Raw genomic sequence first — 68,121 nt, 5'->3', positions numbered from 1 at the left:
TTTTTGTGGAAGACAATTTTTCCACAGACGGTGGCAGGGATGGTTTCAGGATGAAACCGTCCCACCTCAGATCATCAGGCATTAGATTATCATAAGGAGCAGGCAACCTGGATTCCGCATATGTGCAGTTCACAATAGGGTTCACGCTCCGGTGAGAATCTAATGCCACTGCTGATCAGACAGGAGGCGGAGCTCAAGCTGGATTGCTCACTTGCCCACAGCTCACCTCCTGCTACGGCCTGGTTCCCAACAGGCCACAGACAGGTACTGTTGGGGGTGGGGGCGGGGATGGGGACCCCTGATATAAAATGACTCACATATGTTTTTTTATCAGTATTTTAGCTATTTTTTCTAGCTGATTGCTTTTCTGCATCTTCCAGCAGGAAGGAAGTATCTCGAGATTCAGGATGACTTCAGGTGGACATAGTGCAGGATAGTGCAGGAGAAAGTGCTGGATGAGGTCAGGGCAGAGGGACTGTACTAACTGGAATCTTTAAGTCATCTACTGTTTATTTTGCAAGTTGCAATTGTCTCTCAGGTAACTGAGAGATCATTGTTGTGACATTCAAAAGTTGCAATATCCTAAGATGACTTGGAGAGAAAAGTTGGAGTAAAGAGAAGACAATATTTACAATCTAGCCTGATGAAAAATGTGTACCACGTCACTGGTGAAAGCCATCAGCCCCAGAAGTGGAACTGTTTTTCCATAAATGCTAAAGTCCTTACGCCTCCTTTTAAAAGATGCCACAGAATAAGTCCCTCCAACGCTTCAGAACTTTCTTCTGGCTGACCTTCCTCCTTCTTAAATCTGGACAATGAGGCTTGGACGTGGAGTATGGGGAGGAAAAAAAACTGGATTAAAGCAAATATTGAGTAGAGAATGGTAGTTCGCTTAATTCAAATGTTTCAAATCAATTCCAGGAAAATGTAAGTCACGCAGATAAAATCCAAAAATATTACCAGCTTCTTCTATTCATAGAAAGTTCAAGGAACAAAAGTGACAAAATCGGTTTAGTTTAACTTGAGGACCTTCATACATGAGGTAAGAGTGTGAATGGAACACATTCAACTGACTAGTTTCAATGCAACTAACAATTTAGAAACAAAAGTTAAGAATCCTTCTTGTTCTTGCATTTCCACATTGTCTCGTATCTTCTTCTGGGTCTACAAAGAGGAATACTGAATTAGAGATTATATGGTTTAACAGCATTCAGTAACATGGTCTGAGATGGTTTTATGTAAAGGGGATAATTGGTAAGACAAGAAGATAAACAATCATTTAAATTCCAGAAGCCAGAAACCACACGTTTTCCATGATGAATGCTGAGACTCCTATGCTGAGATTCCCTCCCTGGCCAGAGACATCAGGCTGTTCTCTGGTTGGTGTCTTTACTTTCTTTTTCTTCAACAGTTTGATTCATTTTTACAAATAAAAAACAAAAAATTTTAGACACAATAGAGATATAGTTAAAACTCAAGAGGATAACGTCTGAAGAAAAAGTACAAATGGATGCGGTTCTTAGAGCAAGAAGAAAAGAGACATTGGTGAGGGTTACCAAGTGGTCAAGAGAGCTGCATACTCTAATTCAATTCTAGAGTAATCCTTAGATTACAGGCATGGAAACAGAGACTCAGAGAAGCAAAATAACTTTCTCAAGGTTGCACAATAAGTGACACAAATGTGAAAGTTTATCGATAGTTGTCTGGAAATAGTAACTATTACTCTCAGAATAATCTGTTCACTTCCAGTCTAAGACTTGAGTAGAACATTAAAAATTAGAAAGAATACAAAGAAAATGAAAATTATAAAAAGGATTACAAATCTAGATGTAATTTTAAAGACTAAAGAAGCAGTATAATGTAGGCATATGTGTGTGTGGGAGGGAGAGAGAGAGAGTGACAGAGAGAGAGACAGAGAATGCTAATACATGATGCTGCTATTTTGAAGGACATGTGGAGGTTTTTCTTTCAGGGGCCAGTGACCAGGTCTCTTCCACAACCAATAACTAATAAGAATGAGCCAAAAGCCTAAATTGCAGAAACAAGTATTTAGCTGAATTTAAATTACAATTTTTGTATTTTAATACAAAAGTAAAATGCAATTGTATACAACTATAACCGATGCTGTAAGTACTGAAAAAAACTACCTGGAATCTCTTTCTCAGTCAACTCCCTAAGAATTACTTTGATAAAACACTATTTAGCAGAGGTTGTATGAAATGTTTCCGGATATGAAATGATTACCTTAAACAGGTCCTTCCAGCTCAGTGTTTCCATGATTTGTGGAAAAGAACACATTTTAACAACTACAAATTTTTTACTCCTTGAAGTCAGTTTCATTTCTACTTTGATTTTCCTGAGGAACATGGTACCACTGTATTTTCAATGTTATGCCTCAGAACATCTCTGATGTTTTCTGTGTGCAGAATTCATCATTACTAAGTTAGCAAACAGTGAATTTTATGTGACAACACAGACAATCAAATGATGATAATATAAGCAAAACATTTATATTGAAACAATGTGTATGTCCTCATTTTCCCAGAAGGCAGAAGAAGTATTTATGTTCTTTCATAATCAAAAGAAGGATTGCAAGGAACTTTCTTGATTATAACGCTGTAAAGAATCAGGTAATCCTGTATTTATTCAAATGGCATAATGACATGATTTTCAATCCTGCAAGAAGACATTGTTACTAAGTGAAAAATGAGTATTTAAACACAAAATATGAGATTAACTTCAGTCATGTCTTCTCACGTCCAACTGACTTCTACTGATAATAAGATTTATATGGTCCTAACTCAGATGAAACACACACACACCCACATTCTTGCCTCAGGTAACCTCATGGCTTGGCATAGCTAAAGCAGGGTCTTTCCATTATCAAATCTGTGGACTGACACTAATGCTTAGTGGGCGCTGCAGACACAAAGTTTCTGCATTTAAGAATTCTGCTATCTAGCTTTATTATTTTAGAAAATAATAATAATCACCTAGATTTTGCACCTAAATTTCTTTAGGTAAGCTATGGTGAAAAAGCCTTATTTAACCAGACTTTTAATTATTTTCAACCAGGTCTGACATCCCCAACATTTAATTAGTAAAAAATATGCAATAAATCCTTAGTCTAGTAAGTTCTGACAAAATCTACCTTCCTGTATCTTCCCTCTTTTTCTCAGCTGTTATAAATTGCTATGAATTTTTCCTCAAAACATATTTTGTGGCTGCTATCTGACACCTAAGTTGATTTTCTAACTTGCTGCTGTTTCTACATACACGCTCTTGGATCCTGGAAATGTTCTCTTTTGTGCTGGTCTTTGAATATTCTTTCAAGGAGGCAAACTTGTAAGGAAGGCATATGCTACCAAGACAATAACACACCTCCTACTTTAAGCAACAAAGGCTCACCCAGGGCCTCTCAAACAAGCCAATGCATGCTATTGCTACTTTTGCCAACTCTGGCTAGAAAAGGGTATCTCCACTGAAGGAACAAGTCAGGAGATGTTCGTGAATATAGAGAATGAGTTGTCAAGCTAAGAAAACCTATTAAAGTTTGCAAAAAAAAAAACCCACTACTGAAGGAGCTAAGAGAATTTTTAAAAACCTCATTCCATCTGTTAATCAATCAAAATAACTATATTATATTTTAATGATTAACAAAAGTTAAGGCCGGGCGCAGTGGCTCACATCTGTAATCCCAGCACTTTGGGAGGCCGAGGCAGGCGGATCACGAGGTCAGGAGATGGAGACCATTCTGGCTAACACCGTGAAACCCCGTCTCTACTAAAAATACAAAAAATTAGCCGGACGTTGTGGTGGGCGCCTGTAGTCCCAGCTACTCCGGAGGCTGAGGCAGGAGAATGGCGTGAACCCGGGAGGCGGAGCTTGCAGTGAGCCGAGATTGCGCCACTGCACTCCAGCCTGGGTGACAGAGCGAGACTCCATCTCAAAAAAAAAAAGTTAAACTTGAGAAGGCTTCTGTTTTGTCTTTTTTGTGCATTTAAGTTAATGGTTAAGAGTTCAGGCTTTGGAGACAAACTACATACTTGAGTTCAAATCCCCGTTTCCCAACTTACTAACTTTATGGTTTGGGGCAAGTTTCTTAATCTCTGCGAACCTCTCTGGACTATTATTATGAAGATAATAATAGCTTCTACTTCACAGAGTTTCTGTAAAGTTACAAGAATGCACTTTGAACATAGTAAATGCTCATAAAGATTTGTTTTCATTTTTTTACTGTATTTTAAATCTTCAAAATGAACTCAATCATCTGAAAGTTAAGAGTTCTGGCGTACAAACTACTGAAACCACAGAATCTCGAAATATCCCTATTGTATGATCCAAAGCCCTCCTTTTATATAGATGCTTAAACTGAGGCTGAGAAGTAACTCGTGGATCAATTTCAGAGTTAAGAACTGGCTAGGCTGATTCTCTTTCTGCTACTCTAGACTGCCACCATAATATGTCTTTTTTATTAATTTTTTGCCTTAGCCACAAGGATTGTCCTAGTCTTCTCAGCACTGGAAATTCCGATGAATAGACAGTCCAATGAAGATGCGCCAGTTCATAACAAATTGTTATCTTGTATACCCAAGCTGATCAGAATCACCAGATGATTGCCATTTTTCAATTCAGCTTCCTTGGAAAAGTGAATTTAGGCTTCTAAATGAAGACTTGAATTCCTGTCTTCAGGTGGATATTAAGTGTGACAGGGTCATGTAGGTTGCAATAGGGTCATGGGCAGGATGGATGGCTTCTTTCTTCCCCAAAGAATACTTACTATGTCATTTCTACCAGCTAGATGGGACAGCCAGATGGCTTTGGGGAAAAAAAAAAAGTTACTTGAAAACTAGCATGAAAAGAATGATGCTAATCGACCCCACTTCCATTGGATATATATTTTAATGTTACTAGAATAGTGACAAACTGCATGAAAAAAGACCACACTTTTATGTTCAGTTTCTATATGATTTATGGATCATTATCACTGCTGGGCAAGTGAAAATGAGCTTATTTGCAAATGCCAGCTGACCCATCATAAAATGGAAGGAAGTGAAATCTGTCTTTACCTTTGCATGTTTTTTCTTTATTTCTAGCACATGACATGCCTGATGTCTTCATATTCACTGCTACCTGCTTCCTCTAAAAACTGGCTATAACTAGTTGATAAGTTTTTTAATTGTTTGAGAAATTAATTCACAGTAAGGTATAAATCACAAAAAGCACTTTGTTACTCCTCCCTGAAGTGTATGTCTTTAATGTTTAGAATATTTGTTGACTGCATAAACAAAGTTAATTTTCATTATCATTGAGCAATAGGTTAGGAGGTAAAGCAACTTGAGAACACACACTGTCCAGCATCCCTCCAATCACACATTTCACATCTGTCCATTTAGACCATTTCTGTGCACATGATCACACCTGGGACTCAGACCTCACAATTCTGACCCATTGAGCATACTCTGTAGACTCAAGATTTCAATGATTGAAAATTCTGGGGTATAGAGTAGACTAATTCTCCTGCAGTGTCAAACAATGAAAACTAGCCATGGCAATTTTATGAACCATAGAGCAATTCTTCACATGAGCTTTTACATGGACTTCACATTATCCAACTCTGAAGCTTTTCTGTAATACTGTTCTGCTTAACCTGCTGTCATCAACATACCTATTTACTTCAGATTCATGTTCTAATCCCACAGTTAAGAAAGAAGTACAGTGATATACTTTCATCCTCTCTCATACCCATAAGAGAATTAATTACAAGCAGTCTTTGTTGACTGACTTAACTTTATTGTAGCTGATTCTGCATAAGATGGGTGTAACTCTCTCCAAAGGTATAATGTCATTCACATATTGTTCCAGCTGAAGAGACAGCCATTGGGAAGAGGAAGATGTTACGGTAAATGTGCAGACAACTGCCTAGCTAAGTAAGGGGTCAGCTTTCAAGATGCACAGTAATGTTCATAATGAACACAATCTTTTTTTTTTTTAATTTTAACCACAATTGTCCTCAGACAAGCTGAAAAGGGTCATTGTGAGCATTATATCTAAACTATCCAGAGCAATTTTTTTCCCATTGCCTTCTTTGTATCAAACTTTTTTGCTTAATCAGTTTGCTTAATCTTTAAACACATCTCTGTCTCATAAAACCTCCACTTGGAGTGAGAATTAGAAGAGGTGATGTAACTCAATCTAGGTCTACTGAAAAAAAAAAAGCTATATAATTTGAACAAAATGGGTTTAAAAACAGACATTTTCAGCCAGGCATGGTGGCTCATGCCTGTAATCCCAGCACTTTGGGAGGCCGAGGCGGGTGGATCATGAGGTCAGGAGTTCGAGACCAGCCTGACCAACATGGTGAAACCCCGTCTCTACTAAAAATACAAAAATTAGCCGGGTGTGGTGTCACGTGCCTGTAATCCCAGATACTCAGGAGGCTGAGGCAGGAGAGTCGCTTGAACCCGGGAGGTGGAGGTTGTAGTGAGCTGAGATCATGCCACTGCACTCCAGCCCAGGCAAGAGAGTGAGACTCTGTCTCAAAAAAAAAAAAAAAAAAAAAAATTCCTGAAATTCTAGACACCAGAGGCAACGTTTTGGTTCTCTTCTCTTATAATATCTGAAAGACTGCTTTGACTCTCCAGTTCCCTGGGTGTATATAGATGCCAAAGTTAATTAAATTATTATTTATCGTGTTATGGGGTTTTCAATTACTTTTGCTACAGAAGTAAAGTTACTAGATAGAAGTAATTTGCCATTCACAATATCTAACCTGGGATTCAAGAATAACAATATTGTAATTGTAGTCAGCACAGTTCATGAAGTGTGTCCTCCAGAGTAGATGACATTCACAAGCTCACGCCCTCAGATGGAGAAGCCCTGTGATCAAGGCTAAGGCTCCCATCTCCTTCCCTGATGGAACCCATGTTTTTCCTCAACCTGGGAAGAATAGCAGAACACAAGTGGGTAAGTTCATTATTGAATAGCCTTAAATGCACTCCAATCATTTTAACAAAGGAAATCCTTCACGAATTTCAGAATGTTATTAACAAATTAGTACGTTGACTGAAATTTTCAAGCCACCACCAAAAAGACTAATTTGTAAAGTAAATTAAAATAATTTAATTACTTTAAATTCTTGTTTTTTCTTTAGAATGAAAATCACGTACTTTTGAAATTCTGCATCTCTCAACCAAAGTACTTACAATTATCATTCTAGGTCATTTGGAAAGATTTTTAAACCCACTATTTTACTTCCAGGTTCACTCTCCAAAGCTACTGCATTGTTCCTATTTCACTTTTTCATTGCACGTAAGACTGTCATTGTCTATCTACGAATGAATGAGATAATTGCCAAAAACCAGTTTTGTTTGTTTTTACTGTCTTCTGAGGGGTTTTTAAAATTTATTTATTTCTGTGTATCTCCCTAAGCTCATTAGTCACAATGGGTCAGTGTGATGGTTTCTCTCTGAAACTCAGTAAGTACTGCTGTGCCTGCCCTAAAACCCTGCAAACCCTGTCATGCTGGTGATGGATTCCAGTCCAGGACTGCTGTTAGCAACCGAGGACTCCCCTGCTCTCTTTCTTTGCTATTTCCCTTATCTTTCCAAGAACTTCCATAAACAAAACTTAGGGTGAAACCAAAATGACAGATTTGTTATGAGCGGATAAAATCAACTTTCCCCAGTGTTGCGCTCCTGTAGTGAATGCATACTTTGTTCATTTCCAGGGAGAAGGAGGATTTCTCACGTTGTTGATGCTTTCTTCCTTGGTTCCCCCTGCAAGGAAGGGAGCCTTAAAGCAGAGGAAGAACACAGCAGTGTTCTCCACTGGCCTCTGAACTCCTCCACACCACCCTGTCCCGGCAGTCTTAGCAATGCCCACCCTTGACGAAATTGTGAGGTAGAGCAATTTTATCCACAGTGAGCCAGGCCTCCCGTCACACCCCCACCCCAGTTTGGTGACAGTCACTCATGTCCTTCCAGGAATCCAATGTTCTCTTCCCCTTTTCCCCTTTACCCTCATTTTACACTCTCTCTCTCTCTCTCTGTCAATTCCAAAATAACCTTGAAAATTTCTTCACTTATTCATCTATTTACACATTCAGCTGGGATTTACCAAAAGCCTATGTTGGGCCAGGCACTGTTTTATTTGCAGGATACGCGGCAGTTCACAGAGTAAAATCCCAGCCCTCACAAAGTTTACATCCTAGGGAATGGCAACAGATAAGAAATAAGTTAAAACACAGTCTTTTAGGTTACAATGTACCAAGAAGAAAAATAAAGAAGAGAAAAAGAGGTTGGGGATGGGGAGCTCTGGGCACGGGGTTGGGGGGGGAGGGTAATTACAATTTTAAAATCATTGGTCAGGGAATGTCCTTACTGAGAAGGTAATATTTGAGGGGAGAAAAGTGAAGAGTGATGGAAAAGACCTTGTACATTTCTGGAGCAGAACCTTCCAGGGAAAAGGAACTGCAAGTGCAAGGCTCCGAGGTGGGGCATGCCTGGTGAACCTGTGGCATTAGACTAAGATGTAAATAACTGAAAATGGATCAACATGCTGCCCTCCCGGTAATACGCACTCCAAGGAAGGCTTCTGCTGAAGGAATGCCGACATTAATCAGTGAATGGGAGAGGCCTTCTGTTGGGGCCTCCAGGCCTTGCTGGGGTTTCCCAGGCAGTTGCCTGTTTCATAATTGCCTCAATCCAGCATTATTATATTCTGATCACATTTTTAAACTAGTGTGACTTAGCTCAAAAAAGATTGCATGAGGTGTGTTCAACACCCTACTGATTCCCAAGAATAGACCATTTTGTTTCCTCTACTGCACCAAATCCTATTTTGCAACTGTCATTGTCTTTCCCTAATTCTCCTCTACCTCATGAACAATGTTAACAATTTCCTTAAAACAGCTTGGCTCAGAGACTTTGCATCCAAAGCAGTCAGTCCATGTATACTGACTCACAAGGAGGAACATGTGGGGAAAGCTCAGTGAGACACTGTGACTCATGGCACTGGGACTCTCACTCTTTCGGGATGTTGACGTCTGAGGCTGTGATCTCAGGGCTGCCTATTTTTGCTCCCCCAGAATGAGGGGACTGTTCATTAAGGACGTGCTGGCTTCTCTGTGCTAGACAACAGGGCTTGGAGTCTGCTGGGCTTTATTATCCTGTGAGTTCTAACTGGGAAAGTCAACATAACTTTTCCCACTCTCTTATTAGAGGCCGCCTCCACCCCCACGTTGGCCAAGGCTTCTCTCTCACCACCTAAGGCAGAAGCGGCTCTTGGTCCATCTAACTGGAGAGTCCGTAAGAATTTCAAGATCCTGACTCCAAATGTTGGTGCTGTCATCCATGCCTTGACTTCCATGGAATAGGACCATGGGTCTTTCTCCAGGATTGAGGAAAAGGATGATCCTCTCCCATTTCTCCATGGCCAGTGTAACGAACTGTCTATTCTCAGCTGGCCCCTGAGGTCCTCCAGCTTCATTCACCCTGTCTGTCTTCCCCCTGGCCACACTCAATTCCAGGAGTATCCTGGATACTTACACCTCTTTTTTTTCTTTTCTTTTGATAAAGCTTTTTTTATGGAATGGAAAGTTACAGTTTCTAACGTAAATCTTTTCCTCTGAAACTTAAACATGTTTTTGCTTAAATAAGCAACAGGAATACATTCCTTACAGAAATGATTTTTAGGACTTTTACATTCTATTTCTGATGCTGTCACTTTATTCTTTTTTTTTCGAGACAGAGTTTCACTCTTGTTGCCCAGGCTGGAGTGCACTGGCACAATCTCGGCTCACTGCAACCTTCACCTCCCAGGTTCAAGCGATTCTCCTGCCTCAGCCTCCCAAGTAGCTCGGATTACAGACATGTGCCATCACGCTCAGCTAATTTTTTGTATTTAGTAGAGATGGGGTTTTACCATGTTGGTTGGGCTGGTCTTGAACTCCTGACCTCAGGTGATTCACCCACCTAGGCCTCCCAAAGTGCTGGGATTACAGGCTTGAGCCACTGCACCTGACCACTTTATTCTTTACTAGGTTAAATATTCCCAGCACCTTCAGCCTTTTGTTATAGATCTTGTTTATCATCTTTGTATGTGTGATATTGTCCTCAGTGCCTAGTTCAGTTCTCTTTATAGATGTTTTACATAGGTATTTCCATAAGATGTCATCAATCTGGACCTAGAAAAACATCAAAATAATAGTTGATCTTTCCTGGATACTTACACCTCTTAACTGTCATCCCGGCCACTCTACAACCCTGACTTACACCTACCAGCTGCCATCCTTATTCTGCTCTGGGCTGCAGTGTTGTTAGGGGAATCATACGTACACAAACTAACGTGTGTGTATATGTGTGCAAATGCACGTACACACACATATCACAGACCAACATTTTCTTACCAGAACCTCTGCTAATTCACCCACAGTGGATATTCCAAACACTTTTCCTTATAATACTCCTTTTTCACTTAAAATTAATCCCTTCCAGTGTGTGGGCTTATTTCAACAAGTCTTAATTGATCATCTGATATGCGCTGGATGCTGAGGGTTGGGCGCACTGTGAATATCACATGGCCTGCTTTCAAAAAAGGAAGAGCTTTGAGAAAAAGAAATGGGTGGAGTAGTAGATAGGGATGAAATAACCATAAACTACAATGTGATTGCTGCTATGCAGGTTGTGTGAGTCATCTGAGATAGAGCCACAGAGTACTGAAGGAGAGGTAAGTAACTGGATATGGAGAGTATGGAAAAAGGAATAGAGGACGCCACTCAGGTCCTAATGTGAGTGGCCAAGTTCGCAAGGCTGCCATTGACTGAGTGGGACATATGAGAAAGTAGCAAGCTTGCACTGGAGAGAAAGTAAAGAGAGGAGATATTAATCTGTTCTCATGCTGCTAATAAAGACATACCTGAGACTGGGTAATTTATAAAGGAAAGAGGTTTAGTAGACTCACAGTTCTACATGGCTGGGGAGGCCTCACAATCACGGCAAAAGAGAAGCAAAGGCATGTCTTACATGGAGGAAGACAAGAGAGAATGACAGCCAAGCAAAAGAGGAAACCCATCATAAAACCATCAGATCTAGTGAGACTTATTCACTACCATGAGTACAGTATGGGGTAAACTGATTCAATTATCTCCCACCAGGTACCTCCCACAAAACGTGGGAATTATGGGAGCTAAAATTCAAGATGAGATTTAGGTGGGGGACACAGCCAAAGCATATCAGAGGGAAAGCTTTTTTATCAATATGCTGAGTTTGATATCCCTACAAAATTATTATGGAAGTGTGAGGTTCCCATGAAATATCCAAATAGTGATGTCCCATGATTTGAGCTGGAGAAAGAAAGCTAAGTTTGCACAATGGAAGTGACCACAGAATCATACCTGCTACTAAGTAAGAAGAAAAGAAGCAAAGTATGGAACTCAGAAGACACACACATTTTACAAGTAGCAGAGGGTAAGAAATGGATTGAGAAAGAACAGCCAGTGAATGGGAACAAAATAAGATGACTATTTCTGCTACCCAAATCTATTTGCAATGCAGTTGTCCTTTCTCATTTCAAACGACTTGCTAGGCTTTTCTAATTGGATTTTGTTCTAATGTCTCAAATTCAACATGTTTTTACCAAAAGAAAAGTTTTTACTTCTGATTTCCCTGTTTGTGTCAACGTGATGAAAAGAAAGCTTTTTTCACAGCTAAAGCGAAAGCCCCTGACTCTTCATCAACAGCGTCTATGCTTTGAGTCACTCTGCCCTGGCAGGTTCAACACCTGGTTCACAATTACTCATCCTTTAAGAATCACTTCAGCGAACTTCCTCCAAGAAGCCTTTTCTAATCCCATAGTCCAAAGCGTGAGGTGGGAAACTTCTTCATTGTTCATATACTGCGTGTGTAGTTCTACCACAGCGGTTATATTATTTTATAAGTAATTATAGTTATATTATTTTATAAGCACCTATTCTTGTTTCTTTCGATACAGGAAAACATTTGATTTTGCATTTCCAATAAAATGCAAATTAAATGTTTGTTGAACAGGGACAAGGTAAATATTGAATAAACTAGTAGAACTAAACCAAAAAACAGATTCCTCCTCGTATTTCCCTTCTCAGATTACCTGGGAGTATTTCATATTTTGTCCTGTGTCCATATGCCCTTTGCTAATCAACATTCTATGAGTAATCCTCCGACCATGATAACCTTTTTTTATAACAGCTACACAAATCTATGACTTGCTTATAAGGCATTTTAAAAGGATAGCAACCAGATTTAGCTCTCACCTCTGAAACATTAATTCTAATACATATACTCATGAGATTTTCACTGGAATTAAGTGGTCAGCCACTTATCAGACCTTTAGTGAAGAACTGTCCATTTTTAAAGTAATATTTAATGCTAGGATGTGTTGGCAGTAAGGAGGCAGTGTTAGTAGAAAAGAGATATATTAATTTTCATTGATCTTTCTGAAACCCTTTAAAGTATTTTTTGTTTTAGATCATATTAAAGAGGTGATTTTAATGAGCTAATCACTTGAAGATTATTCTCATCTGTGTATGTGTGTGAAGCAAAGTATTCTGGAAAACATAAATTCAGGTAGATATTTTGAATATATCTAGATGTTAAAGATAATTATTATTTGCACAAAATATGTTTTGAACTAATCCATTCTAAATGTCTTAAGAGAAGTGCATTTACCATAATGTTGAACTAACTTGGGGGAGGAAAACATGAAAGTTAAAATGTTCACATCTTATTAACACTTCAATTTATTTTAAACAAATCCTTAGTCCTTTGTTGGTAATGGCTACATTTATTTTTGTGCACAGAGATGTACAAAACAGATTTACTCTAACCCCAGCATAAAGAAGTTAGGAGCCAGGGAGTTAGCTGTGAAACATCTGATTCTCGAGAAGTCCCTTCATCTCCCTGAGTCATAAGTTTTAGAATTTTTAAAGTAGAACTAATTCAGGAGTGACATTCTATGGCTTTGGATGACATATTGGCATCTTCTCTCAAAGTCCTGGGGAAAATGTCTTATAGAAGGAATATTACCTAGAAACTAACTGACAGCCTTCAGGGGAGGTTGAATAATACAACAGAAATAAAGTTTGCATTGGCTATTTCTCATTCTGGAAGCTATGATTATCTTCATTTCTGAATAGAAACCAAAGTCTTAATAATGAGGCATAAATACTTCTCTACAAGACTCAATTGCAAGGGCACAAATTTAAGGCAGGACTGACATAGAGTTTCCTGCAATGATTTCTGCAAGTGATTTGGTAAAGCCTCACTTCTTAAATCAGGAGTGCTCCCAGCATGATGGCAAATGAGAAGTATCACCGAGGTGTGCTAATACCCACATCTAGCTCAAGAGAAAGCAGTGGAAATTAAGACATATTTCCTCCAGATTCAATGATGTAAAAAAGTTTACTGAGAGTATCCCATAGTACAGAGCACAGTTTGAGGCACTTCTGAGCAGAGTAATGAGCTAAGTCCTCAACTAATTCAGCCACCATCACTTCAGTAACTGCATGAGAAAATCCACTCAGCAGCTAAGCCCCAAACATATGGAGAGTGTGCTTCTCTCAGCTCAAATAGGCAGTAGTCCTTGGGGGCCTGGGAAGAAAGAGTGCAATGAGGAGGTGGTGACCGTACTGGATCTTGAAGATTGGCACTTGGGAGAGAAGGGTGAGAGATGCTGCCAGAGGGAGAGGGGGCGCTTTGGACCACAGAAGGAACTCTACTATTTGAGCCAAATTTAATGCCAAACCTCTCTTTCTAGTCTCCAAATAACCCTTTATGCTTATATAGGTGTGGAAAAAAGTTAAATATCACATTTGAACTCAATTGAACATGGACACAAACAATGGTCACCAAGTCCCGGAACAGGTGGTGTGAGCCCCTTGAGGAATTCATCCAGCGCTGTTTCAAAGAAATCTCCATTTAATCTATTCCTATTTGTTAGTTATTGAAAAACAACAGACAATCGCAAGAACAAGTTGACCTTTTTGTGTTCCTTGAGCCCAGTCGGGAAGGGCCCTTGTGACTGGGTCTCATGCCAAACAACTCGTTACAATAAGAGCTAGGGTCCCAGACTATGCGGAAACTTCATGAGAATCCTCTAGTCTGGTGAGTGTAGTGTCCCGACTCTGGAGCCCAGGCTGTTGCTTCCTGGTCTGGTGGTGAATCCTCCACAGTCTGGTGAGTGTAAATATAAATATATCTTTTCCTTCTCCCCTTCCCATTGCAATTTGCTTATTATATCATTTGCTTATTATATCCGCGTTGCCATATAATTGGGATAAATGTTGTTTACCCTTAAAGGTATTGTGTGTGTGTGTCTTTTCTTCTCCCCTTGCGCCTTTCCCGCACAGAACAATAGGCTCGTCCATTACTTCCAGTCGTTACATTTCTTGGAAGTTTTGTAATTCAGTGCTGATTCTAGTGTTTGGATGCCCATACTAAGTTTCTGCTTTTCAAGAAGATGTCAATTTAGCACCTTACCTCGCAATCATATTGTTCTAATTTTAACAATTATTTATTGAACCCTTAAGTTCTAGACACTGCAAAATGCTTTACATAAGATTTTCCAATTTCGTTCTCAAAACATCCTGTGCGTTGGTCGCTATTAACCCCATTTGACAGATCTGGAAACTGGGGCCCAGAGAAGCTAGTCCCGGCCTCCCAGCTAGATACTCTTGGAGTGGGGCCTCTGATCTATCTAGTGGTGTAACAGAATTTGTAAATCATTTCAACGAGTATATGTATTTCCCGTCTAACACCCTAGAGTTTTCTCCTAGCCCAAGAATTGTCCTTTTTGACCTCTGGTGATTGTTTCTCCCTGCGCCAGATAAGCTGCAAACCTGTTGGAAGCAGTGAAGGGCCATAGGGAAGAGCGGCCTTTGCGGAGACAGCCACCTGAAATTCGGCTTCACAACCTCCCCTCCCGGAGAACTGGCCGAACGCACGGCGGTCGCAGCTTTCCTGAGGACGCGGGTCCCCATGTCACCAGCGCCACCTGCGCACCGGGCCCAAAGCACAATCACAAAGCGCGGGACCTTTGGGCGGCGCTGGGAGGCCTGGCCCCGCAACCACTGGGCCGGTTGGTCCCGCAGAACTCTGTTCCGTGGAGCTTTTGTCCTTGGGCCGGGGCCGTGAGACCCGCGCTACCCAGATCGAGCCCCGCCAGGAGGCTCCCTCCTCCCGCCATTCTCCCAGAGAGGAGGGGCTCGGGAAGGAGAGAACGGCGGGGCAGGGCCTGCCACCCACAGTCCCCAACCCAAGGACGTCACGGTCCCAGGTGCGAGTGCGAGGGGGCGGGAGTCCACCCCGCGCCTCCCTCCTCTGCGGAACTCCCCACCTCCGTAAGAGCGGCCCGGGCCAGCCCCCAGCTCCATTTTCTCGCAGCGACCACACCTGGAGCCGCGCCTTTGGGTTGGGCTGGGCTGGGCCGCGCAACCGCCACGGGGAAGACAGCCCTCGGGGCGGGGAGGGAGAGGGTGGCCGAGCTGACCCGGCCGGGGAGGAGCCGAGTGCGCGCTCGGGGCAGGCGGCTGCGCGGAGCGGTGCGGCGGCGGGAGGCGGAGGCGAGGGTGCGATGGCGCGGAGCCCGGGACGCGCGTACGCCCTGCTGCTTCTCCTGGTAAGTGCCGCGAGCGGGGCAGGGGAGCCAGCGCCCGGGAGGGCGTCGGTGGGCGAGGTCTAGAGCTCGCGACCAGACTTGCCCGCTGCCCTTGTGCGCGTTACCTGCCCGGCGCTCCCTCCTGCTGCCCGAGTGGGGAAGGGCCGGGCAGGCTGCGGCGAGATCCGACCTGGGGCTTCGGGAAAACCTCTTGGCTGGAGCCAGGAGAGTAAGTTGCGACCTATCGAAGTTGTGTTTTACTGTCACCCAGGCCCCAGCGCTCTTTTCTGTGGTGTGTGGGTGTAGTGAGCCCTGGGGCGGGGAACACCATTGCTGGGGGTCGGAGGCTTTGTTTAGAGTCTCTGGGACGAGAAACGTGGGGGCAATAGGAAGCAACCTCGCGCCTCTTCCACGTTCCTTAAATTTCCCTAGAAGTCCCCAGCTCCTCTAGCCGCCGACACAAGCCAGTGAACTGGGGGAACCAGGAACATACTTGTATTCTTAGAGTGCAAAAAGTTGGCTAAAAATTTTTTTTAAAGGTGTAATTTACAAAGCTTAACTTTTAGGTGGATCACCCACATATAGTTTTAACTTAAAGTTTATGAAGTTGGTGTTTCAAAAGTTTTCCAATATTTAAAGATAATAAACATATGTAACAGTTTGAAGGCATATTCATTTAAAAGGTTACAGAAAATGGAAGTGTAGCGCCCCCTCCCCCAAGCCCCACCCCTCACCCCCCGGAAACGACGTTCAGTCCCTGGATTTAGAGTTCTTATGTTCAAATTGGATTTTAAACTGTTGGTTTTCTGTTTGTTTAAGGGGTTGCACGTATGTATCTCGCTTATAGGGGTTTACTAAACGGGTTTTAATAAAGTGACAGTTATGCTGCAAATATAGGTGTGAGTTCGCCTTCCAGAGAGTTCACAAATATGTGTTTACAGAGATTAGATGCAAAATCATACTCAGTTTTCTTATGTAATAATTAAAAATGCAAATACATTCACTATATTCAAAGTTCTAACTTCCAAAAACATGAGCCCTTCTATCCTCGAGTTTTGGTGGGATATGGAAGAAAATCGTGTGTGTGTGTGTGTGTGTGTGTGTGTGTGTGTGTGTGTCTCAAAACGGAAAAAGGCGTGACTGAATCCAGTGTAGAGATTTCCATGAACTCTGGTGGAAGAGCATGATAATTAGGACGTCCAGGCGTAGCACACAGTTCATTTTCATGCTCTATTTATCCATTTCATTTTCCCCATGTCTCTGAGGTAACTTTCCATGAAAGTTCATTTTGTTGACAAAACTTTTCTAAGACGTGATCTGGGACGTCGTTTTTAGCCTCCGGGATGGCAAAACAACTGATCCTCTCACCTTGATGTTTCCTTGGTTAAGGAGAATTCCAAGCTAATATAACACCTAGCTTACTTTGAGAGTTACATATTCTTTCCATATATGAAAACAAATGACCTTTAATCTTCAAACAACATAGCAGTCAGGCCAATTTGTACACTCACAGAGTAGCAGGTAAGCAAATTAGGCATATCTTTCATTTTAGCAATTTGATACTTTTACCTTATTGGGCAGTAATAAACATCTCCTTTAGAAAGCGACTATAGCCAATGGAACAGGAGCAAAATTCTTGGACTGTTATATGTATTTTCTATAAAACTTTCTGCAGTATAAATTTGAATATGTTTATTTTTGTCCAGAGAGTAGTGGACAATGCAGCATTTTACCCCCAGTGTGTTTGCAGTTGCAGTTTTTTGGTAAAAAAAAATGGAAAGCAACTCATCTGACAGAAGTAGTTGCCAAGGAAACAGGTCCTTTATTGGAAGGAATATAAATTGTAGTCTGTTAGATCAGAGTTCAGTTGCAGATAACGGAATTTACTCTAGCTATTTAAAGCAAGAATAGGTTTATTTCGGGGCACTAAACTGACTACCTAAGTGTAGGAAGGATTGAGAAGACTGCCATTTGAGCTGTCAGTAATGACTTCAAAGCCGCACGGCAGAGCCACACTGCTTAGGGAGCTGCTGCCTCTCCTGCGACCAGGAACTGCACTGCCACTCCCACAGTCTGAAAAACTGCTGTGATCAGGGTGCTACTTTCGCTACCAGCTGCAGACCCATGCATGCCACATCTGCTAGGATGCATAACAACATGGATGCTTGTACCTTGCCTCTTGGTGTTCGCGAATCCAGTAGCTGGACACTAGAGCCATAATAAGATGACTACAAAGAACCCAGCTCCATACATCCATATCTGCTTGCCAGGAGGCACAGAGCTGTTTCACTTCCTTCTTTCAAATATCATGTAAATACTGATTGAACCCAAACCCCATTCAGAACAAGGCCTGCAGTGGAGTCTATGACACATGGTCTTTTGCTTTCCTTAGCAGTACGGGGAGACACACCAGAAGGTAGCTGTGTCACCCACATAGCTATCACACATTTAGGCCAGCTGTATCAAAATGGGAAAAAGAAATAATTTTCTGAATAAAATCAGAGAATGTTTCCTCCTCAAGGGTTCTTTGTCTGCAATCCATTGACTCCCAAATGGTTCACAGATAGAATTCAAGGGGTTCCTAGAGATGGCAAGGAATTAATTACATATATATTTTAACTAACTTCTGACTGAAATTTAGTATTTCTTTAAATTATGAGTGTGGGGAAGACAGTGCATAGTAGTGTGAGCAGTAGCTGTGACTATCACAATAGAATTCACAAATACCTTTACGTCTTATGGTGATCTCAAAATACCGTTTATTCTGAACGTTACTAATAGACTTTCTACTAGATCTTTTACTTAATATGTTAATAACAAAATACATGATTTGCTGCATCATAAATTGGTATTTTAAAAATGCTGATAACTATTTCAATATAATTGGGTTCATTGATAATCCCCTGTATTTTATTTTATACATTTGAAATCATTAATCTGAGAAGTGGTTCATAGGCCTTGCCAGATTGCCAAGGAGGGCTCGTGGGTGAGAGATTTCCTGATGGTTGCTTCAAATTTGGGTTCGACTAATGAAGCTTGTGCTTTAAAATCAAACTACATTTTAAGGATTCAATGAAAGCAGATCACACTGTGAGCAGATATATTTAGTAGGGTATTAGTTTGCTAGGACTGCTGTAACGAAGTGCTAAAAACTGAGTGGCTTAAAACAACAAAAATGTATGATCTCACAGTTCCAGAGGCTAGAAATCCAAAATCAAGATATGGGCAGGGCCATGCTCCCTCTGAAACCAGTTTCCCTCCTTTCCTCTTCCAAGTGCGTACTGGTTTGTTGGCAATCTTTGTCATTCCTTCTCTTGTAGGTGCATTCATTACTCCAATCCTCCATCTGCGCATGGCATTCTCTCTTTTGTCTCTTTATATCATCTTCCCTCTGTGCATGTCTGTGTCCTTGTCCAAATTTCCCCATTTTATAAGAACATCAGTTGTACTGGATTATGCCCCAAAATAATGACCTCAACTTGGTTAAATCTGCAGAGACCCTATTTCCAAATAAGGTCACATTTCTGAGGTACTGGTGGTTAGCACTTCAATATATTATCTTTTAGGGGTCATAATTTTATCCATAACAAGTGGATTTAACTATCTATAAATTATCAATAATATCATAGTTATGCTTAGTGTTCTAATATACAACTGAATAACACATATTAAAGAATACATTTAAGTATAAATTAGATGGTGAATATTGAAGCCATAAGAATAATCAATTATCATATCCAAGGATTTTAGAAACATGGATTTCTTACTGGTTTTTGTTTCTAAAAGTTAATAGGTAATGGGAAAATGGCAGCTCTTAACAGAAATTTTCTTTAATTATAACTTAAGGCAAGTACTTTACAAAAAGACATGAGCATTCATTGGCCTACATTCTCTCTGATTATTAGAAATCCCTGATAAGCTAAATTAAAATTTCCAAGGCTAATATTCTGTGGTGTGTGAGTGTAGTGAGCCCTGGGGCGGGCTCACTACAATATAAATATGTATTTATAGAAACTTCCCAGTTGATCTAATTGTCAGACAAGTGTAAGCATGAGAATTACTGGTCTATATTTTGCAAAAAAAAATCTATATTTATGATGTAGAAAGATTTACATGGGAAAAATTACACATTGAATAGGGGTAGGTGTTTTTGAAAACTGCCAAATTTTATTTAAAATTAGAAACTTTAGGCTGGGCACGGTGGCTCACACCTGTAATCCCAGCACTTTGGGAGGCCAAGGTGGGTGGATCACCTGAGGTCAGGAGTTTGAGACCAGCCTGGCCAGCATGGTGAAACCCCGTCTCAACTAAAAATGCAAAAAATTAGCTGGGTGTGGTGGCGCATGCCTGTAGTCCCAGCTACTCAGGAGGCTGAGGCACGAGAATCGCTTGAACCTGGGAGGCGGAGGTTGCAGTGAGCCGAGATTGTGCCACTGCACTCCAGCCTGGGTGACAGAGGGAGACTCTGTCAAAAAAAAAGAAGGAAGGAAGGAGGGAAGAAAGGAAAGGAGGGAGGGAGGAAGGGAGGGAGGAAGGAACTTTAATTGAAGCATAAAGGACTTTTAGACCTATTTGAGCAATTTTTAATCACAGCTTTTATCCCCTGTCTTTCACTCTGACACAGATTTCAATAGCTTTGACAACAGTTTATAAACATATAGTCTATATATGATGAGAAACTATCTTCTCAGTTTTGTTTTTTATTAAGTTTTGATCATATGCAAAGCTTGGTGATTAGAGTGAAGAAGCTGGAACAACAGAATTCATACTATGGTCTATAGTGAGATGAGAAATGTCCATAAGGAAAGAAACCAAATACACATGACCCCTATTTAGTGAATCCCTGCTTGATGCTTGGCAATGTGCTAAACACTGGGGAACTATAAAAAAGCCAGACATGTTCTGCCCTCATGGTGCTTACAGTCTAATGAATGGTGTAACAAGTAAATGGCTAACTTCCAAATGGGTAACGATAAGAAGAGTAATAATAGAGAAACATAGTACCATGGAGCCTACAGAAGGAGCAACTATCTCAGCACTGGGTATCCCAGCTGGTATCTGAGAATAATTATAAATTAGTGAGATGATATGAAGAGAAATAGATTCTAGGTAGAGAGAAGAGCATCTACAAAGGCCTGAAAATGACAGTTCATGGTTCTGCAGAGGAACCTAAACATTCATTGTTGCTTGAACATAGAAAGTGAGGCAGAAGAATGTATAGGAAGATAGGCCTTCAAGCCAACAGAAGCCCAAAAAAGTTACTTGCCAAGGAAGTGTTTTCAGGGAGGTATTCACATCACTAAGTAAATGAAAAGATGGGCTTTGGTTGAGATGGTCAGGAAAGGGTCAAGAAAGAAGAGATAGGATTTGAGTGATTAAGTATAATTTCGCCCGGTTAAAAAGAGAGGCAAGAGGCATTGAGGACATTGTAAGCTGAGATCAAAGCCAGGCAGAAAAGCCCAGAGACCATGGGGTACCTGGGAGGGAAAAGCAGCCTGACTGCCAAAAGGAGATTGGTTTGGGAGCCAAAGGGGTGGGAAGGCATTTTGGTTGTCACAGTGCCTGAGGATGCCCCTGGTATTTAGTTCCCAAAGTCCAGGGATGCTAAGACTCCTACATTCTGCAGAACCTTCAAGAATTGGGCACATGTGAAGAATTTTTCTATCCAAAATGCTTATAGCACCCACATTGAGAAACAGTGATAGGCAAAGTAAGAGGTTCTAAGTAGGGATTTATTTTACTTGTCTGGACCCTCTTTTTGAAAGGCAAATATCTCCTGGGTTGATTACGCCTTGATACATGCATCCACTCAACAAATATTGAGCACCTACTCTGTGCCAAGCACTGTTCCAGGTCGCACCTCGAAATCACACCTGACTGTGGATTATTGTCGTCAGTCAAGGAGTTTCTAGCTGGCTGACTGGGGAATGTTTTGGATGGAGATGAGAGGAGATGAGACCGTTCAGATCTCCCTTGGTCTAAAACACCTCCATCCCACCACTCTTTTAAGCCCTCTACAATGCAAACAAAAACATTAAACAATGTTTGATACCCACTGCCTCAATTTAATGATCCAGTCTCCTTAGACCCCAAAAGTGCTAAAGTGCTAATTGAGAAACTGGGCAAGGGTCCTAGCTCAGTCATCATCTTCTTTTAACACCATTAATCATATCATTTCTTGTTTCACATATTGCCTTCCTTTGCTTCCTCAATATTCTGGGGTTCCTTTCACTTACAGGAACCTGCAGTGCTTCTCACCCCTTTTTTTTCTGGCCAAGCACGATGGGGCAGACAGCAGTGGGGGGGACACAGTACATATATTACTAGGAGACATCAAGTAGGGGTGGGAGACAATGGCAGTGGCCAAGAGGGTGCTGCCCTTAGGACAGTGTGTGTGTGGATGTTGAGAATGTCCCCAGTGGCCAGGCAATCCATGCCCGTCATTGAGCCGCACTGCCCTGCTCTCTGTTATCTAGCATCTCTCCGCCCTACTCAAATACTTTCCCCAGGACCTAAGCTTAACATGTCTACAATCTGTCCTCTGGAAATTGCATCTTTCTAGCCACTCAGACTGAAAACGTTGGCACCCTCTGACTCCTTCCCTATTATCCCCACACAGGGTGTTGCCAAGGATTTTTGTCCCCATAAAGACTCCTACTTCTACCTGTCTATCTCATTGCCTTTCCCCTGATACTGTTCCTCATTCCATCTCCCTGACTTAGTACTTTAATCTCTGAACTGTCTCCTGCCTTTTATCTTGCACAGTACTGCCAAAAAATCTTTCAGAATCACTAGCGACATAGTCTCCCTAATCAGAAGCTGGCAACGACTCTCCACTCCTTATAAGATCAGTGAAGAGCCTCAGCTCAACGCTTTGTCCTTATTTTCTACTTGCCACCATCGTATAGTTCTAGGTGCCAAACTGCACTACTTCTCATTTTTTGTCCAAATATCTCCATGTTCTGGCACATGCAGTCTCTCATCTGTGCGTTTTCCTTCCTCCTGTATGCACAGAAACAGATTATCTTCCATTTCCAAGGCCAAGCCCATTGCTATGTCCTTGCTAAACCTCTCCTGATTTCCCCACAGGGAAGTAATCTTGCCTTTTCTAAGTTCCCCAGAACTATTTTTATAGCCGTCAGTTATACAATTAAGATTTCCTACCTCATAGTAGTTTGATCCTCCTATTAAACTGTAAGCTTCTTCAGAGCAAGATCTTTGTATCTTTTATCTATAAACTAGCTAAATGCCTTGGGCACGGACGTATTCTTTAAAAACGTGAGTTAAAATATCTCTCTATGTTTAGAAAAGGTGGAATAATGATATGGATTTCATGTGTTTAAGAGAATTATTTAATGCCCAGATAGGTTAAGTAGTAATTTTTTTTTCTTTTTTTTTTTTTTTTTCTTTTTTTTTGAGATGGAGTCTCTCTCTTTCACCAGGCTGGAGTGCAGTGGCACAGTCTCGGCTCACTGCAGCTTCCACCTCCCAGGGTCAAGCGATTCTCCTGCCTCAGCCTCCCGAGTAGCTGGGACTACAGGTGTGTGCCACCACGCGCATCTAATTTTTGTATTTTTAGTAGAGACGGAGTTTCACCATGTTGGCCAGAATGGTCTCGGTCTCTTGACTTGGCCCGCCTCAGCCTCCCAAAGTGCTGGGATTATAGGCGTGAGCCACCGCACCTGGCCGAGTAGTAAATTTTTGTTTAAATTTTATGCATTTAGCAGTCACAAATTGGGCATCTACTATACGACCAACAGTCTTCTAAGGACATGTGAACTGCCCCCTGCAATCCTGGAGTTTACAGTGGAGAAAGGAGTGTAAGGACAAGAACTTGACATTTTTTGAATATCTGCTGTGTGCCAGTCACTGGATTTAGTGAAAGTTAATAATGGGTGAAACTGAATCAAACCCAGGTTCACCTGGCACCAAATGCCTGTCTATCAACCCAGAGGCATCATCATGAATTCCCCTTACAGCAGTTTGCTACAGTGAGTCATCAATAAGGTCCGAACTTTTGGAACTAGATAATTAATTTCACTGCAAATTAGAATCATTCTAGAAAGGAAAAAAACAAGAAATGTAAATGAAGATTTACCTCATTTCAGAGATACAATCCTGCAAAACTGTACATATAACTTTCTAAAGCCCTTGATTTTCACTCTTTTCAATTTTGCTGATCCACTTATTTGAGACCAATGAAATGCCTGCTTCCCACTTTGGACCTTGGAGTTGCCTGTGGGTTAATTTCTGGTAGTTCCTGCAGTTTGCCTTACTGACAGGCCAGTGCCATCTAATGGTAAAAAAGGGCAGTCTGAAGTTCTTGGTTTTCTTAAACTTCTCAGTGAAAAGAAATCATTTTCTTCATTTTACTTTTCAGTGTAGTGTTCAGGAATATATTGCAGCAAAAAAGTGGAAACAACCTATAATTTTTGTTTATCAAATTTTGTGAAGTCTGTTATACAGATTTATTTATATTTTGCCTAATTCCAAAAGCATTTGTGGCCATTACAGAAAACACCTACCAATAAAACAGTAAAATATTTTTTTACTTGTCTAGTCATTTAATAAATGCTATTTTGAAATGAAACTGTATTTTAGTTAGTTTGCTTGTTTGAGCAATCCAACAACGACTTCAATGAAAAGAAAAAGTACTGTTTTACTTTTTTTTGTTTTGTTTTGTTTTTCCTTTTTTTTTTTTTTTTATTATACTTTAAGTTCTGGGGTACATGTGCAGAACGTGCAGGTTTGTTACATAGGTTTACACATGCCATGGTGGTTTGCTGCACCCATCAACTCGTCATCTGTATTAGGTATTTCTCCTAATACTATCCCTCCCCTACCCCCCCAGCCCCAACAGGCCCCAGTGTGTGATGTTCCCCTCCCTGTGTCCATGTGTTCTCATTGTTCAACTCCCACTTATAAGTGAGAACATGCGGTGTTTGGTTTTCTGTTCTTGTGTTAGTTTGCTGAGAATGATGGTTTCCAGCTCCATCCATGTCCCTGCAAAGGACATGAGCTCATCCTTTTTTATGGCTGCATAGTATTCCATGGTGTATATGTGCCACATTTTCTTTATCCAGCCTATCATTGATGGGCATTTGGGCTGGTTCCGAGTTTTTGCTATTGTGAATAGTGCCGCAGTAAACATACGTGTGCATGTGTCTTTATAGTAGAATGATTTATAATCTTATAGGTATATACCCAGTAATGGGATTGCTGAGTCAAATGGTATTTCTGTTTCTAGATCCTTGATGAATCGCCACACTGTCTTCCACAATGGTTGAACTAATTTACACTCCCACCAACAGTGTAAAAGCGTTCCTATTTCTCCACATCCTCTCCAGCATCTGTTGTTTCCTGGCTTTTTAATGATCACCATTCTAACTGGTATGAGATGGTATCTCATTGTGGTTTTGATTTGCATTTCCCTAATGACCAGCGATGATGAGCTTTTTTTCATGTTTGTTGGCTGCATAAATGTCTTCTTTTGAGAAGTGTCTGTTCATATCCTTCACCCACTTTTTGATAGGGCTGAGTGTTTTTTTCTTGTAAATTTAAGTTTCTTGTAGATTCTGGATATTAGCCCTTTGTCAGATGGATAGATTGCAAAAATTTTCTCCCATTCTGTAGGTTGCCTGTTCACTCTGATGATGGTTTCTTTTGCTGTGCAGAAGCTCTTTAGTTTAATTAGATCCCATTTGTCAATTTTGGCTTTTGTTGCCATTGCTTTAGGTGCTTTAGTCATGAAGTCTTTGCCAATGCCTATGTCCTGAATGGTATTGCCTAGGTTTTCTTCTAGGGTTTTTATGGTTTTAGGTCTTACATTCAATCCATTGTGAGTTAATTTTCTTATAAGGTGTAAGGAAGGGGTCCAGTTTTAGTTTTCTGCATGTGGCTAGCCAGTTTTCCCAACACCATAAAATGGTATTTTTTAAGTGACAAATGCTTAGGACCAGTAAAAGTTAAACTAGAAGAAGAGGTATAAACCAGGGGAAAACACTACCTAAAGTAATTCAATTGTGGTTGATGAATACTTGTAAAATGAAAAATCTTTTTGTGATGGGGAGAATTCACAGTAACTGAACTGCCTGATTTATTTTATTTTATTTTATTTATTCTTGAGACAGAATCTCATTCTGTCACCCAGGCTGGAGTGCAGTGGCACCATCTCGGCTCACTGCAACCTCCGCCTCCTGGGTTCAAGTGATTCTTGTGCCTCAGCCTCCCGAGTAGCTGGGATTACAGGCATGCACCACTACACCTGGCTAATTTTTGTGTTTTTAGTAGAGATGGACTTTCACCATCTTGGCCAGGTTAGTCTTGAACTCCTGACCACAGGTGATCCACCCACCTCTGCCTCCCAAAGTGCTGGGATTACAAGTGTGAGCTTATAGGCATGAGCCTGGCCTGAACTGCCTGATTTAGAACACATCTTTTCAAACATCTCTCTGTAACTAGGGGCTCATTATCCAGTTTATGAATTTTCCAGGCTCTCCTCTTCTTCCCTTTCCTATGCTACCATATGATTTTACACAGTGGTTTCCAAAAGTGTGGTCCCACTTTTGGGACCAAGCAGCATCAGCATCCCCAGGAAACTTGTTAGATACAAATTCTTGGACCCCATCCAGACCTACTGAGTCAGACACTCTAAGGCGGGGCTCAGTAATCTGTGTTTTATCAAGGTGATTCTAATGCTATTCAAGCTTGAAAACCACTGTTAACATCCCAATTAGAAAATAAAAATAACTGGAGTAGAAAAGAAGATTAAATATTAAAAAGCCCTATGCCAAGGGAAAAAATAGGAACTGTCCATGAATATACAAAACTTTACTTGAAATAAGAATTCACAGCATGAATGAACAAGTCAAGTGTAGCAAAGCATTGCTAAATGCATATTTTAAAATTCTATGAGTTAATAAAAAGCTTTCAAAGAAACTGTCTTCCTCTTTGTAACTAACTTCAATATGACTCACCTAAAATCATATTTGTTGCATTCAGATTAGCCCAAACATCTGAAGAACAGGTGAAAGATTTTGGTAAGTCATATACTTTATTACTGTCAGACTTAAAATATTTATTATTATCTAAAGTTCAAATTTGGAGTTCAAAAATTAAAAGTTCAAAATATTGCTCTTGTTTTTTTTTAAATTAGCAATTGTGAAAAATATATTTACGTATTTAAATCAGCTGTTGAGTGAGACTGCTATAGGAGTATATAAATGTCTAGATCATCTATAAGTTGGAGTTTTAAATTGGAATTTTCTAAATAAGTTGTGCTGGTTAGCCTTAAAATAAATATTATAAAAACTGCCTTTTCTTCCTCCCGTCCCGAAAATAAGATTAAGAAGAAAAAAGTGCAGTAGGTGAATTCTAACATAAATCTGACCCACATCAGATTTATCAGAGCAGATCACCAAACTCATTGGTCCACCCTGACTGCACTGGGTCACTTGAACTCTTCTGAACATGTACATTTCTATGACTATAGACTACAGAGCCTTCTTTGTGGCTGCTGACGCTACTGCAGACCAGACCACCAGCTCTGGCAATACAAATAGAAAAATCAGGATGTGTGACCAGAGGAAATAAACAAGTGGCATCCACTCCCTTTATTTTATCTCATTTTATTTCTTTCAGATTATTTCAGCCAAAGTTGAAAGCTCTTTAAGAATGGATTGGGGATAAACCAGGGATCCTCTGGGCAGTTTCTGATTTGACCTCCCATACAATAAAAGGGAGAAACAAAAGAATTATAAAACATTCTACTGGTTGGAAGGTTGAGTAACACAAGGAAAGAAAATAACACAGATGTTAGATGATGGGCCTGAGGTGGGCATGAATTTAAAGAACCACTGGCAAGTGCCATGTCCTCTGTGTTTGAGTTCTATAGATAGTCCTTTGAGCACACTGCTTACCTTCTAGTAATTTCTCGCTGAATGGACATTAGAAGCCATTATAGTGACTGAAAGTTGAAATAATGTTTTAAACTAATTGTATTTCTCTACATCCATTTTTAATAAGATATCTCTTAGTCTGATCTATTAAAGTTTAAGGGATCACCTCACCATAAAACCACTGAACACTTCAAGATTCTCTACTTTAAAGGAAAGACTTCTGATAGAGAACCTGTCAGCCAGGAGGAGCTGTCATCCAATGACTCATGAGTCCTCCTGGATTCTTGTTTAAACTCATCAAGGTGACTTCAGAACAGGAAGTCTTTTCTAAAAGTGCTGACCTTGAAAACAAAGAGTACATTGATTAATGGTGTTTGGTATTCCCTCATGCCTCTGCAGAAAAAAAAAAAAAAAAAAATCTTTTGCCAGATACCAGGAAGTCCAGTTTTTATAAGATGTGCAGGATCCAATGGTAGGAAATTTTTTTACATGTTTTTCAAAGCAGCAAAACTAGTTAATAAAATGATTTTTTTCGAGTTTAGCAAATTAGAAAAGCTTTTGCAGAATTTTTTGGTTCATCTGAAAACACTGCTTTGGATACAGGAACTAGCAGCTTACTTTTCCTCGTCAGTCTTAAAGGCATGTTGCAGGTGACATTTTTCTGTCACCAAGTTCCTGGTGAGAAAAAAAGTCACAGATTTAGTGTTTGGAGGAACCCTTATTGGCCATTTTGTCCAGCCACCCTTCCAATGCTTGAAACCCCTTTACAGCATCCCCACAGGAGGTGACTTGAACTTACAGAGTGGACAGGTTTTTTAAAAAGTGCCAGGGAGTGGGAATGGAGGACTAAGGCAGAGAGTTTCTGCTTGTTCCATTCATGTTACTTGCAGTATACTACCCACTAGAGATGTACAGAATCTCCACAGTCCTCTGCAGCTTGTATTACTGTCCTGACCCTAGTTATTACAGTAGCTTCCAATCAGAGAAACGCAGCCGTGGTTTCTTAACCTCGGCACTTGGCCAGTTGCAGCCAGATGACACTTAGTTGTAAGGGCTATCGTGTGCATTGTAGGATGTTTGACAGCATCTCCGATTTCTACCCACTAGATGCCACTGGCATTTATCTCCCCTACCTCGAGCCCAACCCTGGTTTGACAACCAGAAATGTCTCCAGACATTACCAAATATCCCCAGTGGCAGGAGGAGCGGGGCAGGGCAAAACTGCCCCTAGTGGAGAACGATTGGTCTAAATTAAGAATGTGTTCTGTGAGATACAGGAACTTAAGGAACCAGATCCAAATTATTTAGAAAGCAGTGGCTGAGATCTTAACTGTTTGTTCAGTCAAATAAACAAACAGTTCCACAATTGACAAAATGTTAGTGCAGTTCTTTTTTCTTTTTTGTACAGTGAATGAAGCAAATATTTCAGTCCATCACACCTTACTAAAAACATGCTACTGCAATACATGCTTTAAAAATGCAGATAGCAGAACCCTCTTACCTAGATTCCAAGACAACCTCGACTTTAGGATGCACATCAGTTCTTCTAATGTTTTAGTGTAACATACATCCAGAAAAGTGCACATATCATGAGTGCACTGAACCTTCACAAACTGAAAACACCATGTCACCAGTAACCAGGTGAAGAAACAGATTGCCAGCATCCCAGAAGGCCCCTTGTGCTCCCCTCAGTCCCTACGATCCCCCGATAGCCGCTGTCCCAATTCACAGCAGATTAGCCTTGCCTGTGTTACACTGGCTCCCTAGATGCTCAGCAACTTAATACCAGCCTTTTGAGAGAAGAAAAGAAACATTGCATTAAAGATGTACAAAACCTCTAATATGCATCCCAGTTCCTTAACTAAAACCGACTGATGACTCCCAAATTTTTATCTCCGGGCATAACTTCTTTCCTGAGCTACCAACTCCTATGTCCAAAAGGCCATTCGCACAGAACACATAAAAACAGCTCTTACCACCCATTTCACCCCTCCCTCAACACCATCCCCGTCTCCTGCCCCACCTTCAGCTTACCCCATCTCTCCCCATTCTGTCTCATCTCTGGAAATGGTGCCTTCACTCACCCAGGTGTTCTGGGTCAAAATTCTAAGGGTCATCTTGACTGTTTGCCCTCATTCATTCCATTCACAGGTCTCTGTTGCCTCTGCCTTCAAAATAAACACTGGAGATATCTGCTTTCTTTCATCTTTACTGCAACCCCCGGGGTTTAAGCTAGTGTTGTCTATTGCACGGGCTTCTGCAGTGATGCAATGACTACAGTCTGGTCTCTATACATTTGTTCCTGCCCCTTTATGGCCTGTTCTCCATACAGTAGCACCAGCAAGCTTTTTCAAACATAAACTGGTTGTACCATTTCCAAACATAAAAGCTTCCAGTGGCTTCCTCTCACATTCAGGGTAAAACCCAAAGTCCTCTCCCTGACTGGGTACTGGCCTATCCCTGTGACATCATCGTCACTGATTCACCACTGCATGGCCTGGGCGTTCCTTGTGCAGGGCTTGCCTGACTGGCTTCCTCATACCATTTAGGTCTCTGTGCAAATGCAGCCCCTTCTGAGAGTTTTCCCACACTTCAAAATCACTCTCTACTATCCTGACCCTGCTTTAATTTTTTTTATTGCTCTTATCAAAACCTGGTCTGTCTTTGTCTGTCTCCCCAGTATGTAAGCATCCAACAGGGTAAGAATATCGTGTTACTTAACATATCCTACAAGCTCAGGAAATTGAGGGTATGAATTAATTCAAACTTGCAGAAATTTTAAGATAAGGACCATGCAAAACTTAGAATTGAGGAAATGTCTCATAAATTCTATTTATTGAATGCTAGTCACTGCAATAGTTACATTTCATGTATTTCTTTAATTTGCACGTCAGCCCTGCAAAATGGATGTGTCCTAGTTAGGTGGCTTTCAGATGCAAGTAACAAAACCCAACTAAAACTAGGTTAAAGAAAAGAATGTTGAATATCGTAAGAAAAGGTTTAGAGAGAGAGTTGGTCCCGATTTGAATGATTCTGTAACTTAAAGCCTTTATGGTTTCAGTTTGGCTTCTCTAGCATTTTGTTAGCTTTCCCCTCATGGTCACAGCATGGCTGTAGCTATTCCAAATGACACCTCCTCACTCAACAGTCTCCAGAGGCGCTTAAATAGGGAGGTTATGCATGCGCTTCTCTTCTAATCAGTGAGGAGAATCTTTTGTAGGGTCTCCTGATAACCTCATTGACCAAAATTCTCTTACACATTTATGCCTAAACCAGCCACTATCAAAGTAAATGGGCATACATACCTGTCAAAGACCAGAGGATATAAAGGAGAAGTGATCACCAAATGCAATGTGGAATCGTAGATTGGATCCTGGAACAGCAAAAGAACATTAGTGGGGGAAATGGTAAAATCAGAATAAAGTATGGAATTTAGTTAACAGTGCATTAACTAAATGCACCAATGTTAATCTCTTAATTTTGACAAATGTACAGCAGCTATTTAAGATGTTAACATATGAGGAAATTGGAGAAAGGAACTGCTGGTACTATCTTTGCAACATTTGTGTAAATCTAGAACTATTCCTAAGTAAAAACATATTCTAAAAGAAATGTGTGCTAGGTAATTGTTGAAACTGGATGTTAGCTATATGGGTGTGCATTTTACTATTCACTCTGCTTTTATACATGTTTGCAATTTAAAATGATCTTGATGTTAAAAATGCATACATTAATGAAATATATTTTATGAGTTTCTGCCTTCGACATACTAGCAGTCAAGAGTAACAAAAATTCTCGTGCTGACTACTGCAACAATAATGGAAAAGGCAGACTTCATTGACTGTTGTTTGTACCTAAACAAACGATATTTCATGTCACATTCTACAATCTTGATCCTCAAAATTTGGTCCGAGAACCCACAACATTGCTATCATCTGAAACCTTGTTAGAAATGCAAAGTGTAAGGCTGAACTCTAGACCTAGTAAATTGGAATCTTCATTTTAACAAGGTCCCCAGTGAACAAAATACACATTAAAGTTTAAGAAGCACTGTTGGTAACCATGTGATTTTCTGCATGTCTGAGCAAATCACATCTAGAAAGTAAATTCCAATAAAAATCAGTGAAGATGCTCATATGATGAATTTACCTTTGACTAGAGGACTATAAATTACTTCCATTTTCTTATATCCTAGTAAAACACATGACACTTGGTCAGAATAATAATATTTACTTAAAATAACATGTAAATTATACCCTCTTGCTAGGGCCAGTAAGATTGTAGGGAAGAATAAAAGTAGCAAATATTCAGTGCAGCCAACTCCTTAATATGGCCTGTATCAAAGAGAAGAGTCTGATGGTTAGAAAGATGGGCAAGAAATATATTAAATTTTTTTGTTTGTTTGTTTGTTTGAGACGGAATCTCACTCTGTCACCCAGGCTGGAGTGCAGTGGCGCGATCTTGGCCCACTGCAAACTCTGCCTCCCGGGTTCACGCCATTCTCCTGCCTCAGCCTCCCGAGTAGCTGGGACTACAGGCACCCATCACCACGGCCAGCTAATATTTTTTTGTGTTTTTAGTAGAGACAGGGTTTCACCGTGTTAGCCAGGATGGTCTCAATCTCCTGACCTCATGATCCGCCTGCCTCGGCCTCCCTAAGTGCTGGGATTACAGGCGTGAGCCACTGTCCCCGGCCGAAATATACTTAATTTTAAGACTGTTCCCTGATGATGTGGACACTGGGACCTCTCTGATCCAGGCACTGATCTTTCCCTTCAAAAATTCCCACCCAAGGAACACGCAGAGAGAAGTGATCTATCTCAGCATTGCTTTCCCTTGCTTTTCATACCATGCCACCTTTGAAAATACATAAATTTGGGGAGCACCACTTTGGTTAGAGACATCTCTGGCCATTGCTAGCTGGGCAAGTTAATAGTGGACAGAATGAAGAAGAGATCATAGATCTGATCATAAAGTAGAGAATTAGCCATGATTGTTCATATGCCCCAGAGAAGCCCACACTGGAAGCTGAACATCTGCTCTCCTTGAGTTTCTCTTTGAAATGGAGAGCCAAGAACATGAACTGACAATGGAAAGGAAAGAAAGAGGCTGAAGGATTCACTTGTGGAATGGACCCTACAGGAAGCTTTCAAATGAATGCAAAGGATGTGAAAGAGACTTTGAAATTTTAGGGAATGCCTTGTTTCCCATGATGTACCAATTAGGGCTTCATGGATCCATGTGACCATGCAGATGGGGAAAGGCAAACAACTGAGACAAGCTACGCCAAAGACAGAGTCCAGTGAATTAATGCATAAATGGAAGGTGGAGTAGTGGGAGCAATACTTATAGACAATAATTTCAGTTTGGAACTATAAGTAAGAGAGGGATATAGAGAAATAGATTGTTAACAGAAACAAGAGAGGGATCTGGGTTTTTTTTAGATAAGGAAAACCTAAATATATTTGGTTTGCCAGTCAGAAGGAAATAAATGTGTTGATTAGCCAATGGAGAAGGAAGATAAAAGGTTAGTAAAAGGATTAAGGTTCTTGAAGATAAATGTGGGAGAACAAATAGAGTTGCAAATAAAGCACACAAACGATGGTTTAGCTTGGAAAGGAGTCAGGACACCTCTTCCCTGGGGAAAGAAGGGAAGGAGAGGATGACTGAAGATAGTCTCAGTCAAATAATACATGGGGTCATCTCCTAAGAGTGAATAGGTACAGAGGTGTGACTAGAGTCATCTCCTAAAGTTTGGAATGCCTATTTTAGAAATGCAGTAAGGGTAAGGCAATGACAAGGTGACGATATAATTTATAGTGTGAGCACACTTTTGAGGATGAAAGGGTTGCTAACAAATGGAATGCCTCACAGCAGGTGTCAACCTAGACTCTTCTGGGCAAATGCAGACATATGGTCACACTAGAAAGGAACCGCCACCCCATGGAAAGAGCAGCTATTTAAGAGTATGAATGTGTAAGGGATCTATTCAGCCACTGTGGCCTCCTCTAGTGATATTGCCAGTACATGGTCAGAACTAAAGAGAATAATAGGTTTCTAGAGTTGAGAGGAAAAGTGAGGCAGGAATAGCAGTCATGAAAATGAAGGCTCCCTGGTGGTCACTGACAACATCTTCAGAGTGGCAGGCAGCAGTCTGCTAGCACTGGTCCAGTAGAACTGTGTGCAGTGGTGGAAATGTTTTCTGTCTGCCCTGTCCAAATGGGTAGCCCTTAGCACATGTGGCTGTTGAGCAACTGGATTATTCATTTCAAATAATTTCGGTTAAAATCCAAATAGCCACAAGTAGCTACCATATTAGAAAGTGCTGGTTCAGATTGAGCCAAGAGAAGAAGGAAGCCAGCGGGAGATTAATGAACTATAAGGAAATCCTGCCATTTGCAGCAAAACAACATGGCTGGAACTGGAGGTCATTATGTTAACTGAATAAGCCAGGCACAGAAAGACAAATACAACATCTTCTCACTCATATGTGGGAGCTAAAAGTTTTGATCTCATGGGCATCGAGAATAGAATGATAGAATCCAGAAACTGGGAAAGGTAGTGGGGAGTTGGGGGAAGAAAAGAAATTGATTAATGGGTACAAATATATGGTTTGATAGAAGAAATAAGACCACTAGTTAGAAATAAGAACATTAGTTCGATAGATCAGCAGGGTGACTATAGTTTACAATAACCTATTATACATTTCAAAGCAGCTAGAAGAGAATTATTTGAATGTTTCTAGCATAATGAAAAGACAAGTATTTAAGGTAATTGACATCCCAAGTACACTAATTATTTTTACAAATTATATGAATGTATTAAATTATCACATGTATTCCAAAACTATGCACATCTTTAATGCATCAATTTTTAGCATTATTATTTTAGAGTGCAAAATATTCAGAAAGCAAGATGGGAGTTTTTTGGGCAAATTTAAGAGTAAGCATAACTGTATTTAGAACAGTACTATGTCATGATGAAGTCCCAAGTGTGATGGTGCCTATGAAGAACCAAAGCAAAGAGTTGGTGGGACTGAGGATATTGAGGAACTGAGAGGTCAGAACATGGGCTGTCTGTGTGTGTGTGGTGTGTGTATGTTTGTGTGTGTGTAATGCACACACATCCATAGGGATGGTGGGAGTTAGCTGGGTGTGGAGTACGTTACATACTGGTGGCCTTGAGGAAAAGTAAGCAGGTCCTGGAGAACACAAGATAAAAACCATAGGATGCGGAGTAAAGGATGAGAGAATGTCTAAGATTTCACAAGGCAGATTATTTTGTTTGTTTTTTAAGATACCATTTTCTGGAGGAGTCAGTATGGATCCAGGAGAAAATAGATTTCTCCTCTGGCACTTCCCATTAGGGAAGGCAACGGGAAAAATTAGTTTCCTCTTGACAAAGGATAGTAGTAGTGGTTAAACTTTTTTTATATCTATAATATTCAATTGGTAGGTTATTCATGAACAATGTTTTCACACTGAATTGAGCAGTAAATTGGCTAAATATCAAATAATTTTATTTTACAGATCTGCTTTAACGTTGGAAGTGGACTTCACTTACAGGTGAGGAAACAAAGGGATTATTTCTGCCTTCTGACTCAGGAGGCTTAATTCCATGGCAAACAGGTTGGCTGGGCTTTACTAGATTAAAGACACACGTTGTATTAGACCCAGCCATTCCCATTCAAACAAGTGCAGAGGAGCTCATCCAGGGGTATTCAGTGCAGCAGTTTTTGACAATGTAAATATCCACCAATAGGTGAATGTTAAAACCATTTATGGTACATGGAAGAATGTCAGTGACGAGGTGCTGAATGAAAATCGGGGCAAAATAAGATACATAGTGTAAGTCCATTTTTATAGCAAAAAGACGTTTATACATCTGTGTATATATGTGCAACTGTATAGTTATGAAAAATCATAAAAGATGTTAATCAAGCTGTTATGAATACTTTGTGAAGTATAAGTGAAAAAGTAATTTCAGTTTTTTGTCATAGAAAATTTTGTTCAAGTAAAAAAAAAAAAATCAATGACCTAGTGATAACCAGTGTAAATATTTTGAAGTAAAATACCTATTACATAGAGCAACAAAATGAGTAAAATGATGAACCAAACCTAGTATAAGGATTATTTCTGATCTTAAGATCCCAGGTCAGCTGTATTGAAATTTTCCTTGGATAAAATATATATTCACCTATAAAACCCAACTGGAAATTTATAGAATGGTTTTCTGCCTAAGGTTCTGAAAATCAAATGGGAAATTTAATTCTTTACCCAATCCTGAAAACAATAAATTCATTAACTGGCAGTTTCCCTAGTTTTAGTCAAATTTATATCAATAGATTACTAAGATTTAGTCTTAAAAAACATTTAGTAATTTATTTTTAAACCACAAACCACCACAGAAAAATGAAACTTCATTTTCAGTTAATAAGAAAAAACATTTTTGACATGATCTGTTATTTTTTACTTTGCCAATTTGTAAGGCTACTAAATGATTCTTTAAACTTTTCAAACTCTCACTCTGGGAAATCATTTCTTATAGTTAAAAACAAAATTCTACTGGCTGGGCACAGGGGCTCACACTTGTAATCACAGCACTTTGGGAGACTGAGGCGGGTGGATTGCTTGAGGCTTGAGTCTAGGAGTTAGAGGCCAGCTTAGGCAACATGGTGAAACCCCATCTCTACTAAAAATACAAAAATCAGCCAGATGTGGTGGTGCATGCCTATAATCCTAGCTTCTTGGGAGGCTGAGGCAGGAAGATGGCTTGATCCGGGGAAGTCAAGGCTACAGTGAGCCAAGATCATGCCACTGCCCTCCAGCCTAGGTGACAAAGCAAGACCCTGTCTCAAAAGAAAAAATAAACCAGAAAAAACCCTATACTTTACTAGCTTGGAGACAATCTCTTGAGGCCCTACGCAGTTTGCTGGAATATATATATTCCGTTTTAGACAATGAAGCCTCATAGGAAATACGAAGCATACCTTAAAATTTGCACTATTTAAAAGTTTAATATGTTATAGGACAGCATACTAATGTTCTATATTCATGAAACATAATAAATTTTGGCAATATTCTATTGTTGTAGGTCTTAAGCACAAGAAATGAAAATAAGCTGCTTCCTAAACACCCTCATTTAGTGCGGCAAAAGCGCGCCTGGATCACCGCCCCCGTGGCTCTTCGGGAGGGAGAGGATCTGTCCAAAAAGAATCCAATTGCCAAGGTACCTCCTAAAGAGGAATATGAAATATATGCATATGACTAAAATGTGCTGTGAGAGGACTTTTATGTCTACTTTAAGATTTAAGGAAAATGTGTAATGTGCTTACAGAGTTTTTAAATATTCAAGATACATATGAAAACTAGCAGAGGTTGCTTTTTAGCATAAAGTATCAACTTTAAGATTCTCTTTCCCATTCCGGAAGATGCAGCATAATTGGCAAAAATATAGATAACTTTGAGTTTTGATTTAACTAAGAGTAAAGGGATTTGGCACTGGTAACACAAAATGTTCAGTGCTCAAAAGAGGATGTCATAAAATGTCATTTTCAAGATGAACTGGTGTCTATTACTAGGTAGGGGGACCATCTTCATCTGCCTGAGACAGTCGTGGTTTATGCCTGTTGTCCTGGCTTAATAATTAATATCTGTGTTTTCATTCTCAAGGGGTCCAATTTTTTGGATAAATTATGTGATAGTGTTGCTACTCTATATCTCAAAGTTGGCATGCACAACATAAACCCTTCATTTTTTTCCCCCAAAGCTTTTCTTCATAAGTTCTACCCATTTTGGTAATTGACGCTATAATTCTCTCCTGTTTTTCAAGCCAAAAATGTACCACACACTATCAGTTCTATTCCAAAAATATATTCCAAATCTGCTGCTTCTCTTCAACTCCACTGCCATTCCCCTAGTCCAAGTCATGTCATCTCTGGCCTGTATTACCAAAGAACTTCAGAAGGAAATTGTCCATAAAAATATTTACCTGTAAATTATAGAGAATCACTTCTCAGGCTTTTGGCTAAGATCAAATCCAGTAAATTACAGAGAGTTCAACCTGAAATATTCCTGTTATTTTTATGTTAGATACATTCTGATCTTGCAGAAGAAAGAGGACTCAAAATTACTTACAAATACACTGGAAAAGGGATTACAGAGCCACCTTTTGGTATATTTGTCTTTAATAAAGACACTGGAGAACTGAATGTTACCAGCATTCTCGATCGAGAAGAAACACCATTTTTTCTGGTAAGAAGAATAATTTTACATTTATTAGTTTGTAGTTTTTCTTTCATAATAAGTATCATTTGTTTTATTTTTTCATAGTATGGTAATTTAGTTTTCTTTGCTTAAATCCAATCTTATTATTTATGTCATGATTTCAGCTGACAGGTTACGCTTTGGATGCAAGAGGAAACAATGTAGAGAAACCCTTAGAGCTACGCATTAAAGTTCTTGATATCAATGACAATGAACCAGTGTTCACACAGGATGTCTTTGTTGGGTCTGTTGAAGAGTTGAGTGCAGCACGTAAGAGTCTTTTTTTTTTTTTTTTATAAATAAATACCTAAGATTACTTTATCCCCACTGTAAATAAACACTAAATTTCATATCTTAATGAAAGTTGAGTATTACCTACAGAACAAATGATAAGAAAGCAGTTCAGAACTGCTTTCCTTATAGGTTTAAAGGACTTTACATGCCATTGCTTTTACCTTCAGAACAGATAGGGTAGATTAATGTGACAGATAAGGTCTCTGTAGCAACTACTCAACTCTGCTGTCTGCAGGAAAGCACCATAGACAATATGTAAACAAATGAGCCTAGCTGTATTCCAATAAAACTTTATTTACAAAAACAGGTGGCTGGTTAGCTTTGGCCCCACAGCTTTGGCTATAGTTTGCTGACCTGTAAGTTGTATTATTTTTACTGTAAGGTTTATTCATAACATTGTTCAACACAGTGCTCTTCATGAGGACCCGAATGAGAGATTTCTTTTTGACCATGATATAAAGAATAGTTACGCTTCTCCTGATTTGTTTGTATCTTAATAAATATCAGGATGTTGTACCTGCTCATGTTACTTTCTTTGTATTGGCTACTAATACTATTATAAACAAATCTGTCACCTTATACAGCAATTTTTCAGGACTGTACCCTCAGCCTTGCCTTCATCTTGTTTTTACTATTGTTATATTCCATTCACGCTTATGTCCTCATCCAGTTAAATGTTATATTGTGGTCAACTGCACGTGATTTTGATAAGCACCTGAAATCTTTTTTGGAACAAGCTAAAATTATAAATAAAATAACAGGTAAGTGTGCTTAAAGTTGAATTTCATCTTAGACATCTTTATTTCTAATGCCAGATACACTTGTGATGAAAATCAATGCAACAGATGCAGATGAGCCCAATACCCTGAACTCGAAAATTTCCTATAGAATCGTATCTCTGGAGCCTGCTTATCCTCCAGTGTTCTACCTAAATAAAGATACAGGAGAGATTTATACAACCAGTGTTACCTTGGACAGAGAGGTAAGTTAATATGTTATGTTGCCCATCTTTAAACTCTCTATCCTTTCCAGTTTCTCCTCTCTTTTTCTTTTCTAATTTTCTTATTTTGTTCTGTATTCCTTATCCATAGGATAACTCTTGGAATTACTCTCTTTTAGGGATGTGCTGTCCAATATGGGCCATGTGACTATTGAGCACTTAAAATGTGACTGGCCCAAATTGTAATGTGTTGTATGCACGTTAAATGTGTAATATATACACTAGATTTGAAAAACTTAATATGAAAAATGCGAAATATGACCTTAATGTTTTTTGTGATCATTGCATGTTAAAATAATATTTTAGATATCATGGATTAAATAAAATATACTTGTTTAAAATTGCTATCACGTGTTTCTTTTTAAAATGTGACTACTAGAAGATTTAAAATTATATGAAAACAGCACCATTCTAGGGCCTCTCCTATCAGGGTTCTGTTTACTAGAGATTCCTAAAACATTTCTCAGTTTGCAGTTCTCTAATGAAACATTAGGAGGCCCCTCCACTGCTAGTACATAGGAGGCAGTGAGGAAAGGGATGAAAATAGGAATCCTAGTTAGAGAATAAAAGTATCTGTAAGGGAGAGAATTACTCTAAATCCCAAATTGAAGGAAAATTTGAGTAGGTTTACTAGGAAGGCGTTTCTCTCGAACATTTCACTTTATTATTTCTAACTCAAAGGGAAATTTTTAAATAAAAAGGGGAGATAGAAGATTTTTTAAATGCTGTAGACATAAAGGTTTTGACAGCATACAAGAATAAAATGTGGTTGATCGTAAAGTACACTCTTTGTCATCAGATATAAATCATCATCCAAGTGCACTACGTTCAGTATTTCTTAGAAAAATGATTGGCTGGGCGCAGTGGCTCACGCCTATAATCCCAGCACTTTGGAAGGCTGAGGTGGGCAGATCACAAGGTCAGGAGATCGAGACCATCCTGGCTAACATGGTGAAACCCCATCTCTACTAAATATACAAAAAATTAGCTGGGCGTGGTGGCGGGCACCTGTAGTCCCAGCTACTCGGGAGGCTGAGGCAGGAGAATGGTGTGAACCCAGGAGGCAGAGCTTGCAGCGAGCTGAGATCACGCCATTGCACTCCAGCCTGGGCAACAGAGCGAGACTCCGTATCCAAAAAGAAAAGAAAAGAAAAATGATTTAATTCTGCCCAAATTGGAAGGATTGTGCCCAACAGGCTTAAGGGGATGTTTATAAAATTAAAGAATATGATTACACCTAAAATTCTATTCTATACCTTTTCACATAAAATTAGAATGGAAAAGTGTTACTTTGCATTAGTAGTGTGATTTTTAACAAGCTGCTGTTTCTAAAGGACAGAAAGTTTAGCCAATAGTAATGGCTGTTAACTTACTGGGCATTTACCTTCTGCCAGGTACTGTTCTAAGCCTCTTTATGGATTAACCCATTTGATCCACATAGAAACCCTGTGAGGCAGATTCACTTATTATCCTCATCTTACACATAAAGAACCCGAAGGTCAAAGCGAATAACTGCATGTCCAACACAGTCAGTAAGTGACGATGCCAGAATTGGAACCCAGGCAGATGGCTCCAGGGTCCTGGTGTCCTGCTGTGCACTGAGTGGTTCTGCCCTACACAGGACCCCAAGCACTGGCACTACCTGCCCTCCTAAATTCCAGCCACACTGAACAGAACCATAGTAAGGGGACCTCATGGAAGAGAAGAAGTGACATCTGAGAAGCCGTTCTCTAGGATACATACTATAAGAATCAAATCTCTGGGGAATTCTGGACAAAGTTCACCCAGTTTTGCCTTCACTAACCAAGTTTATTTAGGACCAGCTTTTCCTCTCTGAGAATGAAGTGCAAGACAGAAAGAACCAATTCCTACAGTTCCACCTCACTTTCAGTAGAGAATAAGCTACATTTTCAATAGTGGCTCCTTTGTGCAGACTGTCTCCTGATAATATCACCAATGACATATTGAAGAATTTGACTATCTACAACTCCCGAGGCTTTTCTGTTCTGCAAAAGCTCTGACTGCAAGTAAATAGTATCTTCACACAAATAATAGCAGATCATAAAACAGATTTGTAAATAAAATATACTGTGGTACATGATAAACTGGACTAAAACCAGAAAGCCAGATGTAAGAGTGACTCTTTTCACACAGCTGGATATTTTTCATTGCTCTGCAGGAACACAGCAGCTACACTTTGACGGTAGAAGCAAGAGATGGCAATGGAGAAGTTACAGACAAACCTGTAAAACAAGCTCAAGTTCAGATTCGTATTTTGGATGTCAATGACAATATACCTGTAGTAGAAAATAAAGTGGTAACTATTATTCTTATAATAACTGTACCTATTTATGTATATTTTAGTCCTAATTAAAAATGTATCACTTATGTTTGTATTTCATTGAAATAAAAATCATGTGTTCATGTTTTGCAGCTTGAAGGGATGGTTGAAGAAAATCAAGTCAATGTAGAAGTTACGCGTATAAAAGTGTTCGATGCAGACGAAATAGGTTCTGATAATTGGCTAGCAAATTTTACAATTGCATCAGGAAATGAAGGGAATTATTTCCACATAGAAACAGATGCTCAAACTAATGAAGGAATTGTGACCCTTATTAAGGTAAGTACTAAGTATTCAAAACTGGCGTGGGCCAAGTTGGTGCTGGAAAGGAATCTAATATATTTTGAGCCCTGAACACTTAGAAGTGCTTTACATACTCAATTAACTAGCACTACAGTTGTTTGAGAAAGGAGCCATCCCTATTTGCCCAAGTTCTATGCCTAGGAAGTGGTCACACTATGGTTCAAATTCATATCAGGGGACTCTAATCCTAGCCAGACAGCATGCTACCACCATCATTACTGCTTAGCCCATTTCCAGGCTTTCTTGCAGCTCATACCTGGTGATCACATTCTCACATCACAACCTCTTGCCTCTACTGAGTATCCCCTCAATTACTACCTCTGATTTTATCTACTTAAGAGTAAAGCCAGCCCCACACTTTGAGAAGCCAAGGCAGGCAGATAGCTTGATCCCAGGAGTTCGAGACCAGCCTAGACAACATGGCAAATCCCCGCTTCTACGAAAAAAATACAAAAATTAGCTGGGCTGGCGGCACATGCCTGTAGTCCCAGCTACTAAAGAGGCTTAGGTGAGAGGATAGCTTGAACCCAGGAGGCGGAGGCTGCAGTGAGCCATGGTCACACTGCTGCACTCCAGGCTGGGCAACAGAGTGAGACCCTGTTTCAAAAAAAAACAAAAGAACCCAAAACAAAACCAGTAAACCCAGCCCTCACTAATAACATCTAAAAATAAAAGCTGTGATAACTTGATAGTTAAGTGTGCCTAAGAATCACCTCATAAAACTGCATGCCAAAAATGTAGGTTCCTGGTCTCATCAACGAAAAGTTTCATTGGGCAGGTTTCAGGAACTTGTCTTTTTAACAAAAATCCACTTGTGATTCTAATATTAGTATGAGGCTCACATTTGGAAATATAGTATACTAAGTTCTTGTGCTTAATTGAGTCAGTGAAGGGAAAATTGAACTAAATAGGGATATTAAGCATTTATGTCGAATTACAGGATGGGCCGGGTGTGGTGGCTCAGGCCTGTAATCCCATCCCAGCACTTTGGGAGGCTGAGGAGGGCGGATCACGAGGTCAGGAGTTCGAGACCAGCCTGGCCAACATGGTGAAACCCCATCTGTACTACTAAAAATACAAAAATTAGCCGAGCATGGTGGTGCATGCCTGTAATTCCAGCTTTGCAGGAGGCTGAGGCAGGAGAATCACTTGAACCTGGGAGGCAGAGGTTGCAGTGAGCCGAGATCGCGCCATTGCCCTCAAGCCTGGGCAATAGAGTGAGACTCCATCTCAAGAAATATAGGTAAGGAATAATATCAGTGTATTTTAAGTAGTTTATATTAGAATTGCCTTACCAGATCTTAAAATAAAATGCAAAGCCACAGTTCCAAAATACTATTTCATTAAATTACACATAGGCAAAAATTGATTCCAGAAGTTTCAAAATTCTTACGACCAACTTAATATATAACAGACTGGGTAAAACTCTGACAGTGGAAAGAGGAATAATGGTGATATAAATGTATAACAGAATAGGGAAGAATTAACTTGAGGTTTCATGATAATTGAGCACCACTTATTGACAGCTACTATATGCATTTAAGCTACCCTTTTAAAAGCAGAGTAAAATTGAATAGCATTACCTCCTGTTTAATGGGAAGAACTCATGATTGTTGAAGAAATGGATCATGTCATTCGAGACAAAATCAGTTTATCTGCTTGTGTAGAAATATAATTTTTAAGCCATCAATTTATAGGTGTGACCATGCCAGATACCTGAGATAGAAAAGCCAATTATACACGCAAGGAGAAACAGTCAGATATTGATGAATGACAGAGGTGCTAGCATAGAATTGTCATGTGCCACATACGAACGTTTCAGTCAGTGACAGACTACATATATGACGATGGCCCCGTTAAATTATAATGGAGCTGAGAAATACAGAGTAAGGATGTAAAGAAAAAAAATATTTTTGTGTAGCTGCACAGTGTGTTTGTGTCTTAAGCTAAGACTCATTACAAAAGAGTCAAAAAGTTAAGAAAATATTAAAAAGTTTATAGAGAAGTTATGGTAAGCTAAGCCTAATTTATTACTGGAGAAAGCTTTATTTTTTTTTAATTTAGTGTAGCCTAGGTACAGTATTTACAAAGTCTGCAGTATACGGTAATGTCTTAGGCCTTCATATCCATTCACTCTCTCACTCAGAGTAACTTTCAGTCTTGCAAGCACCACTTATGGTGAGTGCTTTATACAGCTGTAGCATTTTTCAAATCTTTACTATCGTATTTTTACTATACCTTTTCTATGTTTAAGCATGTTTAAGTACACAAATACTATTGTATTAAAATTGCCTACAATATTCAGTACAGTAACATGCTATACAGGTTTGTAGCATAGGAGCAATAGGCTATACCATATAGTGTAGGTGTATAGTAGGCTTTACCATCTAGGTATGTGTGAGTTCACTCTGTGATGTTTGCACCTCAACAAAATTGCCTAACAATGCATTTCTCATTCCTCAAATCATTAAGCAATGCATGACTGTATTTTTAGTGTACTATGATAGCACAAAAAAGGGATATAGTTATTTCTATCAAGAGGGATGTAAATAAAAAAAAATGAGTATTACAATGAAAGCAACTGAGATAATTACAAAGTCATTGTCTCAATTATATAATGAATTGCTTCCAAATTATAAGGGCAGCAATCAGATTCCATTGAAAGGAATTTAGACAAAAAAGATATACAAGTAGCAAATACCCACATGAAAAGGTGCCAACATTAGGGAAAATCAAAACTATAAGAGATACCACTTTACCTTTTAGGATGGCAGAAATGAATATCTTAGTCCGTTTGGGCTGCTACAACAAAATGCCATCATCTGGGTAGCTTATTAACAACAGAAATTTATTTCTCACAGTTCTGGAGGCTGGAAAGCCCAAGATCAAAGCAGATGCAGTGTCTGGGCAGGTTGTGCTTTCTGGTTCATACATAGTGCCTTCTTGTTGTATCGTCACGTAGTGGAACATCCAACAAGCTCCACTAGGCGTCTTTTAAAAGAGCATTGATCCCAGGATCTCCCAAAAGCCCCACTCTTAATATCATCACTTTGAGAGTCAGGATTTCAGCACATGAGTTTTAAGGCGACGCAAACATTCAGACAATAGCAATCGAAAAGATTGACAACACCAATTATTGGCAAAAATATAGAGAAACTGTATTGCTGGTGGAATTGTAACATGATACGGGCAGTTTGACGGTTTCTTTTAAAAGTTACACAAGAGTAGTTATATGACCCGATGATTTGATTCTTAGGTTTCCAGCCAAGAAAAATAAAAACAGGTCTATACAAAGACATGTATGCAAATGTTCTTAGCAGCATTATTCATAATAATAAAAAAACTAATAGCAGTCCAAATGTCCATCAGCTGGTGAGTAGATAAATAGAATGTGGTGTATTCATATAATGGAATACTAATGAGCAATAAAAAGACATGAAGTACTGATACAAGCTACAACACGGATGAACCTCAAAAACGTGCTATGGGCTGGGCGAGGTGGCTCCCGCCTGTAATCCCAGCACTTTGGGAGGCCAAGGTTGGGGGATCACCTGAGCTCAGGATTTTGAGACCAGCCTGGGCAACATGGTGAAACCCTGTCTCTACTAAAACAAAAAATTAGCCAGGTGTGGTAGTGCATGCCTGTAATTCCAGCTGCTTGGGAGGCCGAAGCAGGAGAATTGCCTGAACCCGGGAGGCGGAGGTTGCTGTGAGCCAGCATCACGTCACTTCATCCCAGCCTAAGAGACAGAGCAAGACTCCATCTCAAAAAAAAAAAAATTTGCTGATTATGCTAGGTATAAGGAGCCAGACACAAAATACTACATATTACATGATTCCATTTACTTGAAATTTCTAGAAAAGGTGAAACAATGGGGATAGAAAGCAGACTGGGATTGCTTGGAGTGGATAGTCTGAGTGGGGACTGACTACAAACACACGTAAAGGAACTTTTGGGGGTGATGGAGTGTTCTAAAACTGGACCATAGTGATGATTGCAAATCCAGAACTCATCATGCTGTACACTTAAAATGGGCGAATTTTATTGTATATAAGTTATACCTGAATGAAGCTGTCCAAAAAGGATAAAGGAGATGAACAGATATTTTTAAATATGGAAATAGAGATAGTAAATAGTAAATAGCACATGAGAAAAATTCACAGCTTTGTTAACAAATTAACAAACTTACAATCTTTAATGTTATTTAAAAATAGCAAAAATGCAAATGATAAAGTTTACAGAGTTGTAAAAAATAGAGGTCTATTCCCTCACACAGTGCTCTTGATACTGAAAATTTTCCATTTGCTTTGGAGCATTATGGCTACTTATGACTAACACTGTGAAACACTTATGGCCCCAATACCTAGCTTTTATTTATTGATTTTTTTTCATGGTCTTGGCCTTTGGATACTAATGACATCTGGCTGGAAGATTTTATTTCTCATCCGGCATATATCATGCCATCAGACAAGCATGTCAAGTGGAAGAGTGACTTAAATAAACTAACAAGCTTTCACAAAGATATTACAGTCACAAAGGATGTATTTTCTCTAGTCTTTTTCTCCTGTGTCCTTGTCTCAACATCATAGTGATCCATATTTTTAAAGGGTGCAGAAGTTGTGATCCATCCAGAGCCCAATAGAGAGGAAAACTGACTGACTTATTTTGGTGAAAATAAGTAGTGGTAGCTCCAAAGGAAGGAAATTCACAATGAATCCTCCAAAAAAAACAAGTGAAAAGCTTTGCTGTAATTCATGTAAACATACCTAATGTATTTAATTTTATACTGAAGAAACAAGCAAAAATGTTTAGTGCATCTAAATGGTCAGAGATACTGGAAATAAAAAGCAACAGGACCTAAGTAAACTTCAGGTAATTCTTTTAGTAATAGGATATAGGTCAACAGAGGAAAAATAATGTGTATAAAAATGTTGAGAGCAGTATTCATTATATTTAGAAATTGTGACAGCCCAAATGCCTAATTATAGAATGACTGTCTATATCTAAGTAGTAGAATACTATGGAAATGTTTATAAAAAGAAACAATGAAAAGTTGGAACATAAAATATGTATACAGTAATGAACTGATTATTTCAAATGGAAATTGTGCTATTACAAAGAACTATTTGAAGAAAGGTTGATCTTTTATGGAATTAACAGCAAACCAGATATTAATAGGTTAATACCTATGCTAAAAAAAGAGGAGAGTGGAGCTCTTTGTTTAAACAAATTTCAAAATCTCTAGGTTTCTTCTTTACTCCAGGAGTTCAAGTATTTTAATATGCTAATGTGTAATATATAGCTATGTTAGAGGGACAGAGCTCACAGAGCTATCACTACTTATTTTCACTAAAATAAACCCATGGAACACATTTTAAGGAATACTGATTTATACTGAATGCCCACTAATTTTTTACATTAGAAAAAAAATCACTTCAGATTGTTAAATATATATACACATATCTATAGATATGTGTGCGTGTGTATGTTTTGAGACAGGGTCTCGCTTTATTGCCCAGGCTGAAGTGTGGTGGCTTGATCATGGCTCACTGCAGCCTCAACCCTCTGGGCTCAAGCAATCCTGCCACCTCAGCCTCCTGAGTAGCTAGGACCACAGGCACAAGCTATCATGCCCAGCTAATTTTTGTATTTTTTTGTACAGATGGGAACTCCCTATGTTGCCCAGGCTGGTCTCAAACTTCTGGGCTCAAGTGATCTACCTGCCTTGGCTTCCCAAAGTGCTGGGATTACAGGCATGAGCCACCATGCCTGAACAAAATATATATATATATTTACAATGATTTCAACATTTAGGAAAATAAGTTGGTAATACTTCCTAAACATCCTTAACATTTATGACTATCCAGATTGACAGAGAATTGTTATTTGCTTGGTGTCAGTATAAGAGTTGGACTATTCAGTGTTGCTATATTTCCTGTGCATTAAATTATTGTATCTAACATTAAAACCACACATGTATATGTATATATGTGTGTCTTCTGTTTTCTCTTTGAAAAGAATTCCCTTTGGTTTTCCCTTTTAGGAAGTAGATTATGAAGAAATGAAGAATCTTGACTTCAGTGTTATTGTCACTAATAAAGCAGCTTTTCACAAGTCAATTAGGAGTAAATACAAGCCTACACCCATTCCCATCAAGGTCAAAGTGAAAAATGTGAAAGAAGGCATTCATTTTAAAAGCAGCGTCATCTCAGTTTACGTTAGCGAGAGCATGGATAGATCAAGCAAAGGCCAAATAATTGGAAAATTTCAAGCTTTTGATGAGGACACTGGACTACCAGCCCATGCAAGGTAAGAGAGAGTGACAGGTGTATTTCTTTATTTTAAATTATTTTCAGTGCCTATTTTCAAAAATCATAATCAAATCTGAACACTTCATTCCTTCAAATCCAGCATTATAGTTCCCCAAAGGTCTACAAGTTAAATTTTCCAAAGATGTGTCCATACCTGAGAGATGAGGGGGAATTTTCACCAGAATCCACCTTCTTCAACCACCTGTGTGTGAGGAGGAAGCTGGTTTACTCACCACTGAAACAGTTCTGGCTCGAGATGGCTAAAAGGCAACAAAGGAAAAGTTTAGGAAAAAACTTTTTAAAACCTGTCTTATTTCCTGAAAGATTATTATTGGAGGGTGAGAACATAGCAGATAACATCCACAAGATTTACTTTATACAAGTTACATAATGTATTTTAATATGGGGAAACCAGCTTTACTTAACGCATAAATCTTGGGAATGAACCTTCATTTAAACCTATTTGCTTCAGAGATTAATGAGCCTTCTACACTGTTTATGTTTGTCTTGATCATAGTGACCTTTACTCAGAGTACATTTATTGAGAACCTACAAGATGCTCACTGTGTTGGAAGAGAGTAGCTTGTGTCCACTCTGTAGTGGCACCTTATTGTGTGATGCTTTCAAATTTTCAAAGTAAATTTACATCTTAGATCTCAGTGCCATGCCACGGAAAGACCATTCTCTACAGAGCTGTTATTTATGGAGCTCTAGTTACTGTGACTGCAGTTGAATTTAAAGAATCCCCACCTGCTGTCCCAGACACAACTTCAGTGACTTCCTGCTCAGTGCCAGAGCTGCCTGGTTGCTTCAGTGTCCTTATACACCTGTGTCCCTGTCTTAGTCCATTTGAGCTGCCGTAACAAAAATACATTAGACCAAGTAATTTATAAACCGCAGATTTGTTACTCAGTTCTGAAGGCTGGGAAGTCCATCAAGGCACCAGCCAACAGATTTGGTATCTGGTGAGTCTTGCTGTCTGCTTCCAAGATGGCATCATCTTGTTGCATCCTCACGTGGCCAAAGGAGCAAGGGAACTCACTGGAGTCTCTTTTTTAAGGGCACTGATTCCATTCATGAGGGTGGTGCCCTCATGACTTAATCACTTACCAAAGGCCCCACCTCTTAATATGATCATACTGTGTATTAGGCTCCAACATAAGAATTTCCGAGGGTTACAAACATTAAAATTATAGCAGTCCCTGTGTACGAGTGCTTCCTAAAACATTGTATTTAAGTGCATCACCAAGTTTAGCAAGAATGAAAATGTGGAAGAAGCTCCTCAACAACCTTTTTCCTTTTAGTGAATCGCCTTTTCATGGAATTCCTTAAATAATGTTTTTTCCAAAATAATGTTAACAAACAGCTTCCACCATGTTTTCTGTAGTGCCTTGGTGACATTCTTTGGCCCGCTGTGCTTCTCTTGAGTTATGTGGTCTAGTTGGTCTAGTTTTAATTTTCTCAGCTCTATACCTCACAAGACAGTATACCCAACTGAATTCCCAAAATTGAGGATGAATTTTCTATATGATCATTTTTCACTGCTGTCTATGGAGAAACTTATATGTTCAAACTAATTATATACCAATAATATGTGGCCACTTATTGAAGCTTCTGTTTCCCACCAAATTATTGACTTTTGGCTGCTGTTTTTGTTTGTTTGTTTGTTTGTTTGTTTGTTTGTTTTAGGGGCCATGAATACATCAAAAGATTGTGTGTTCTGCCTGGAAGAATAATGAACCCTGCCTTTTTTATTTCTTAGTGTTTTATTGTATTCTTTAGAATGCAGTTACAGAATTTTAGAAAGAAAAGATCTTAAAGACCAGCTCAAACCTATTATTTTACAGATAAGGAATGGAGGCACAGCCAAGTTAAATTACTTTCCAAATGTTCACCTAACTAATTAGTGGTTGTTATTTTGAAACACTGATAAGGGGCTGGGCGCGGTGGGTTCATGCCTGGCATCTCAGCACTCAAGAATCCGAGGCAGGAGGATCACTTGAGGCCAGGAGTTCAAGACCAACCTGGGCAACACAGCAAGACCTTGTATCTACAAAAAAAAAAATTTTTTTCAATTAGCCAGGCGTGGTGGCACATGCTTGTAGTCCCCACTACTGGGGAGGCTTAGGCAGGGGGATTGCTTAAGCCTAGGAGTTCAAGGTTCCAGCGAGTTGCCATCACACCACTGCACTCCAGACTGTTTGTCATAATTTACTGTTTTATTGATTATTCATGTGTATCAGCTGTTTACGGATATTTGATATAACACGTAAGCAGCTATGCTACTTGAATGATGTCTAGCTTTTACAACAGAGAACAGAAAATTTCTTAAATGAGATTAAACAAACACATTGTGAAATGTAATCCCTATTTCTAAGACTGCTTTTACTATCAGTATGAATGTTGGTAAACCATAGACAGCAACTTACGTCTAAGCTTTAAAATTTCAGACATGAAATTCAAAACTAATTGTGAAAATCGAAATGTATTATTATTTACTGGTAGCAATATTAAGAGGCAGAAAAACTTAGTTCAAGTGTATAATTGGAAATAGCACTATAAATAAATATTGCTATAAATTAGCCACTCATTCCTGTGTGCCTCGAAGCCACTTAATAGAAAATAAATTAACAGTTTGATTGAGCAAACCAAGATATTCATATGGTTGGTTGGTAGTGGTATTTTTATGTTAAACTCATTGGTATTCATTAACTAACTACATACTTTTTTTTTTTTTTTGAGACTGAGTCTCGCTCTGTCACTCAGGCTGGAGTGCAGTGGCACAATCTCAGCTTACTGCAACCTCTGCCTCCCAGGTTCAAGCAGTTCTGCTTCAGCCTCCCAAATAGCTAGAATTACAGGTGCCCACCACCACACCCAGATAATTTTTGTATTTTTAGTAGAGATGGGGTTTTAACCTGTTGGTCAGGCTGGTCTTGAACTCCTGAGGCAGGTGATCCATCTGCCTCGGCCTCCCAAAGTGCTGGGATTATAGGCGTGAGCCACCACGCTCGGCCAGTTACATACATTTCTGAAAACATAATATGGACATTTGCCTTGCTCTCCCAGCATTGGCTCCTTCCACACTAATTCTCCTTGCTTTGAGGGAAGAAACCCAGAAATGATTTTATTGGCATTGTTTCCACTTTTAACCAGTTCTACCTGAAAGAAAATTATTACCCCAATAATCAACAGTATCAGAAAATTTTTAGATGCTTCCGTTTAAAATGATCATTGATTTTTTGTTGTTGTTGTTGAGACGGTGTTTTGCTCTGTCACCCAGGCTAGAGTGCAGTGGCGTGATCTCAGCTCACTGCAACCTCCACCTCCTGGGTTCAAGCAATTCTCCTGCCACAGCTTCCTGAGGAGCTGGGATTACAGGCACGCGCCACCATGCCCGGCATTTTTTGTATTTTTAGTAGAGACGGAGTTTCACCATGTTGACCAGGCTGGTCTCAAACTCCTGACCTCAAGTGATCCACCCACCTCAGCCTCCCAATGTGCTGGGATTACCACGCACCCGGCCCCTGCGATCATTGATTTTTAAAGTTGATGTTTGTAAATGTTGCTAACACCCCCAATAAACAACAGAACATAAGACCGCTCTTCTCCACCAGTCCTTATTGTATAACTAAGTTATTCCCCAAAAGTTTAACCCAGCTTTAAGGGACACTAAATCAAATGCCATAGGTCAGACTGCAGAGCAACTTAAAAACTTGTGTTAGTGGTTAGTGGACTCAAGAGAATCACCCTTAATTTTATGTCTTGGGTATGTTGCAGGAATAAGGAAGGTCCAATTTAAGTGTGACATGCAGTAAAGAGAGGGGCTTTTAGGATGGTTTTACGAAATTAAAAACATTCAAAACAAATGCCTGTAATAAGAACATATTTAAAGAGAAGAAAAGTAAGCTTGAAAGAGCTGTAGATGTTAGAGATTTCCAATTCATGCAGAATTCAGAATTAATTTTATGTTTGTTTTGTGACAGATATGTAAAATTAGAAGATAGAGATAATTGGATCTCTCTGGATTCTGTCACATCAGAAATTAAACTGGCAAAACTTCCTGATTTTGAATCTAGATATGTTCAAAATGGCACATACACTGTAAAGATTGTGGCCATATCAGAAGGTAAGTTATTAAATAGATCTTTTTCTTTACTGTATGTATTTAGATTTTTATTTTCCAACATCAGAAACCTTTGATTTGATTGTGTATAAAAACCTAACCTCGGCCGGGAGCAGTGGCTCATGCCTGTAATCCCAACACTTTGGAAGGCCGAGGCAGGCAGATCACGAGGTCAAGAGATCAAGACCATTCTGGCCAACATGGTGAAACCCCATCTCTACTAAAAATACAAACATCAGCCAGGCATGGTGGCATGCACCTGTAGTCCCAGCTACTCAAGAGGCTGAGGCAGGAGAATTGCTTGAACCCGGGAGGTGGAGGTTGCAGTGAGCGGAGATCCCGCCACTGCACTTCAGCCTGGCGACAAAGCAAGACTCCAACTCAAAAAAAAAAAACAAAAACAAAAACCTAATCTCAGCCCAGCACAGTTGCTTGTGTCTGTAATCCCAGCAACTCAGGCAACTGAGATGGTAGGAACACTTGAGCCCAGGAGTTTGAGACCAGCCTGGACAAAAAAGCAAGACACCATCTTCAAAAAAAAAACCAGGGGTAGATAAAATTAAAAAATAGATGTTTAAAAAAAATTTTAATAAGATGAAATAAGCACCTAATTTCTCCAATAGATAAGTCTCACATTTCTACTTGGTAGGTGGATTAAAAGATATTACTTGGTCCAAATTTGAAACATATCTAGGATAGAAAATGTCTTAAGTGGTTAGTACCTTCTCCACTCCAAATTGGCAAGGGAATTCAAACTATGTCTGTTGTCAGCAATAGGAACAGAATGTACGTACTTTTTCTCTCTTATTTTTAAGATTATCCTAGAAAAACCATCACTGGCACAGTCCTTATCAATGTTGAAGACATCAATGACAACTGTCCCACACTGATGGAGCCTGTGCAGACAATCTGTCACGATGCACAGTATGTGAATGTTACTGCAGAGGACCTGGATGGACACCCAAACAGTGGCCCTTTCAGTTTCTCTGTCATTGACAAACCACCTGGCATGGCAGAAAAATGGAAAATAGCACGCCAAGAAAGTAAGCAAAATCACTGGACTACATTGAAATCTAAATATTAAGCATGATAGATATCTAAAATATTTGTAAGTTGTATTTCTTCTCATAAATTATATTTCCAATATAGTTTTTTAAAGGAGTTTATGAAATGAGGTCCTGAACCTACTGACATATAGTATCTTTTATATGCTTATGGAGAGAAGAAAAATAATCTAAAATGTCTTGAAGGTAGCTGGGTATTCCCTAAATAGCCCTTGAAGTAGTTTTGTCTGGTAAGGTGAGGAGTACCAAGCCTTTGTCAGCACCACAATCGTAGTAGGTACCTTCTAAAAATCTTGAAGTATAGTAACAATAATTCCATTTAAAACAACATTTATTGAGCACTTGCTATGTGCTAGGCATTCTGCTAGCCCATCCTGTGTATTACCATATTTAATCCTTCCTTCAACATTATTCCCTGATTAAAGCTGAGGATACCTTGGTTTAACTGGAGGTAAGTAAAGCTCAAAGCTAGAACATGATAGAAACAACATAACAGGGGGGTTGTCTGATTCCCCCCTTCCCCATGTCAGTGGACATGTCCATACGTCCACATCCAGGACATCTAGACACATGGACTATATGATGTGTTGATGTGAGTTTTCAGATGTCCTTCAGGGTGGTTCTGAATGCAGAAAAGTCTATCCAGAAAACTATTTTGTTTTAAACAACTAGGGTTCATTTCAGAAAAATTTCAAAGACAATAGTCAGGTTGTTTTTTTTTTTAATTTACAGCTTTATTGTGTTAAGTCTAGCAAATGTTTGAAATCATTTTAAGAGGGTTTGAATAATGTTTAGTCCAATTAACAAATTAAACACCATCAATATTTCAAACTCTATTTACAGATTTATTATATTTAGTTTCCTTATATATTTCAGTGATCTCAATTAACAAAACCTCCCAGCCAGGCACAGTGGCTCACGCCTGTAATTCCAGCACTTTTGGAGGCCAAGGCGGGCGGATCATGAGGTCAGGAGATTGAGACCATCCTGGCTAACACGGTGAAACCCCGTCTCTACTAAAAATACAAAAAATTAGCCAGGTGTGGTGGCAGGCGCCTGTAGTCCCAGCTACTCGGGAGGCTGAGGCAGGAGAATGGCATGAACCCTGGAGGCAGAGCTTGCAGTGAGCCAAGATTGTGCCACTGCACTCCAGCCTGGGCGACAGAGCAAGACTCTGTCTCAAAAAAAAAACAAAAAAAAAAACAAAAAAAAAAAACTCCCTGTGATCCTTATACTCTAAAATTCTAATAAATTTAACTTACAAATACATTGAGTTGTATATTAGAGAATATTATCAATAACAAGTTGAAGCCGGGCGTGGTGGCTCACGCCTGTAATCCTAGCACTTTGGGAGGCTGAGGCAGGTGGATCACTTGAGGTCAGGAGTTTGAGACCAGCCTGGCCAACATGGTGAAACCCCATCTCTACTATAAATACAAAAATTAGCTGGGCATGGTGGTGGACACCTGTAATCCCAGCTACTCAGAAGGCTGAGGCAGGTGAACCTGGGAGGTGGAGGTTGCAGTGAGCCAAGATGGCAGCACAGCACTCCAGCCTGGGCAACAGAACGAGACTCCATTTCAAAAAATAATAAGAAGAAGAAGCGTTAAGAGTGCTAATATTCCTTGATCTTAGAAAGTGCATGCTGAAGAATGTCGTGCTATCTGTAACTTACCTTGAAATAGTTCAGAAACTTTAAAAAAAAGAAAAAGTGGGTATACAGAGGACAAGAAAGCATTGTTGCAAAACGTAAACAGTTAGTGAAGTGTTTGTTAATATTCACTAAAATATTCTTTCAACTTTTCTGTAAGTTTGAATTTTTTTTCCATTTTGAATGTATATAGTGTTGAGAACAAAAAAAGAAGGGACTAGAGAAAACAAGATCAGCCCATTGTTGAAAACGATTAACGCTGAGGATGGGTACCATGGGGGTTATGCTCTTCTCTCTATTACTATGTTTGAAAAATTGCCTTAATAAAGTTTTTTTTAAAGAAATGGTAAAATAAAGGTCATTCAGTAGAAATGTTAACTCACCACTTGTTTGTCACTGTCTTCCCAGCGTATAGAACAGTTCCTAGCTTTCCTAGACCCACACACGTTGGTTACAGCTAATCATCATGAAAGTAAGGTGTCCAGGTCTGAACCTTTGCTATTTAAACTGCATATTCAGGGCCTATAGACAAATTTTAACGAGCACACTTCAGTAAGTGAAGGAAGAACAAAGTATCTAATTGGAGTTAAATACAATCAGCAATGAAAGAACATTTGTGGAATTTATTGTTGCCTCATCCTTGGTTATCATTCGTTTTTATTTCCTTCTGCCTCCCAACCTTATAGGTACCAGTGTGCTGCTGCAACAAAGTGAGAAAAAGCTTGGGAGAAGTGAAATTCAGTTCCTGATTTCAGACAATCAGGGTTTTAGTTGTCCTGAAAAGCAGATCCTTACACTCACGGTTTGTGAGTGTCTGCATGGCAGCGGCTGCAGGGAAGCACAGCATGACTCCTATGTGGGCCTAGGACCCGCAGCAATTGCGCTCATGATTTTGGCCTTTCTGCTCCTGCTATGTAAGTCTTTAAAAGCCACTCTGTTGTGCTTTTGGGAATTTGAGTGCACTCCTGGAGATGTGTTACTATGATAGTCATTGATTTCATCACAGTTATTCTTTAACCACACTAGAGCACTTTGAGAATGAATAGGGAAACAACTGATGATTGACAAATCACCAAAGCATAATATAAGACTCTTCAGAATTTTGTTTTATAAATGTATATCATTTTCTGATTTCAGTAACTTAGGAACTATTGGCATAAACTTCGCTGGTATTCCCATTTCGATGAGCTCTGTGAGGGCAGCATGCTGTCTGTTCTCTTCACTGCTGTATTCCCAGTGTGTGGAACAGAGCCTTGCGTGCAATAAGTGCTCAAAAAAGATGTGTTGCATGACTTTGGGTTATGGGCACAGGTTTTTTACAAACCCAGCTTATTCCAATCAATCCTGCTTTGTACATTCAATTTGTCAGAGCTCTCCCTCCCTGATATTCCCCGCTTGGCTTGTTTCTTCACCAGCACCAAAAGTAGGCAGACCCTCTGAGCACTTCCTGTCCTTCCTGACCGTAAGATGTTCTCAACCAGTCCTGCCTGCCCTACCCACACTCCAAAGACCTCGGGTTTCCTTTTATAAAAGAACAAGGGACTGTATCCTGAGGTCACATGAAATATCACTCTACTTGACCACTGAATATGGACAGAGGGCCACCTCCAAGGCAGCCTAGGCTAGTGCAGTGACAGGAGAGGTCTGTTAGACAAGGGGTCCCCAACCCCCAGGCCACAGACCAGCACCTGTCCATGGCCTGTTAGGAACCAGGCTGCACAGCAGGAAGTGAGTGGTGGAAGAGTGAGTGAAGCTTCATCTATATTTACAGCCACTCCCCATCGCTTGTGTTACCACCTGAGCTCTGCCTCCTGTTAGATCAGTGCTGGCATTCGATTCTTATAGGAGCTCAAACTCTATTGTGAACTACTCATGCCAAGAGATCCAGGTTGCGTGCTCCTTATGAGAATCTAATGCCTGATGATCTGTCACTGTCTCCCATCACCCCCAGATGGGACCATCTAGTTGCAGAAAAATAAGCTCAGGGCTCCCACTGATTCTACATTATGGTGAGTTGTATAATTATTTCATTATATATTACAATGTAATAATAATAGAAATAAAGTACACAATGAATGTAATGCACTTGAGTCATCCCAAAACCAACCCCCCTACCCCTAACTTCCCTGTGGAAAAACTGTCTTCCATGAAACCAGTCCCTGGTGTCAAAAAGGTTGGGGACTGCTGTATGAGAGCCATTGGTAGATGTGCAATTGAATACACAGCACTCAACAGTCTGCAGCATACTTTTATACCATCATCTCCATGCTATGGCTACATATACAGATACATAACGGTAAATGACTTGCCTCAGCTTACCAAGTTTGTAGGTAGGTACTGGAGCTGGGACTGTATCTTTTGCTCAGGAATTCCTTGCACTGCTTTCTCATCTCAGATTCCCTGGAGCCTAATGTGGTACTTGGCACATAATAGACACTTGATGAATGTTTGTTAAAATTGTTGAATTGCCACTGGCTGATTTCAGTCTTCTTATTAATCATAGTAGCTATAGTTAATGTGCTGTTGACTGTTTGACATAAAAACGAATCTAGGCAGTAGCTAGTTCATCACTGGAAGCTGCCAAATGGGAGTGGCAGATGGGCACGCAGATGTGTTTAATTCTTTACTGCATTGATCAAGGGGTCAGCCTTGGTCTTTTCTTCCTCCTAGGCGTAAAATAAAATCTAAGAAGAGGGCTCTGAAATTGTTATATGTTTCACTTTATTATTTCTAATTACTGTTTTTAATAGTACATATATTTTTGCAACAGTGATTTTTTTTTAATTGGACCATAGTTTTAAAAAAATTAATCTTTAAGCTGGTTTTGATGATTTGGATACTATCTGACCTAGTCTTGGTATTCCACTCAGCAACCACAGATAGCCTCTTTTTGATGAACAAGGCCTTGAATCTGTAAGACTGTCTCATCCTGCCTTCGGGTTTTGGAGTAACTCGCCCAAAACAAGCTTGGTAAGGTTGGATCAGGGTGAAGAAAAGAAAAATAGAGCTGTAAATAAGTGAAGACAACTCCAGGAAGGGACATGCAAATTCCAAAATTGTGCAATATAAATTTAGAAATATATCAAGGTTAACCTTATCTGTGTTCAATTTTGTGTCTGTACAGTGGTACCACTTTTACTGCTGATGTGTCATTGCGGAAAGGGCGCCAAAGGCTTTACCCCCATACCTGGCACCATAGAGATGCTGCATCCTTGGAATAATGAAGGAGCACCACCTGAAGACAAGGTCAGTGGATCAGATGTCAATATGACTTGTCTTCTTTTTGGGTTTTAAAGGGGCCTAGGGAAGTATTTCTTACATGTTTGGTTGAATGAGTAAAGTGATCACTATGGATTTCACTCATGTGCCTTTGTTAAGCAAAGAGTTCAAATGACAGCATATTTTGTGTTTGTTGCCGGGGCAGAATTGAGATAGTTTTACTCTGTTTTGACACTTCCCATGTTGTAAAGAATGTAGAGCAAGGTTCAGGAAGAGCAAGAGTGTGTAGGGATCTAAGTCTTTTGTCCTAACATTAAATGGGCAGTTTTCATAACCAGGAACTGCTTCATTCCCATTTCCCTCAATGCATAGGGTTTGCAGAGGTAAGCCCACAACCCCCATGACGGTTGTAAAATGTTGCAAAACCCCGTTTCCCAACTACTTCATAGCCATATCCCTTTGTCTCTCTATTGCATCTTCACCCTGGACCTCTCACCACCATCTGTTATGAGCACCATTTCTAATAGGATACAATTTAGCATCCGGTGGCAGAGAACTCACAATAACAGTGGCTTAACCCTAAAATGGGCATTCCAAGATCAACATGATGATTCAACCACAGCATGGTCCCCAGTTCCCTCTTCCTTGTTTTTCTTCCATGGTTGAGTTCCATTCCCACACTGTCCTCATGTCCCAGTTCTAGCTACCTAGCTGTCATCCCCACATTCTAACCAGCAGATAGGAGAAAAGTGAAGAACCCTCTTTAAGCACACTTCCCAGAACTTGCGTACACCATTTCTGCCTCATTCACGTTGACCACAGTTTAGTCAGGTGGCTATACCTAGTGGCATCAGAGGCTTAGAAATATAGTCTTTATTTTGGGTGGCCATGGATCCAGGTCAAAACAAAATTAAGAATTCTATAACTATAGAAGAAGGTATCAAACTGTAGAGGGAGGTTGAAGTGCCATTGGTCCCATGGAGTAAAGGAGCTGTGACCGTTTGGGCTTTGTTTTCTCTTTGGGTTCTATCCAGCTGTAAAACAAGAAGATAGAAGAAAGGAAACCTTCATAAGACTTTTATAAGTTATTCAACTCAAAATACTTTTTCTAATTGGCCTCAGTGGAAATAGCTTATACCTTCCTATGGCTCAGATCCTTCCTTGGCTCAGATCCTTCTACCAAGGATGAAGGATTCCCTCCATCCTCCTGACTCAGTTCTCAGCTGTGTTTGCTCTCACAGGTGGTGCCGTCATTTCTGCCAGTGGATCAAGGGGACAGTCTAGTAGGAAGAAATGGAGTAGGAGGTATGGCCAAGGAAGCCACAATGAAAGGAAGTAGCTCTGCTTCCATTGCCAAAGGGCAACATGAGATGTCTGAGATGGATGCAAGGTGGGAAGAACACAGAAGCCTGCTTTCTGGTAGAGCTACCCAAGTTACAGGGGCCACAGGCGCTATCATGACCACTGAAACCATGAAGACCACAAGAGCCACAGGGGCTTCCAGAGACATGGCCGGAGCTCAGGCAGCTGCTGTTGCACTGAACGAAGAATTCTTAAGAAATTATTTCACTGATGTAAGGATGGGTTTTATGTATTGGTGGTGGGGGGTGGGGGGAACATTTGTATGTGAATGTGATATTATTAGGGTAATCATTGCCTTGGGTCCAAATGAGACTTTGGGTTTTTTGGGTTTTTTTTTTCTTTTTTCAGAGAATACTTACAGGCAATAAGGAAAGAGAAATGGGACCCACAGAATCAGTCGGTGTTAGCTAAATTACACTGCAGTAACAAGTGACCCCATGATCTTAGTTCTCACACAGGCATATTTCTCACAGTTATGTTTTTGCCAGTCAGCTCAGCTCTGCTCTCCTTCATGATGTCTTCATATCAGGATGCACACTGAGAGAGCAGATTGTACCTGGAAAGCTGCCGTCCTTGTGACCCAAAGAAAAGAACAAGGCAGAACCAGGCAATGGCTCTCAAAGCCTCCACCTTTTTACATTCACATTTCATTGACCAAAGCAAGTCATATGACCAAGACAGATGTCAGTGGGTCGGAAAGTTCCATCCCTCTGCAGGAGCAGGCTTGGTAGGGATGAGCTCCGTAGGAAAGGCAGAGAATAGATAACCTAAAAAACACAATCTATTAAGTCCATTGAAATTTTACCTTCTGTATGAGAGTACTTGGCTTTGCTATTGTGAGGGTCCACCAAAAAATGATGAGAAAAGTTCCAGGAAGATGATCAGATGCAATAAGGAAGCTCATGCTAGAATTAAGGAATTAGAAGCAGAACTGAAAATAAAAGTATAATGTAGAGGTCAGGCACAGTGGCTCATGCCTGTGATCCCAGCACTCTGGGAGGTCAAGGCAGGCAGATCGCTTGAGCCCAGAAGTTCAAGACCAGCTTGGGCAATATGGTAAAACCCTATCTCTCCAAAAATACAAAAAATTAGCCGGGCATGCTGGCACACACCTGTAGTCCCAGCTACCCAGAAGGCTGAGGTAGGAGGATCACTTGAGCCTGGAAAGCCAAGGATGCAGTGAGCTGTGATCATACCCACTGCACTCCAGCCTGGGCAACAGAGTGAAACTCTGTATAAAAAAAAAAAAAAAAAATTTATATATATATATATAATATATATATAAAAATATATATATAATATATATAAATGTATATATATTATATATATATAAAACATAGAGATAAAGTATACTTCAGAACAAGGAATATTACCAAGAATAATGAGGGATAGTTCATAATGAAAAATGGGTCAGTTCATCAGGAGGCCTGAAACTCCTAAATATGTCAGAACCTAATAACAGAAATTTTAAAACTTGAAGCAAAAACAACTGAAAGAGAAACAGACAAATTCATAATGATAGTTGGAGAGTTCAACCTGATCTATCATTAAATGAAAGAACAAGTGACAGAATCAGTAAGCATATAGAAAACTTAGTACTGTCAACCAAATGGATCTAGTTGATATTGACAGAACACTCTATGCAACAGAAGCAGAATACACATGCTTTTTCATATAGAATATATTCTGGGATGTTAAATAAATGTAAAGAACTTTTAAAGAACTGCAGTCATACAATGTACTTTGATGACAAAAAAATTAAAACCAGAGATCAGTAACAAAGAGATATATAAAATATACTCAAATATTTATAAATACACATGACTGCAAATTAAATTATACTTTATGAAAATTTGTGGGGTACTACTAAAGTGATGCTTGAAGGGAAATTGTAGCAAAAATGGTTATATTAGAAGATGGTTCTCAAATCAGTGACCTAAGCTTCCACCTTCAGAAGTTAGAAGAGCAAATTAAACCCAAAACAAGCAGAAATAAGATAATGATGAATTTTAGAGCCAAAATCAATGAAATATTTAGCAAAAAGTAATAAGAAAAAAAAAATTGAAGCCACAAGCTTATTATTGAGGTCAATAAAATTGATAAACATTTTACCAGACTAATTAGGATATTAAGAGATTAAACACAAACTATGGATATCAGAAGTAAAATAAAGAACTTTACTTCAGATCTTACATAGTAAGAATAATTAAAAAAAAAAAAAAAGTAGGACTGGGTGGTTTTCTTGAGAACAAGGCCCTGTGCTCCCATGAGAATGGACAGAGTTGGAATATAAGGCATCTGAAGGGCCCTAGAGAGGAGTAAGGGGAGGGGCTTCCATTGAGGAAAGCAAGTTGCTTCTGTCCCCTCTTTTCTACATTTGCAAATTATTAGCGCGCTTTCCCACTTTCTGCTCCTTTTTACCCTCCCATCTTTCATACCATCCTTCACCCACCTTCAGGTATTAGCTTAACAGGGATGTGGTTGGTGTCAAGCAAAACCATTTCTTGGCCTTTCCTGTCTCACTGCTAAGCTCAATTCTAGCGTCCTGTTTGTTTTCCTTTGATAAGTTTTCCCTCTCTCCACTCTAATCCTGCTCCAGTCATTCTTGGTTGCGTATGTATGTACTAACTTTTGACTTGGAAGTAATTTCAAAGTTATCAGAAAATTTGCAAGAATAGTAGAAATTTTGAACCCAATAAACATTTTGCCACATTTGCTATTTGCTTTTCCATTTTCTCTGTCTCTCCCTCACTGACACATTCACACACATTCTCTTACTTACTATAGTACAGTTAACAAATGTAGAACTTTAATATTGACACAGTCCGTATTTCAATTTAGCCAACTATCACAATATCTTTTATAGCAATTTTGTTTTTCTCAGGATCCTGCATTCCATTTAGTTGTCCTGACACTTTAGTCTCCTTTAATCTGAAACAGTCCCCTCTGCCTTTCTGTTTTTTCCCTGATATTAATTTTTTTTTAAGAATACAGGCCAGTCGTGTCATTGGATCTCTCTCAATTTGTGTTTCCGTGACGGTTCCTTGTAATTAAATTCACATTACTGCATTTTGAACAGGAATATAGAGTCTTGTTTTAAAACGAATTTGTATTGCTAATTATTTGTCTGTTTTATGTTTGTTTTGTTTTGTTTTCATTTTAGAAAGCGGCCTCTTACACTGAGGAAGATGAAAATCACACAGCCAAAGATTGCCTTCTGGTTTATTCTCAGGAAGAAACTGAATCGCTGAATGCTTCTATTGGTTGTTGCAGTTTTATTGAAGGAGAGCTAGATGACCGCTTCTTAGATGATTTGGGACTTAAATTCAAGACGCTAGCTGAAGTTTGCCTGGGTCAAAAAATAGATATAAATATGGAAATTGAGCAGAGACAAAAACCTGCCACAGAAACAAGTATGAACACAGCTTCACATTCACTCTATGAGCAAACTATGGTTAATTCAGAGAATACCTACTCCTCTGGCAGTAGCTTCCCAGTTCCAAAATCTTTGCAAGAAGCAAATGCAGAGAAAGTAACTCAGGAAATAGTCACTGAAAGATCTGTGTCTTCTAGGCAGGCGCAAAAGGTAGCTACACCTCTTCCTGACCCAATGGCTTCTAGAAATGTGATAGCAACAGAAACTTCCTATGTCACAGGGTCCACTGTGCCACCAACCACTGTGATCCTGGGTCCTAGACAGCCACAGAGCCTTATTGTGACAGAGAGGGTGTATGCTCCAGCTTCTACCTTGGTAGATCAGCCTTATGCTAATGAGGGTACAGTTGTGGTCACTGAAAGAGTAATACAGCCTCATGGGGGTGGATCGAATCCTCTGGAAGGCACTCAGCATCTTCAAGATGCACCTTACGTCATGGTGAGGGAAAGAGAGAGCTTCCTTGCCCCCAGCTCAGGTGTGCAGCCTACTCTGGCCATGCCTAATATAGCAGTAGGACAGAATGTGACAGTGACAGAAAGAGTTCTAGCACCTGCTTCCACTCTGCAATCCAGTTACCAGATTCCCACTGAAAATTCTATGAAGGCTAGGAACACCATGGTGTCTAGAGCTGGAGTCCCTGGCCCTCTGCCAGATTTTGGCTTAGAGGAATCTGGTCATTCTAATTCTACCATAACCACATCTTCCACCAGAGTCACCAAGCATAGCACTGTACAGCATTCTTACTCCTAAATAGCAGTCAGCCACAAATTGACCCAGAGTTTAGTCAGCAGTGACTAATTTCATGTTTCCAATGTACCTGATTCTTCATGAGCCTTACAGATACACAGAGACACATACACATTGATCTTAAAATTTTTCTCAGTCACTGATATGCAAAGGACCAGACTGTCTGTGCTTCCAGGAGTGTATTTTAGAAATGTTCCACGATTTACTGAAGACATAGAGATGACGCTGCTATTTAGGTGCCTTTTAGCAAGCTAGGCAAACAATCCTGATGAAACAAGATACATAGAGAGTCAATCTGGCTTCTGAAAATTTACCAAGTGAACAGAGTATCTAGTTCATCAGCCGTCCAGTAAAGCAACCCAGGAAACTGATTGGGTCTCTTTGCCTACCATATTACCATTAAACATTGATGTTCTGTATTGTGTACTTTACTGCATCTAGCAGATTTTCAACAACTCATTGATCTAAACATACATGCACAATCTGAGCACCAGTTATGGTGCTCATAACTTCCTTAAGACTTGAACCCTTTTAATCTGTGTGATTCATTAAATTGGACCATTGATGATAAGAATACACATTGTATGTTTCTGTGCACATGACTTTGTGTGTGTGCACGTACATACTGTATAGTCTTAAAAATAGCATTATACTGGCCAGGGGTGGTGGCTCACACCTGTAATCCCAGCACTTTGGGAGGCCGAGGTGGGTGGATCACCTGAGGTCAGGAGTTTGAGATCAGCCAGGCCAACCTGGTGAAACCCCGTCTCTACTAAAAATACAAAAATTAGCTGGGCGTGATGGTGGGCGCCTGTAATCCCAGCTACTTGGGAGGCTGAGGCAGGAGAATCACTTGAACCCGGGAGGTGGAGGTTGCAGTGAGCCGAGATCGCACCATTGCACTCCAGTCTGGGCAACAGAGTGAGATTTCATCTCAAAAAAAAAAAAAAAAGAAAAAAATAGCATTATACCTCTTCCTTGTCTCAACCGCCATGAAAATTTTGAACACTCCAAATTCAGTTGAATAATCCAAAACAAAATGTATAAGTATAAAATAATTTTACTTCTTATAGTAATAGTATACTTTAAAAAGCCTCAGGGTATATTATCTTCTAAACAGCTACAATTTAGTGCAGCTACATTAACCAACTATGTTCTCTAGTTGTGAGAACAACTAGGCCTATTTCACTGCTGTGTATCCTCAGTGCCTAACATGGGTGCCAAATAAATATTCGTAGAATTACACTGAATTGTATACAAACTATTCGTTTTTGTTTACAGTTGCCAAAAATCTCAGAAGGCCCTGTATTTCTGTAATTCTTTGAAATTACTGTTTTATTTTGATTTCTCAGTTATTGACTGGCCGGGTGTGACTTAGTACATAAGTACTCTATATTATAAAAACCTCAAATAATTGACTCGATTTTACACAACATCCTTTTCTACAAGTTAATTTTTTTACAAATCATTTGGGTTGTTTATCTCCTAAATAGGTTGTATTTTATTGCTCCTAGAAACAATGTTTCAAGATATATGTGCATGATCAGTAATAATTTGTATAAATATTTCCCACAACACAATAATTTTCGAAGACTAATTTCTTGACTGAAGGTATTTTGCTAGGGAAGTGAAACTTTAAAATTTTGTAGACTTTAAAAAATATTGTTGAATGGTGTTATGCAAAGGATTTATATAGTGTGCTCCCACTAACTGTGTACAGATCAGGACACATATTTTTAGACATCTAAGTCTAGCTTAAATGGAGGTTATCTTCCATCACCTAGAATTGTTTACTTAGTAATTGTTGTTTCTTTTATTATTGTAGACTTAGTTTTATTTTGCCAAGCATGCAACAGGAATATCACTAGTATGTGAAAATGTCAATATCACCTATGTACTCAAACAAAGGTTGGTCTTAAGCTTCCACCTTGAGCAGCCTTGGAAACCTAACCTGCCTCTTATAGCATAATCACATTTTCTAAATGATTTTCTTTGTTCCTGAAAAAGTGATTCGTATTAGTTTTACATTTGTTTTTTGGAAGATTATATTTGTATATGTATCATCATAAAATATTTAAATAAAAAGACTATCTTTAGAGTGACCCTTTCCCCATAGATTTTTATTTCTCTATTATATTTTACGAGGAATATAACTCAGTTTGTTAGGGAGAGTGCCTTAAAGGCAGGTGTTTCTTGGACTTTGTTACTTAATTAGATCTGCTTGCAATAAAAAAAGTTATCGGTTATCTAAAATTCAAATTTATCTGGGTACTCAGCATTTTCATTGTCCAACTCTGGCAACCTTGTTCCTAAGGAAGTGAAGGTTGCTCTCTGCCCAGAGTAACGCTGGAGAAATCTGTTGGGTTTGGCAGAAGGCTAGTATATCTAACCCAAAGAGATGAAATCATTCTACCAATGTTTGGGAGGCTGTTTTAATTGCTTGTTATAGTTCAGAAGGGAAAAGATAAGAGTTGCTGCTGTAAGAGAAGAAAAACAAATTTTTTTCTTCTAGGTCCCCAGCTGGGGCTCTGTAACAAAACACAGATTAACAAGAGAAAGACAAACATTAGTCTGTTAACGTGTATCTCATGCATGCTTTGGAGTAACTGGAATGAGCAGCTCAAAGGGGTGGTTAGAACTCGGGTGTAAAATGTTAAGAGCTTTAAACAAATTAAATCTAACCGTTTATTTAAGCAAAGAATGGTTCACAAAATTGGGCTGCCCTGGAACTAGAAAAGGTTCAGAGAACTCTATTGTACAATAATGAGCAGGCCGTATTCATAGACAGAAAATGGAAGTGAGGTAGGGAAGTTGCTTGATTGGTTACAGCTGAGCCTTTGCCTTATTTGGAGGTGGGCTGATCAGTTGGCAGCCAGTGACTGGCTGAAACTCAGCTGCTGTGATTGATTGACACTCAGCTATGTATTACAAAAATATACTCCTAAATTAGGCTTTCAGTTCATTTATGTACCAAGCTAGGCTGCAGTTCATCATGTGGGGACTCAAGGTATGGAGGCAGCCTCAGGCCCAATTTAGTTTAATAATATACCAACTTGGGAGCCGGGTGCAGTGGCTCACGCCTGTAATCCCAGCACTTTGGGAGGCCGAGGCGGGCAGATCACGAGGTCAGGAGATCGAGACCATCCTGGCTAACACGGTGAAACCCCCGTGTCTACTAAAAAAATACAAAAAACTAGCCGGGCGTGGTGGCGGGCACCTGTAGTCCCAGCTACTTGGGAGGCTGAGGCAGGAGAATGGTGTGAACCCGGGAGGCAGAGCTTGCAGTGAGCCGAGATCATGCCACTGCACTCTGGCCTGGGTGAAAGAACAAGACTCCGTCTCAAAAAAAAAAAAAAAAAAAATTAATAATATACCAACTTGGGCTGAAACAAAGGAAAGGGGATTAGGGGCTTCTGGGCAGGGGAAACAAGTTATGGGAAGGTGACCAGGAAAAGTCTGGTAAGCTTGAGTAAGATTTGTCATGCAGATTTAAATTAATGTCTTTGTCACTTATAGTCATCCTGTGTTTCTGGTACAGAGGGAGACAGTCTTACAAATGGACATTTCCCTTATAAATGTAAATCCCTTTACAAAAGGTAAACTTATGTTCTGTCTTCAGAGTTTCTCCTGCATCTGCTATTTCTCAAAATAATCAGCTCAAAATAATCCTTATACTAAAAACGTATTTTGGGGGCTGTAGCATATTCTAGTCTACACTGCCGGTAAACTGGAATGTCTCATGAATGACGATTTCACGACACTGGCACATCAGGACATCCTAAAGCCTGAAGACGGTTTTATTCCTGTGTGACTTCAGTTCCCACTCCAAGTGGCACATGGAGCTAATTCTGGCTGATCGCTGCAGACCATATTCCAACCACCACCACATCAAAATGTCTACAGTAGGACGTTGCTAACCAAACATCACCTAAAAATGAGACATTTCAGATCATTAAATCTGACTTTCTTAATGGACCAAAATTTATTAGTTTCCTTATGTTTTATTTTAATCCTCTATATCATTCCCAATTACTTTGTCTACTCTTTCCATTAATTACGAAGAAGTTGAAGTCTCCCAAGAGTGGCTTTGCTTATTTCCCCCTTTAATTCTATTTTTGTTTCCTGTGTTTTGAAACTTTTTGCCTGTGTTACTAGGTACAAATACATTTAGGATTACTGTGTTCCTGAAGAACTGATCTTTTTATCATTATGAAACGCCTCTCTTCATCTCTGTTTATAACTGCTAATTACCTTTAGCCTAAAGCTGCCTCCTTACATTCTCTTTTTTTTTTTTTTTTTTTTTTTTTGAGACGGAATTTCAATGGAGTGAAATGGCGCAATCTCAGCTCACCACAACCTCTGCCTCCCAGGTTCAAATGATTCTCCTGCCTCACCCTCCCAAGTAGCTGGGGTTACAGGCATGTGCCACCACGCCCAGCTAATTTTGTATTTTTAATAGAGACGGGGTTTCTCC

The 68,121-nt window shown here is 39.6% G+C and overlaps 1 protein-coding gene across 1 annotated transcript; it reads left to right on the top strand.

Moving 5' to 3' along the window:
• Nucleotides 1-15,571: 15,571 nt before the first annotated feature.
• Nucleotides 15,572-65,749, top strand: DSG2 (desmoglein 2). The gene is made up of 15 exons (XM_030810614.1): nt 15,572-15,651; nt 35,057-35,092; nt 36,621-36,755; nt 37,619-37,780; nt 37,918-38,062; nt 38,902-39,068; nt 41,266-41,403; nt 41,521-41,706; nt 47,775-48,040; nt 52,029-52,171; nt 52,984-53,211; nt 55,570-55,797; nt 58,008-58,129; nt 59,344-59,676; nt 62,628-65,749. Exons 1-15 carry the CDS (start codon nt 15,607-15,609, stop codon nt 63,648-63,650), a joined length of 3,357 nt encoding a protein of 1,118 aa, XP_030666474.1. The 5' UTR covers nt 15,572-15,606; the 3' UTR covers nt 63,651-65,749.
• The last annotated feature ends 2,372 nt before the right edge of the window (nt 65,750-68,121 follow it).

This window comes from Nomascus leucogenys, chromosome 4 (genome assembly GCF_006542625.1).
Source record: "Nomascus leucogenys isolate Asia chromosome 4, Asia_NLE_v1, whole genome shotgun sequence".
NCBI lineage: Eukaryota > Metazoa > Chordata > Mammalia > Primates > Hylobatidae > Nomascus > Nomascus leucogenys.
This window is presented reverse-complemented; position numbering and strand designations above follow the sequence as displayed.

Bases quoted from the DNA above. Each gene is read 5' to 3' on its own strand.
- DSG2 (XM_030810614.1), top strand. From the start codon at position 15,607: ATGGCGCGGAGCCCGGGACGCGCGTACGCCCTGCTGCTTCTCCTG. The intron at 41,707-47,774 runs GTAAGTACTAAG...TTTCCCTTTTAG, and splicing joins GAATTGTGACCCTTATTAAG to GAAGTAGATTATGAAGAAAT. The intron at 52,172-52,983 runs GTAAGTTATTAA...CTTATTTTTAAG, and splicing joins GATTGTGGCCATATCAGAAG to ATTATCCTAGAAAAACCATC.